Below are 72,089 nucleotides of genomic sequence, written 5' to 3'. Positions count from 1 at the left end.
GTTACACAACTGTTCCATCTGTGAAAAGCCATTAAACTGTGTACTTGTGAATTGTTATTTATATGAATGTATTTTGTGAATGTTTTATTTCAATTAAATATTTCCATAAAATTAAATTTTATAGATGGAATTAGATATAGCAGAATGTATTCCCGATGTTTTTCCCGATGGCAAAACATGAAATGATATTTGAAAGGACGTTGTTTATTTTTAGTAATACTGTCAACAGGAGATAGTCAATTATCTGTATCAGTTTTATGTGTGTGTATACACACACACACATGTACACACACACATTATATACATATATACATCTTTATATATATGAATCTTCAATTCTTTATTTATATGTTAGAATTTAAGAGTTCACATTTTAGCATTATGATTATGGGTTGGGAAAGAAAATGAACCTCATAACCAAGCATGGGCAGTGGTGCTAAAACTTTTTGAAAGCTGTGTACATATTTCTTAAATGTTTCATTACAAAAATTGTGTTCATCTAATTGATTGTGAGAGAACAAAACACATTTTTAGCCTTAAATGTTCAAAGCAAATAGCACATACTGCCTTCAAGTAGTAGTGCTGAAATTAAAAATAAATTTCCATCTCATCTTCAGGACAATCAGTCTCACAAAAAGGCCATTTTTCTCTAGTAATATTTACATATTTTATTTTCAGAATAAAAACTCAGAATAAAAATGCAATTTGATTCCTAATGTTTTAAATTGATCCTTAAGCACTAATAATGAGTATGAAAAAAAAAGTTACCTTTAGTATGTATTTATTTGCTACATAGGAATAAGTCTTTGTATGTAAAAAATAAAATGAATGAGTAATAAGGAAGCTTCCTGGAATTGGGCATAGTTTCTAAATTCTTTACCTGTATATAGCACACTTAAATGCAACACTATTTTGAGAATCAGCACGGTTTTAGTTTTCCAAGAATTTTTGCTGTCACCAGAAATTCTATGACAGTTCTCGGGAACTAAAGTGTATGAATTTGAAAAGCTCCATTCTGTTACCTGAGAATTAAAAGGTACAGATATTGGTTAAAGGAAGGAATTGTACCATAATTCTATAAGCTCTCCTCTCTGATTTTCCCTTCTTATGCTCCCTATGAACTATATTAACCAAAAGGAAACTGTGGACCATCTTTTTGTTAGTATTGCCAACTAGAAATATGAAATAAATGATATATAATTTTATTATCATATAATTATTTTGTAAAAAGTAAATAATTAGTGATTAAAATCATATATGAAGCAATTCTTCCAAGGATAGGGGAAACATATTGATAAACATGGCTAAGGTAGGCAGAATAATGGCCTTCCAAAGATGAACTTGTGAGTATGTTGCAGTACATGAAAAAGGAAGGTAATCTTCTGGATGGCATTAAGGTTGCTAAACTGCCAGACAGGGTAATTATCCTGGACTGTCTGGAGGGGCGGGGGTAGAATGTAATCACAAGAGTCCTTGAAACTGCCAAAGAGAGGGAGAAGAAGAGAATCAGAGAATAGGCCCTCCAGAAGGGAATACGGCCCTGCCAACACCTTGATTTTAGCTCAGTGAGAACTGTGCTGAACTTCCAACCTACAGAAATATAAGATAATACATTTGTGTTGTTTTAAGTTACTAAATTTGTGGTAATTTGTTATATCAGCAATAAAAAACTAATACAATTCTTATGAGCTGTATTTTCCAAGCAGCAAAACAGGGATGCTGTTACAATCAACTAAAACTGCATGGGCATGGACTAGGCACCAAAACAAGTGTTCAGCAGATTGTATAATTCTGGGTAAGGAGTCTCAAACTTATTCCAGTTTATAAAATATAAAACATGCTTCCACCATTACACTTCTGTTGGAAAGCAAAAGAATATGCTTCATTGTGCACTGTGGGGGAACTGGCAGAGCAAAGATTGGTTCCAACCAGAGCTCCTAATGCTGTCACTGAGGCCTGAAAAGCACCTGCTTACACATCATCTGCTTTAGTAGCTCTGTCTCTGGTTATTGGGCAATGTTTCAAATGTATATTTTGTGCCAATCCAAAGCAGTTCTATCCACATTCCCTGCAGATCAAGGTCTAGGAGCAGAAGGTCATTGTGAACTAGCAATAGCTTAGAGGTATTTTAATGAGAGATAGAAGGAAAAAGATTGAGCTACAAAATGTGGTTTGAGATGCAATTAGTCCCTGCTATTGCAAATGTAAATGAAGACTCAAGTAAAGGAAAAAGTTAAATTCCCCTTTTGTTGATGCCTATGGTTGTGTTCTCTCAGGATACAAATAAACAGAGAAAAAGAGTCTATCAGAGTCAAGTATGTCAGGAAACAGCTTAAGTTCACTCCTGCCAAAGTTGGCATCAGATTGAGCTGTCTCTGGTACTCAATTGCTAACAGCTGAAATGTAAACCACAGAGAGAGTAACTTCACACAGAGATACTAAATCTGTAAAAATTGTTCATTCATAAATTGGCAAGAAGTAGATGGAGGAGACAGAGTATATAGACTGAAATTCCAATGTGGGAGTAAATAATTACTGAAATATAATTTTAATGAAAAAATGTATAGATTTGTTCCCGAGTTCTACATTACAAAATATAAAAAAAGAAGAAAGAGATTAGGTTCATTCACATGGAGTGTATGGATCACTTTGAAACAAGGAGTATTAATTTTGCTACTAGAAACCAGAGTATGACGTGGTCACTGGATTAATTGGATCCTTACAAAATAGGTCAGGTTGTGTAGTCTTAGTGATTTTTTTCCTCCTCTTTTGCTGTCAAACTAGTGATGCAGAGGTTGACTGTTTTGGATAAAATATCAGAATGGATTCTCTGTATCTGAATTTTTCCAGGTTCAAAACACTAGGGAAGTGAAAGTGACATGTATGTATTTTATAACTTATTTTCACTGTCTCCGATTATTTCAGATTGAATGGAGTTATGGAAATATGGGACCTTCTGACATCTCATGACTGATGAACTATAGCTCTGATTTTTATGATGATTGATTTTATTTTTCAATTGTTTTGATTTCTGAAAATTTAAGCACCCACTTAGCATGAGATTGATAATGGTTATTTGTCATGTAGAAAATCTGACTTAGATTTATGGAACTGCTTGACATATTTCCGACCTGTTTGTACATGTGAATCCCTATTATTTTATTCCTATATGAATTTGAAATAAAACAAGAATATCTGCTATTAGATTAGCTTGAGAAGGGCAAGTTCTTATTGGCACCACCGATTTTGGTGACAGAAAAGTACTGTAGTTTATTACCTTATTCCCAGAAGAATGTGTGTGTGCGTGTGTGTGTGTGTGTGTGTGTGTGTGTATTTTTTTTTCTCCCCTTCAAAATAAGCCCTTCCAGCAATATCACATTAATTCAGGAATGACTGTTCTGTGGGTATGAACCACTATCAGTTGCTGAAATGTTTTCAAATAGTCATTGCATGTAATAAAAAGAAAGAAGAGTTTATTCTTGGACCCAGCTGGCCAGCAAGCATTTATCTGGGATACTTATACATGTTAGTGTGAGTTCATCAAATCTAAAAGATTTTTCCCTTTCACTTGAAATAATCATAGAAGTTTTGAGTTGGAGTTGACCTAAGACATAACCTTGCTTACCCACCTAAAGTAGAAATTATCAATGTCAGTATCTCTGGCAAGTGGTCATCCATTATATGTTTAAGATACTACAAGTGATAAGAAATTCAGTGCTTGAATCAGGTCATTTTATTGTTGAATAGACCAATTTTCTAAAAATATTCTCCTGTATGGTGAGGAATCTGCATCTTCTTAATACATATCCACTGATTCTTTATCTGGCCCCTATAGCTCTAAGAATATTGCAGCTGCTACCATCTTCCTCTCACCTTTGTCTCAGGTTCTATTACCCTTAATCCTAACATTGCTATTTAGAAATGTTCTCCAGGGCTGTTGTGTATGTTGTTCACCATGGTTTGGATACATGCTGATTTTTCAACAGAGTCTTAAAACTTTGGCTTGAGAAGATTATTGGGTTTCTCCGGTGTAGACTTCAGAGACAGATATTGGCTTTCTGTCTTTTGAATACTATTATTCTGCTGAAGACCATGTTTTTTTTTTTTTTTTCTTAACGTCTTTATTGCAGTATAATACCTTTACAATAGTGTGTTAGTTTCTGCTTTATAACAAAGTGAATCAGTTATACATAAACATATGTTCCCATATCTCTTCCCTCTTGCATCTCCCTCCCTCCCACCCTTCCTATCCCACCCCTTTAGGTAGTCACAAAGCACCGAGCTGATCTCCCTATGAAATGGGGCTGCTTCCCACTAGCTATCGATTTTACATTTGGTAGTGTATATATGTCCATGCCACTCTCTCACTTTGTCCCAGCTTACCCTTCCCCCTCCCAGTATCCTCAAGTCCATTCTCTAGTAGGTCTGTATCTTTATTCCCATCTTGCCCCTAGGTTCTTCATGACCATTTTTTTTTTCGATTCCCTATATATGCGTTAGCATATGGTATATGTTTTTCTCTTTCTGACTTACTTCACTCTGTATGACAAATTCTAGGTCCATCCACCTAGATGGCTGAGTAATATTCCATTGTATATAAGTGCCACATCTTCTTTGTCCATTCATTTGTCAGTGGACACTTAGGTTTCTTCTATGTCCTGGCTATTGTAAATAGAGCTGCAATGAATTTGAACTACATGACTCTTTTTGAATTATGGTTTTCTCAGGGTATAGTAGTGGGCACAGTAGTGGGATTGCTGGGTCGTATGGTAGTTCTGTTTTTAGTTTTTTAAGGAACCTCCATACTGTTCTTCATAGTGGCTGTATCGATTTACATTCCCACCAACAGTGCAAGAGGGTTCCCTTTTCTCCACACCCTCTCCAGCATTTATAGTTGGTAGATTTTTTGATGATGGCCATTCTGACTGGTGTGAGGTGATACCTCATTGTAGTTTTGATTTGCATTTCTCTAATAATTAGTGTTGTTGAGCATCCTTTCATGTCTTTGTTGGCAATCTGTATATCTTCTTTAGAGAAATGTCTATGTAGGTCTTTTTCCTATTTTTGCATTGGGTTCTTTTATTTATTTATTTTTTTGATATTGAGCTGCATTTAAATTTTGGAGATTAATCCTTTGTCAGTTGCTTCATTTGCAAATATTTTCTCCCATTCTGAGGGTTGTCTCTTCGTCTTGTTCATGGTTTCCTTTGCTGTGCAAAAGCTTTTGTGTTTCATTAGGTCCCACTTGTTTATTTTTGTTTTTATTTCCATTTCTCTAGGAGGTGGGTCGAAAAGGATCTTGCTGTGATTTAAGTCATAGAATGTTCTGCCTATGTTTTCCTCTAAGGGTTTTATAGTGTGTGGCCTTACATTTAGGTCTTTAATCCATTTTGAGTTTATTTTTGTGTATGGTGTTAGGGAGTATTCTAATTTCATACTTTTACAGGTAGCTCTCCAGTTTCCCCAGCAGCACTTATGGAAAAGGCTGTCTTTTCTCCATTGTATGTTCTTGCCTCCTTTATCAAAAATAAGGTGACCATATGTGTGTGGGTTTATCTCTGGGCTTTCTATCCTGTTCCATTGATCTATATGTCTGTTTTTGTGCCTGTACCATACTGTCTTGATGACTGTAGCTTTGTAGTATTGTCTGAAGTCAGGGAGCCTGATTCCTTCAGCTCCATTTTTCTTTCTCAAGATTGCTTTGGCTATTTGGGGTCTTTTGTGTTTCCATACAAATTGTGAAATTTTTTGTTCTAGTTCTGTGAAAAATTCCATTGGTAGTTTGATAGGGATTGCACTGAATCTGTGGATAGCTTTGAGTAGTATAGTCATTTTCACAATGTTGATTCTTCCAATCCAAGAACATGGTATATCTCTCCATCTGTTTGTATCATCTTTAATTTCTTTCATCAGTGTCTTGTAGTTTTCTGCATACAGGTCTTTTGTCTCCCTAGGTAGGTTTATTCGTAGGTTTTTTATTCTTTTTGTTGCAATGGTAAATGAGAGTGTTCCCTTAATTTCTCTTTCAGATTTTTCATCCTTAGTGTATAGGAATGCAAGAGATTTCTGTGCATTAATGTTGTATCCTGCTGTTTTGCCAAATTCATTGATTAGCTCTAGTAGTTTTCTGGTAGCATCTTTAGGATTCTCTCTGTACAGTATCATGTCATCTGCAAACAGTGACAGCTTACGTCTTCTTTTCAGGTTTGGATTCTCTTTATTTTTTTTTCCTGTCTGATTGCTGTGGCTAAAACTTCCAGAACAATGTTGAATAATAGTGGTGAGAGTGGGCAACCTTGTCCTGTTCCTGATCTTAGGTGAAATGGTTTCAGTTTTTTACCATTGAAGAGGATGTTGGCTGTGGGTTTGTCATATATGGCCTTTATTATGTTGAGGAAAGTTCCCTCAATGCCTACTTTCCGCAGGGTTTTTATCATAACTGGGTGTTGAATTTTGTGAAAAGCTTTTTCTGATTCTATTGAGATGATCATATAGTTTTTCTCCTTCAATTTGTTAATATGGTGTATCCCATTGATTGATTTGCATATATTGAAGAATCCTTGAATTCCTGGGATAAACCCCACTTGATCATGGTGTATGATCCTTTTAATGTGCTGTTAGATTCTGTTTGCTAGTATTTTATTGAGGATTTTTACATCTGTGTTCATCAGTGATATTGGCCTGTAGTTTTCCATCTTTGTCACATCTTTGTCTGGTTTTGGTATCAGGGTGATGATAGCCTCATAGAATGAGTTTGGGAGTGTTCCTCTCTCTGCTATATTCTGGAAGAGTTTGAGAAGGATAGGTGTTAGGTCTTATCTAAATGATAGAATTCACCTGTGAAGCCATCTGGTCCTTGGCTTTTGTTTGTTGGAAGATTTTAAATCACAGTCTCAATTTCAGTGCTTGTGATTGGTCTGTTTATATTTTCTGTTTCTTCCTGGTTCAGTCTCGGAAGGTTGTGCTTTTCTAAGGAATTGTCCACTTCTTCCAGGTTGTCCATTTTATTGGCATATAGTTACTTGTAGTAATCTCTCATGATCCTTGTATTTCTGCAGTGTCATTGTTAGCTCTCCTTTTTCATTTCTAATTGTATTGATTTGAGTCTTCTCCCTTTTATTCTTGATGAGTCTGGCTAATGGTTTATCAATTTTGTTTATCTTCTCAAAGACCCAGCTTTTAATTTTATTCATCTTTGCTATTGTTTCCTTCATTTCTTTTTCATTTATTTCTGATCTGATCTTTATGATTTCTTTCCTTCTGCTAACTTTGGGGTTTTTCGGTTCTTATTTTTCTAATTGCATTAGGTGTAAAGTTAGGTTGTTTATTTGAGATGTTTCTTGTTTCTTAAGGTAAGATTGTACTGCTATAAACTACCCTCTTAGAACTTCTGCTGCATCCCATAGGTTTTGGGTTGTCGTGTTTTCATTGTCATTTTCTTCTAGGTATTTTTTGATTTCCTCTTTGATTTCTTCAGTGATCTCTTGTTTATTAAGTAGTGTATTGTTTAGCCTCCAAGTGTTTGTAATTTTTACAGATTTTTTTCCTGTAATCGATATCTGGTCTTAGAGCATTCTGTTTGGAAAAGATACTTGATACGATTTCAATTTTCTTAAATTTCCCAAGGCTTGATATGTGACCCAAGATATGATCTATCCTGGAGAATATTCCATGAGCACTTGAGAAGAAAGTGTATTTTGTTGTTTTTGGATGGAATGTCCTATAAATATCAATGAAGTCCATCTTGTTTAATGTGTCATTTAAAGCTTGTGTTTCCTTATTTATTTTCATTTTGGATGATCTGTCCATTTGTGAAAGTGGGGTGTTAAAATCCCTACCATGATTGTGTTACTGTCGATTTCCCATTTTATGGCTGTTGGCATTTGCCTTATGTATTGAGGTGCTCCTATGTCAAGTGCATAAATAACTACAATTTTTATATCTCCTTGGATTGATCCCTTGATCATTATGTAGGGTCCTTCTTTGTCTTCTGTAATAGTCTTTATTTTAAATTTTATTTTGTTTGATATGAGAATTGCTACTCCAGCTTTCTTTTGATTTCCGTTTGCATGGAATATCTTTTTCCATCCCCTCACTTTCAGTCTGGATGTGTTCCTAGGTCTGAAGTGAGCCTCTTGTAGACAGCATATATACAGTCTTGTTTTTGTATCGATTCAGCCAGTCTATGCCTTTTGTTTGGAGCATTTAATCCATTTACCTTTTAGGTAATTATCGATATGTATGTTCCTATTACCATTTTCTTAATTGTTTTGGGTTTGTTATTTGTAGGTCTTTTCTTTCTCTTGTGTTTCCTGCCTAGAGTAGTTCCTTTAGCATTTGTTGTAAAGCTGGTTTGGTGGTGCTGAATTCTCTTAGGTTTTGCTTGTCTGTAAAAGTTTTAATTTCCCCATCAAATCTGAATGAGATCCTTGCTGGGTAGAGTAATTTTGGTTGTAGGTTTTTCTCCTTCATCACTTTAAATATGTCCTGCCAGTCCCTTCTGGCTTGCAGAGTTTCTGCTGAAAGATCAGCTGTTACCCTTATGGGGATTCCCTTGTATGTTATTTGCTATTTTTCCCTTGCTGCTTTTAATATTTTTTTTGTATTTAATTTTTGATAGTTTGATTAATATGTGTCTTGGCATGTTTCTCCTTGGAGTTACCTGTATGGGACTCTCTCTGCTTTCTGGACTTGATTAACTATTTCCTTTCCCATATTAGGGAAGTTTTCAATTATAATCTCTTCATATATTTTCTCAGTCCCTTTTTTTTTCTCTTCTTCTTCTGGGACCCCTATAATTCAAATGTTGGTGCATTTAACCTAGAGGTCTCTGAGAGTGTCCTCAATTCTTTTCATTCTTTTTTCTTTATTCTGCTCTGCAGTAGTTATTTCCACTATTTTATCTTCCAGGTCACTTATTTGTTCTTCTACCTCAGTTATTCTCCTGTTGATTCCTTCTAGAGAATTTTTAATTTCATTTATTGTGTTGTTCATCATTGTTTGTTTCCTCTTTAGTTGTTCTCTGTCCTTGTTAGACGTTTCTTGTATTTTCTCCGTTGTATTTCCAAGATTTTGGATCCTCTTTACTGTCATTACTCTGAATTCTTTTTCAGGTAGACTGCCTATTTCCTCTTCATTTGGACCAGTGGGTTTTTACCTTGGTCCTTCATCTGTTGTGTGTTTCTCTGTCTTCTTATTTTGCTTAACTTACTGTATTTGGTGTCTCCTTTTTGCAGGCTGCAGGTTCGTATTTCCCATTGTTTTTGTTGTCTGCCTCCAGTGGCTAAGGATCATTCAGTGGCTTGTGTAGGCTTCTTGGTGGAGGGGACTATTGCCTGTGTTCTAGTGGATGAGGTTGGATCTTGTCTTTCTGGTGGGCAGGCCCGTGTCTGGTGGTGTGTTTTGGGGTGTCTGTGACCTTATTATTGTTTTAGGCAGCCTTTCTGCTAATGGATGGTGTTGTGTGTCTGTTTTGCTAGTTGTTTGGCATAGGGTGTCCAGCACTGGAGCCTGCTGGTCATTGAGTGGAGCTGTGTCTTGGTGTTGAGATGGAGATCTCTGGGAGATTTTCACCATTTGATTTTTTGTGGAGCTGGGAGGTCTCTGGTGGACCAATGTCCTGAACCTGGCTCTCCCACCTAAGAGGCACAGGCCTGACATACTGCCAGAGCACCAAGACCCTGTCATCTACATGGAAAAAGAGAAAAAGGGAAAAAAATATATATATATATATAATTTCTCCCAAAGTCCACCACCTCAATTTGGGATGATTCGTTGTCTATTCAGGTATTCCACAAATGCAGGTACATCAAGTTGATTGTGGAGATTTAATCAGCTGCTCCTGAGGCTGCTGGGTGAGATTTCCCTTTCTCTTCTTTGTTTGCACAGCTCCTGGGGTTCAGCTTTGGATTTGGCCCCGCCTCTGCATGTAGGTCGCATAAGGGTGTCTGTTCTTCACTCACGCAGGACGGGGTTAAAGTAGCAGCTGATTAGGGGTCTCTGGCTCACTCAGGCCGGGGGGAGGGAGGGGTACGGATCTGGGGTGATCCTGCAGTGGTAGAGGCCGGCGTGATGTTGCAATAGCCTGAGGTGCGCCGTGTGTTCTCCCAGTGAAGTTGTCCCTGGATCACGGGACCCTGGCAGTGGCCAGCCGCCCAGGCTCCCGGGAGGGGAGTTATGGATAGTGACCTGTGCTTGCACACAGGCTTCTTGGTGGCGGCAGCAGCAACCTTAGCGTCTCATGCCTGTCTCTGGGTCCACGCTGATAGCCGCGGCTCGCGCCCATCTCAGGAGCTTGTTTAGGCGGTGCTCTGAGTCCCCTCTCCTCGCTGCGAAACAAAGAGGCAAGAAAAAGTCTCTTGCCTCTTCGGCAGTTCCAGACTTTTTACCGGACACACTCCTGGCTAGCTGTGGCGCACTACTCCCCTCCAGGCTGTGTTCACGCAGTCAACCCCAGTCCTGTCCCTGGGATCTGACCTCCGAAGCTGGAGCCTCAGCTCCCAGCCCCTGCCCGCCCCAGCGGGTGAGCAGACAAGCCTTTCGGGCCGGTGAGTGCTGGTTGGCACCGATCCTCTGTGTGGGAATCTCTCCATTTTGTCCTCTGCACCCCTGTTGTTGCCCTCTCCTCTGTGGCTTCAAAGCCTTCCCCCCTGCCACCCGCCGTCTTTGCCAGTGAAGGGGCTTCTAGTGTGTGGAAACCTTTCCTCCTTCACAGCTCCTTCCCACTGGTGCAGGTCCCGTCCCTATTCTTTTGTCTCTGTTTTTTCTTTTCTCTTTTGCTCTACCCAGGTACATGGGGAGTTTGTTGCGTTTTGGGAGGTCTGAGGTCTTCTGCCAGCATTCACTAGGTGTTCTCTAGGAGTTGTTCCACATGTAGATGTATTTTTCATGTATTTTGGGGGAGGAAGGTGATATCCACTCTTACTCTTCCGCCATCTTGAAGGTCTCCTGAAGACCATGTTTTGTATTATTATTTAAATAGTCTTGTTTTCTTGGGACTCAGAATAGACTTTGGGTTTATTTCATTTAATTTTGTCTGAATTATTATTCAGTCATGCTGCCCTCTGACTCCTGAATCCTCCCTCCCTCCACAAATACTACCCACCGTCTTATATAAACATAACAGGTATGGCCATAAAGTTGGTGCTGTGTCATTTAATTTGCAAACTCAACTATAGATTTATAATTTAAGTTTTCTGGATATTTATTCAGTTGTATATGTTTTTCTTGTCCAATTTTTCTATTAAATCTGCTTGTAATTAAAGGTGTATACATTTTATTAGAAATAATGCAATCAAGAGACCAATTTTAGTATGTGGGAGAACCAATAAAGTCAATTAAAAGTCTAAATGAATACACATGAGGACAAGGCACAATAGGCAAATCAATGGCTTCACAAAGATTTTTGTGTTTAACATTTTCAGGTAATGGAGTGTCTTCTGATTTTATAGGAATGTTTCCCTCAGCAACATTTCTGTTTCTTTATTAAAAGTACAAGTTCTTAAAGTAGAATTTTTTGGCAGGAAAGGACTGTAGATACTTAGTATTTGACTCTTGTTAAACTCTGGAGAATACAGAGATTCAAATATTGCTACTACTTTCTTCATGAGCCCTAAAATATACCTAGATATACATACAAAAAACAAAGCAAAGCAGTATAGCTACAGTTGAATTTATATGTAGTAAGAACAATGCTATAACAGTTCTGAAGAATATGATATTTGGATGTTACAAACAAGGAGTTATTTGTGTAACTGTTATGGACTAAATAGTGTTCTCTCAAAAATAGCACATTGAAGCCCTAACCCCCAATGTGACTGTGCTTGGAGATAGTGCCTCTAGGGAGGTAATTAAGGTTTAATAAGGTCATAAGACTGAGAACCTAATCCACTGAGGCTGGTGTCCTTATGAAAAAAAAAAAGAGGTTATCAAATTGTTCTCTCTGCACTCACTGAGAAAAGTACATATGAAGACACTATGAGAAGGCTCCCTTGCAAGAACAGGGGAGAGACTTCACCAGTAACCAGCCTTGCTGGCACCTTGATCGTGGACTTCTAAACTCCAGAATTGTGAGAAAATAAGTTTCTGTTGTTTGAGTAATACAGTATATGGTATTTTGTTACAGCAGCCTGAGCAGACTAATATAGTAGGTAAGTATTTTAGTACCAATTTATTGGAAGAAGGCGTTCAAATAATATGCATTTTCCTTTTTATTTATTATTAGCATATTTGCAATATAACAATCAAAATAACTTTTACTTAATTGATATTCAACAAGTAATCCATGTGCGTGTATCTTGATTTCTCTCTTCCCTTACAGAATGATTTAAATTGATGCGTGGACTTGCTTGTTCTCAGGTTCAGATAAAATTGAAAGTATTTTTGGACCCATAAAGACATGAATAAATTGAAGGTTGTCATAAATTGGTTAAAAAAAAAAAAAAAGCTTGGTGATGATCTGTAACTCCAAAACTCCTTCAAAGTGGCTGCAACTATTTTTTCTTTAATATTTTCTATTGCTATGAAGCTTGAGAAGTTAAGACTCTATCAGAGTTAACCAGAGAGGAAAATACTGAGAAGTCAGAAATATTAAAGAAAATTTTGAAAGTTAAAGAAAAAATATTCAACAAAAATCTATGAAATTTATCTTACTTTAAGATACAGAAGATTGCATAATTACAGTCTTCTCAATCTTGGGGTCAAATTGGGTTGCAAAATAAAATATATTAATATTAGGGAAGAAGATGGTAAAAAATAAGTGGCCTCCTTCTTAAACAATAGAGTTTTAAATAAAACATAGTGGGAGGAAATCTGTGCTTATAATATCATTAATGTGACAAAATTTTTCTTTCCCTTAATTATGTTGTATAGACAGTGATGAACAGAAAGGGGGACAGGCAAAATGGCAATATGTGTGGTAATAACCCAGTAACTCTTTGAGCCTGAAGAGATCTTCACCACCACATGTTATAGTAGATATAACTGATGAGCAGCACCATCCCCAACCCACTGCATCTCCTGCTTCTGCTGACTCAATGCACTGGGTTTGACTATGGCACACTCTGTGACAGCATACCTCTCTACCACACGAGTCAAGTGGAACTCCTAGTCTTCATTCAAATAAAGCTATTCGTGACTATTTCATTTGTAAATCACTTATGATTTTTGTACCTATGATATAACATGTATGTGAAGCTGATGAGTTCATTATAATATATACAAATGAGAATTGAACTGGTTAAAAATGGCATCTGAGAATTCAGAATGGCATACATATACCCAAAGACTTTGAAAAACATTTTACATGTATTTTTGCATGTAATCCTCAGGAACTAGGTTTTTCACCAGTTTACAAATAGAAACACTGAGGGAGAGAATGGGTTAGTTACTAGGCAAACCTCACATTTAGGTCAACCTTAAGTCCTAGAGCTTATCCATCACACTAGACTGATTTGGAGAGGGGGCAGATGTTAAATATGATGAATACATAAAACTTGTTTAATTAAAATTAGCCAGACCTTCTGCAGAAATTGTATGTTTCTGCTGTCTAACAAACCCCAGCTTCTAGTAGCTAGGGTTAATGAATAGGCTGTGTGTGGGTACTTCCACAGTTAGAATGTGATGTGAGAATAAATACTATAAGGAGTAATGATCATGATGAGACATATTGAGAACTTTGGGAATAAGTGACCTGAGTTTATGAATTCAACCAGTTAGATAAATATAAGGCATATACTGAGGTTTATAGTATGGCTTTGGCTTCTCTGTTATACTTAAAAATGTCCTCGTTCAAGTACACCCTTTGGAAATATATACCAAGAACCCAAATGCAAAGCACATACCAAAAACAAAACAAAATAAAACAAAATAGAACCTTGGGATACCAAAGGAAATTTACAGAGGACATTATTATTACTATTATTACTGTTATTTATGTCAGGTCTCTTTTTTGTGGCTGTTTGTTTGTTTTAAAGATAAAATATTGTCATCTGGGGAAAAAATGAGCATACGTTTAATTTAAACCCTATTCAAATCCATGCATATATAAAATAGTGAAAACAGGGTTTCATCTCTACTTATTTCCCGCTACAGAAAATAATTACAAAACTAATAAAACAAAAGTTTGTAAGGTAATTGGAAGGAAGTGAACAGTATAAATTCATTACACTCCAAACTAACATTATACAGCAGTGTTACATTAGGTAAGATATGTGTAAAAACATTGTTATAACAAAATAAAAGAATCTGAACATAAGTCTAGACAATAGATGGAGTAGAAAATACTTATATGGATTATATCTCAATTTTGGCTTCATGAGGTATAACATGTCTGGGTCAGAGGACAGAGACTTACCTCCCCAAACCTCAAATATCTGAGAAAACATGGTTTAAGAGCAGGAGTGAGAATCTGCTGCCACAGAGCTGAACAAAATGAGAGGATGCTTGTTGTCCTTCATGTCAATGACAACAGGTCTCTGGTAAGAGAGAAGAGTGGATTATGAAGTCTAGGAATCCTACTCTTCACATGAGATTGGGCTACTCTCGACCTTCCTACTCTGGTTCAAGCTGTAATTCTTTTTGTAGCCCTCTTTCTTCCTCCCTCAGTTAATCCTGTTCTCTTCTTTTCTCATCAATATTATCCTAAGTCCCTGCTAGGGACTTTTCCAAGTCTTGAAAATATGTTAATGAATTAGATTCCTAAAGAACTCTGATTCTAGTGGAAATGAAATAAAAGATAATAGGACGGGGAAATCACACATTTATGGAAAATTTATTTTACATGCCTCATTTTGTCTCATCATCACAACAATGAGATTGGTTCTGTCCAACATATGTGGAACCTGGGACTCATAGTTTTTAGAAAGTTGTCAAAGGATTGGAGATAAGTAAGAAAATTATCTTTGAAATCAGAAAATAAATGCATCAGCAACTTTAATAGTGTGCAGATGTTACTAATGAGGTGTAGAAGAAAGGCACTCAGTGAATTTAGGTATGTCTTTTGGGGATAGGGGAGAACTGAGTAGTCACAAAAGGCTTGGTGGAGAAGAAGATGGGGACTTATATTTAAAGAGTAGCAAATTTAAATTGATGGATAATATGGGGAATGGTTATCTGGGCACAGCAAGCTATATTTGCAAACATATGGTATTATGGGAAAGTATGGGATATTTGGTGAACCATAATTTGTGAAGTATAACTATCACAGGATACATGGTAGGAATGGTAGTCACAGAGTTTGAATAGAATGCAGGAACAAGATGAAGAAAAATCTAGTAACATATGGTACTAAATTTAAACTTTATACTTAAGGCAGTGGTAATCCACATAGAGATTTTTAGCAGAGTAGTTGCACAGATTGCACTTCTAAATTTACTGAGAGATAATGAGGAATGGAGAAAAATAGTGTAGGAGAGAAATGATGATACATACTCAAGCAGTGGTAGTGTGAATGGTGGCAGCACTTTGAGAGATAATCCGGAGTAACTAAATTTGTGCCCAGAACAGCCCCTTTTACAGTAATAGAAAAATGCCCCTTATAAAACCATGTTTGGTGATTGGTCTCTACATTTATATGTCCCATACATACATATGTGTATTTAATGAGTAAGAGGGAATTTGTCTATCATAGCAGCACATTGCTTTTAGAGTAACATACATTTTCAAAGATTCTGCTAGTAATGCAAAGCATATTAATGCATTACCTGAATGTATTGCTGATTGTATGTGCACCACACTTCCACTTATATTCTGCATACTTCCCACAGGAATCATGGGCTTCATACTGCACAGGCAAAAATGTTCTGTAAATAGACTTCAATGACATTAATTGTATTTTATTTGCATAGTAACTCTGTTACAAATCAGTTTTTAAAAGATTAATCTTATTTAATTAAAGCAAATCTAAAGTAAAAAATAGTTATAAATCATTTACTAGGATATGTTTTTGCCATCATTTAAGAGAAAATTAATTTAACATTCTTAAAATATAATACCACAACCAAACACCACTCCCTATTTCTATTTTGGTTGCATGGACGTCCTCAGTTATTAAAAGAAATTGCTATGTACATTAAATACAAATTTTATCATTAGTTGCATGAAGTTTTTCAGCCCCTGAAAGGGATCCTGGCTGAAATCTGATTATTATAACATTATATCAATATGCTTCTTCATATTGCAAAGTGAGGTAGAAACTTACAGGTGCTTTAGTTTAAGAATATATTTCATCCTACTCATTTATTTTCTCTTCTTGGTATTAGTTTGTTTTTTTAAAAAATAAATTTATTTATTTTTATTTTTGGCTGCGTTGGGTCCTCTATGCTGCGCGGCTTTCTCTAGTTGCAGCGAGTGGGGACTACTCTTTGTTGCGCTGCGTGGGCTTCTCATTGCGGTGGCTTCTCTTGTTTTGGAGCACAGGCTCTAGGCACGTGGGCTTCAGTAGTTGTGGCACACAGGCTTAGTTGCTCCATGGCGTGTGGGATCTTCCCGGACCAGGGCTCGGACCCGTGTCCCCTGCATTGGCAGGCGGATTCTTAACCACTGCACCACCAGGGAAATCCCAGTATTAGTTTCTTAAGTGCAAAATATCATTTCATTGCATCATTGTATTTTTGAATGTTATTTTCATCAATTTCCCTCATTATTTTCTTCAATATCCTTCAAATATGATTTTTAAAGCAAAAGTCTGTGCTCTTCTAAGCCTTTTATTGTTTGATCTGCCTTCTAAAATTTATTGTTTTGTTTCTCTATGCTATAAACATGCTCAAAACAATCTATCTGTTCTTCTAGTATTTGAATCACTGCCTATTCTTTTTTGACATGCACTTCTAATTTAAAGTCCTTGTATTTTCTTTCAATATCATTGCATCACTTGCCTTTTGCCATTTTGGAATTCAGTATACAAAAGGTCCTCTCTATTCCATTTTCATCTATACTTCAGGCCAAGTATGTTCATAATACAGTACATTTCTCTTCCTTTAAAACAAGTAGTCAAACCTATAAAATAGGCCTTATTCTTGTCTTTCCACACCAAAGTTATTGCAGTTTTCTCTTCTAAGTTTTTTTTTTTTTAAACCTAAGAAATACTGAGCCCAGATATAAAGGTCATGTAGCACAGTGTACACAGATACTCAATAACTGTGTTTCTTGAGTTACACAATATAGAAAGGTGGGGACTGTGAGAAATTTTGACTGAGATCTATAAAGCATGAGCATTATGGACAGGCAAAAGTACAGTTTTTCTCTTTCCTCTTCTGCCAGTGAATAAACTTAGCAATGTACTTTATCATGGTAATCAATACAAATTTTTGCTGAAGATCTTTGATGAGCAGAGTGCTGTTCCATATCCTTGTAGATGTAAAGAGTTATAAAACACAGGTCCTGCTTTTAAGTATCTTTAATTTAGATGAAGAGTTAATAATTATATGATGCATAAAACATACTTTTTGGATCCAAAAAAAAATGAAGGAATTTCACTTACCATAAAGAACAGATTGATTGGAAGTTAAAATTTCTGATGAGTTCATGCGATGCTTTCACTTGTTTTGTCCTGTTTCTTACTCCTTTTTAGGGAAAATCTTCAGGCTTAGCCATACCCAGACTGGGCAGTAATGTTGTAATGTAGAGAAAGGATATCTCCCTAAATACATGCATGCACACACGCACACACATTAAGTACAACTACAATGTCTTTAAATAAACTCACAGTAACATTTTCTCTGATCAGCAGGAGTAGTTCCATGCAGATAAATAAATTATAAACAATTCTATGAAAAAGAATAAATAGCATTAAAGCACTTCTGTTTATATGAGCATAAGTTGACATCATCTATCTTTACATAGAGTAAATGTGAAATGAATCATAAAATAAAATTAAAGTAACATCTTCATAATACAAAATACATTCATAAAATATTTTAAAGGGGTTTACTATAAAAATAAAACTATGAAATGGACTAAAATTGTTGGTAGTTATTTAGAGTATTGATAAATATTTAGAATAATTAACTTGAAAAATGTGTAGTAATTCACACTCTTCATATATAAAAGTTTTACAAATCATTAAAGAGAATGAACATGTTATAGCATTAAACGAAAGAATCAGGAACTCAGTTCTTTAGTAATATCAAATGTTTATATGCTTTTAATTCTCTCTAGCTATCTAAGTACATGTATCCATCATTTAGCTATATATTCATCCATATATATGCATCTGAATATACGGCTGTATAGTAATTTCTGAAGAAATGTATAGTTCATATTTTCTCTATTTTTTTCATGTGCTTTCTATACTCTACAAACACGACATTGGCATTATTATAACAATCAGAAAAAGAGAGTTTTGTGTATAAATTTCCATAGCCTTATAGAAAACTATTTGTGCCAAAATATTTCTAGAGATGTATTATGGAGTAATGCTCTGTGAGCCTTTTATTTCTGTAACCCCTTCCTAAGGAATCAGTGAGAGACATATCAAAAGTTATTCAGGTCATGGGCAGCCCCTCTGCACATGGTCCCCAGCTGCCATCTTGGATTGCAGTGTCTTTTGCCCCACTTCTGCACATGGCCCACCTGAGCTGAGGTGTTGGTGGCAGCCATTACACACTAGGAGCTCCATTGGAAGAGCTGGGTGCGAGACCTCAGCATGTGGCCCCCTGTGAGCAAGAGAAACATGACTAAAAACAAAGGAAAAAAAAAGCCATCTCAGAGCTGTGACTATTTTCAAGGCTGCTGTTTTTCTCTGTGGAACACTACCTTTGGGGCAAAACAAGGAGGAAGCAGGTGATTCTAATGGGCAGCACAGAAGGAGAGCCACTACAGGCCAGCTTCTACAACCCTGGAGGCACTTCAGCCGTGTGGCTGACGGGTCGTGGTGCTCTGGCCAGGTGTCAGGCCTGAGCCTCTGAGGTGGGAGAGCTGAGTGAAGGACATTGGACCACCAGAGACCTCCCAGCCCCACGTAATATCAATCAGCAAGAGCTCTCTCAGAGATCTCCGTGTCAACACTAGACCCAGCTCCACTCAACAACAAGCAGGCTCCAGTGCTGGACAACCTATGCCAAACAACTAGTAAGACAGGAACACAACCCCAACCATCATCAGAGAGGCTGCCTAAAATCATACTAAGTTCACAGACACCGCAAAACACACTACCAGATGCAGTCCTGCCCACCAGAGAGACAAGATCCATCCTCATCCACCAGAACACAGGCACCGGTCCCCTCATGAGGAAGGCTACACAACCCACTGAACCAACCTTACCCACTGGGGGCAGACACCAAAAACAATGGAAACTATGAACCTGTAGCCTGTGAATAGGAGATGCCAAGCGCAGTAAGTTAAGCAAAATGAGAAGACAGAGAAATACACAGCAGATGAAGGAGCACAGTAAAAACCCACCAGACCAAACAAATGAAGAGGAAATAGTCAGTCGACCTGAAAAAGAATTCAGAGTAATGAGAGTAAAGATTATCCAAAATCTTGAAAATAGAATGGAGAAAATACAAGAAATATTTCACAAGGAGCTAGAGCAACTAAAGAGGAAACAAACAATGATGAACAACACAACAAATGAAATGAAAAATACTCTAGATGGGATCAATAGCAGAATAACTGAGGCAGAAGAACGGACAAGTGACCTGGAAGATAAAATAGTGGAAATAACTACTGCAGAGCAGAATAAAGAAAAAAGAATGAAAAGAATTAAGGACATTCTCAGAGACCTCTAGGACAACATTAAACACACCAACATTCAATTGTAGATGTCCCAGAAGAAGAAGAGAAAAAGAAAGGGACTGAGAAAATATTTGAAGAGATTATAGTTGAAAACTTCCCTAATATGGGAAAGGAAATAGTCAATCAAGTCCAGGAAGTGCAGAGAGGCCCATACCGATAAATCCAAAGAGAAACATGCCAACACATATTAATCAAACTATCAAAAATTAAATACAAAAAAAGTATTAAAGCAGCAAGGGAAAAATAACAAATAACATACAAGGGAATTCCCGTAAGGGTAACAGCTGATCTTTCAGCAGAAACTCTGCAAGCCAGAAAGGAGTGGCAGGACATTTAAAGTGATGAAAGGGAAAAACCTACAACCAAGATTATTCTACCCAGCAAGGATCTCATTCAGATTTGACGGGGAAATTAAAACCATTACCAACAAGCAAAAGCTAAGAGAATTCAGCACCACTACACCAGCTTTACAACAAATGCTAAAGGACTACTCTAGACAGGAAAAACAAGAGCAGGAAAAGACCTACAATAACAAACCCAAAACAATTAAGAAAATGGTAATAGGAACATACATATTGATAATTACCTTAAATGTAAATGGATTAAATGCTCAAATCAAAATGCATAGACTGGCTGAATTGATACAAAAATAAAATCCGTATATATGCTGTCTACAAGAGACCCACTTCAAACCTAGGGACACATAGTGACTGAAAGTGAGGGGATTGAATAGATATTCCATGCAAATGGAAATCAAAAGAAAGCTGGAGTAGGAATTCTCATATCAGATAAATAGACTTTAAAATAAAAACTATTACAAGGGACAAAGAAGGACACTACATAATGATCAAGGATCAATCAAAGAAGAAGATATAACAATTGTAAGTATTTATGCATCCAACATAGGAGCACCTCAATACATAAGGCAAATGCTAACAGCTATAAAAAGGGAAATCACTTTCACCAATGGATATATCAACCAAAATGAAAAAAAAACTAAGGAAACATAAGTCTTAACTGATACATTAAACAAGATGGACTTAACTGATATTTATAGACATTCCAACCAAAAACAAGAATACAGTTTCTTCTCAAGTACACACAGAACATTCTCCAGGATAGATCACATCTTGGGTCACAAATCAAGCTTTGGTAAATTTAAGAAAATTGATATCATGTTAACTATCTTTTCCAACCACAATGCTAAGAGACTAGATATCAATTACAGGAAAAAATCTGTAAAAAATACAAACACATGGAAGCTAAACAATATACTACTAAAAAACCAAGCAATCAATGATGAAATCAAAGAGGAAATCAGAAAATACCTAGAAAAAATTACAATTACAATTACACCAGCCCAGAACCTATGGGATGCAGCAAAAGAAGTTCTAAGAGGGAAGTTTATAGCAATATAATCCTATCTCAAGAAATAAGAAAAATCTCAAATAAGCAACCTAACCTTACACCTAAAGCAATTAGAGAAAGAAAAACAAAAAATGCCCAAAGTTAGCAGAAGGAAAGAAAACATAAAGATCAGATCAGAAGTAAATGAAAATGATGTGAAGGAAATGATAGCAAAGATCAATAAAACTAAAAGCTGGTTCTTTGAGAAGACAAACAATATTGATAAACCATTAGCCAGACTCATCAAGAAAAAAAGAGAAAAGCCTCAGTCAATAGAATTAGAAATGAAAAAGGAGAAGTAATAACTGACACTGAAGAAATACAAAGGATCATGAGAGATTACTACAGGCAACTATATGCCAAAAAAATGGACAACCTGGAAGAAATGGACAATTTCTTAGAAAAGCACAACCTTCTGAAACGGAACCAGGAAGAAATAGAAATTATAAACAGACCAGTCACAAGCACTGAAATTGAAACTGTGATTAAAACTCTTCCAACAAACTAAAGCCCAGGCCCAGATGGCTTCACAGGCGAATTCTATCAAACATTTAGAGAAGAACTAACACCTATCCTTCTCAAACTCTTCCAAAATATAGCAGAGGGAGGAACACTCCCAAACTCATTCTACAAGGCCACCTTCACCCTGGTACCAAAACCAGACAAAGATATTCCGAAAAAAGAAAAGTAAAGACCAATATCACTGATGAACATAGATGCAACAATCCTTAACAAAATACTAGCAAACAGAATCTAACAGCACATTAAAAGGATCATACACCATGATCAAGTGGGGTTTATCTCAAGAATGCAAGGATTCTTCTATATTTGCAAATCAATCAGTGTGATACACCATATTAACTGACTGAAGGATAAAAACAATATGATCGTCTCAATAGATGCAGAAAAAGCTTTCAACAAAACTCAACACCCATTTATGATAAAAACCCTCCAGAAAGTAGGCTAGAGTGAACTTACCTGAATATAATTAAGGCCATATATGACAACCTACAGCCAACATTGTTCTGAATGGTGAAAAACTGAAACCGTTTCCACTAAGATCAGAAACAAGACAAGGTTGCCCACTCTCACTACTATTATTGAGCATAGTTTTGGAAGTTTTAGCTGCATCAATGAGGCAAGAAAAAGAAATAAAAGCAATCGAAATCAGAAAAGAAGCAAAATTGTCACTGTTTGTAGATGACATGCTACTATACATAGAGAATCCTAAAGATGCCACCAGAAAACTACTAGAGCTAATCAATGAATTTGGAGAAGTAGCAGGATGCAAAATTAATGCACAGAAATATCCTGAATTCCTATACACTAATGATGAAAAATCTGAAAGAGAAATTAAGGAAACACTCCCATTTACCATTGCAACAAAAAGAATAAAATACCTAGGAATAAACCTACCTAAGGAGACAAAAGACCTGTATGCAGAAAACTATAAGACAGTGATGGAAGAAATTAAAGATGATACAAACAGATGGAGAGGTATACCACGTCATGGATTGGTAGAATCAACATTGTGAAAATAAGTATACTACCCAGAGCAATCTACAGATTCAATGCAATCCCTATTAAGCTACCAATGGCCTTTTTCACAGAAGTCGAAGAAAAACTTTCACAATTTGTATGGAAACACAAAAGACCCTGAGTAGCCAAAGCAATTTTGAGAAAGAAGAATGGCGCTGGAGGAATCAGGCTCCCTGTCTTCAGACTATACTACAAAGCTACAGTCATCAAGACAGTATGGTACTGGACCAAAAACAGAAATATAGATCAATGGAATAGGATAGAAAGCCCAGAGATAAACCCATGCATACATGGTCACCTTATCTTCAATAAAGGAGGCAAGAATATACAATGGAGAAAAAACAGCCTGTTCAATAAGTGGTGGTGTGCAAACTGGCCAGCTACATGTAAAAGAATGAAATTAGAACACTCCCTAACACTATACACAAAAATAAACTCAAAATGGATTAAAGACCTAAATGTAAGGCCAGACATTATCAAACTCTTAGAGGAAAACATAGGCCAAACACTCTATATCATAAATCACAGCAAGATCCTTTTTGACCCACCTCGTAGAGAAATGGAAATAAAAACAAAAATAAAGAAATGTGACCTAAGGAAACTTAAAATCTTTTGCACAGCAAAGGAAAACATAAGATGAAAAGACAGCCCTCAGAATGGGAGAAAATATTTGCAAATGAAGCAACTGACAAAGGATAAATCTCCAAAATTTACAGGCAGCTCATGCAGCTCAGTATCAAAAAAACAAATAACCCAATCCAAAACTGGGCAGAAGACCTAAATAGACATTTCTCCAAAGAAGATATACAGACTGCCAACAAACACATGAAAGAATGCTCAACATCATTAATCATTAGAGAAATGCAAATCAAAACTACATTGAGGTATCACCTCATACCAGTCAGAATGGCCATCATCGAAAAATCTAGAAACAATAAATGCTGGAGAGGGTGTGGGGAAAAGGGAACCCTCTTGCACTGTTGGTGGGAATGTAAATTGATACAGCCACTATGGAGAACAGTATGGAGGTTCCTTAAAAACTAAAAATAGGGGGCTTCCCTGGTGGCACAGTGGTTGAGAGTCCACCTGCCAATGCAGGGGACACGGGTTCGTGCCCCAGTCCGGGAGGATCCCACATGCCGCGGAGCGGCTGGGCCCATGAGCCATGGCTGCTGGGCCTGCATGTCCGGAGCCTTTGCTCCGCAGCGGGAGAGGCCACAACAGTAAGCGGCTTACGTACCACAAAAAAAAGAAAAAAGAAACTTAAAAAAAAAAAAACTAAATATGGAACTACCATATGACCCAGCAATCCCACTACTGGGCATATAAACTGAGAAAACCATAATTCAAAAAGAGTCATGTACCACAATGTTCATTGCAGCTCTATTTACAATAGCCAGGACATGGAAGCAACCTAAGTGTCCATCAACAGATGAATGGATATAGAAGATGTGGCACATATATGCAATGGAATATTACTCAGCCATAAAAAGAAACGAAATTGAGTTTTTTGTAGTGAGGTGGATGGACCTAGAGTCTGTCATACAGAGTGAAGTAAATCAGAAAGAGAAAAACAAATACCGTATGCTAACAGATATATATCGAATCTAAAAAAAAAACAAAACTGGTTCTGAAGAACCTAGGGGCCAGACAGGAATAAAGACGTATACGTAGAGAATGGACTTGAGGACACGGGGAGTTGGCAGGGTAAGCTGGGACAAAGTGAGATAGTGGCATGGACATATATACACTACCAAATGTAAAACAGCTAGTTGGAAGCTGCTGCATAGCACAGGAAGATCAGCTCAGTGCTTTGTGACCACCTAGAGGTGCGGGATAGGGAGGCTGGGAGGGAGACGCAAGAGGGAGCGGATATGGGGATATATGTATACGTATAGCTGAATTACTTTGTTATACAGCAGCAAACTAACACAACAGTGTAAAGCAATTATACTCCAGTAAAGATGTTTAAAAAATTGTCCCTTAAAAAAACAGTTATTCATTCAAGTAAATTAATATCAGCATTACTTATAAACATTTGGAAAGAATCTAAATCCAAAGAATTGGAAAATACTTAAGTATTGTTTGAGATAATCATGAGGTAGAATATTATGCAACCAGTTACATCATATTGGGAATTAATATTTAATGACTTGGGAGCAAGTTTATAACATGAGTTAATAAATACAAACACTATATCCAATATAATATAGTGACTTATACAGACATACTTTTAGGTACACATGGGTTTTATATGTTCATAGAATAGTACTAAAATTAAGTACATTAATATAGGAATTCTTCCAGTAGGATTTTAATTTTCTTTATGATTTTTTATATGTTAAAATATACCACCATGAAATCATATTGCTACTCCAATCAGATAAAAAGATAAATGGTGCAAAAAGTGGGGCTAGGTGTCAATCTCTTTATTAGGTTTTATAGTAATGGATATAAAAAAGAGATAGGGTATTTTTCCCATTGGGCCTGACATATAATTATGGAAATAATACAGAAAAGAATAGAAAAATGGAAAATGTAGTTAGTCCTCTGTGGGTTTGTGAATTTCTTAACTACTAGAAAACACAGTAAGCAGGCTTCTGTGGTTAGAAGATAGATTCATAATTTAGGAATGAGGAGGTTGGAAACTACTCAGAACTCATCTGACTTCCAGCAGGAGTAGATGAGCACTGATACTGTATTGTTGTGTAGCTAAAAAGTAGCTTGGAGGAAGTTATCCTGAGTAATTTCCACAGGCTGTGTTTATGTTGTGGCCTGCCAGAGAGTTTTTCTGTTAGTACTGTCATGAGTCTTGAGTGCCAGCAGGTTCCCTGGCCTGATGCATGTTCCAAGATGCCATATTCACGGATTAGACACACAGGGTACATATCGAGTTTTGGTGAGCATCTCACTAACTCTGCATCTCAACCTTATATAACTACCAAGGGGTTCAGGAGGGAAAGAAAATAAGCCTTGTTTGTTTCCCTAAATACCCAAAAGAACTTATGCTGCCATATTCTTAAATAATTTCCTGGTTTTTATAGTACAGTTTTGAGATTTAACAAAAGTCAGTGGACAGGAAAAGACAGGAAGTTAAGGATCCGTATATTTTCCTCACTTGTCCCAAGTAACAACAGATTCAATCTGGCTCTAATATTATTGTATATTTGGGTGAGAAATCACTGTGTAATTCAAATAATCCTTGACTTAAAATTCTAAAAATCTGAGATGAAATCTAGTTTTCTGATTTCTAGCTACATGACATTATTTATCTTAACATGTCAAGTTATTTAACACTTCAACTTCAGTTTCCTTTTCTGTAAAACAAGAGTATAAAATCTACTTTATAGGTTTGATGTGGGCTTTGAATGAGATTATTATTTTGGAAATGCAATGCAAAACATAAACATAACATTACTAGTTCTCTATTGCCCTTTCTTTTTTAATAAGACCTGTGGTCAGTGTAATTAGGGAACTTTGTGTCAGATGTATCTGATCAGTTCCTAGATCAGCCACTTACTAACTGAGCTCTTCTAACCTGTTTCAATTTTTTTCATTTGTAGTATAGAATATTATAATATAAATCGTAGCAGGGTTGAAAATATTGAAGTGAGAATAGGGGACATTTTAGGCTCTGTCATTTATTTGCCCGTAATTATCACAACTGTCCCTAAAAAGTTTGTGTTATCAGAGACAGAAAACAAATTTCACACAGTCACACAAAGGTAAAAGGCAGTATTCAACAGCAAGTCTTTCTAGCATCAAAGTCCCTTTCTGTTTTTTCACACTGCCACCTATTGTTGAGGCACCTAGAAGCCACCCCAATTTGTGCCTCTCGGTAACTTCATTGCTATGGGTAAGTTTCTCTGGACTTCTCTGTCCTCATCTGTAAAATAAGAAGCTGTATTAAATCATTATTTGCAATCTGGATTCATTTGAGGTCATGGGTTTCTCCAACCTTCTCAGAAACAACTTTGTGGGAAACTGAGGCAAACTGGAAAGTTCTACCTCTTCAGCTACCTCAAAAAGACCAGCTTTTCTATTATATTTTTAAATTTTCTTGTCTACATATTTAAGATTTCATTTGGGCAAAATACTCCATTGTTAAAAACAAGCTTGAAAACCACAATATTAGATATTCTCTAAGGATCTATTCATTCTAAAGTATTTAATTCTAATTAAATATATTTAAGGGCCTGGATTAGTCATAAGGTCAGAATAAACAATGGATAAGTCAGCAAATGAATTTTTAGCCCTAGAAATATTTCCCTGGAATATGTGCTGAATATGAGTAGATGAATAAAGCAAATTTTGGGACAATTTCTTACATTGCTGTTTATGATAAAATTAAGTTCTTTGGTCAAAAAAGTAAAAATGAAGGTTAAACTATCTGAGTATGTCTATGAGAGTAACAGACAGCTTATTCAGTGACTATATTAATAAATATATTAGCCAGAAGAAGGGTCAGAATAAACAAGTACAAAACAGATGTTCCAGGAGTACATACAAACCAAGAGAAATGGGATAGAGCCTTAAGAAGCATAATCAAATGTTCACCAAAACCAGTCCTGATCACTCAAGGACAGATGTCTGATGTAGCCAGAAGGGCAGGAGTACATCTCTAGAGACCTTGAGAGTTAGAGCTAGAATTTGAAGGCTGTAAGCAAAGATATGGATATTTCATCACATCTTCTGGTTCATTCACTCATTCAGTGATTCACTCAACATACATTTATTAAGGATGATATAGAAAATGAGTAACTGGTGGAAAAGTTTTTGAATAGTCAAATTGACTTTCTGAGACTATAATTTACAATATGAAAGTAATGGTTCTCAGGAAAGGACAGAATTCACCTAAAATAGATTAAAGATAATGTTTGGAGAAAGATTCAATAACGTAATGAGAGAAATTTAAAACAACACTGGTGTGTATGAAGCAGGGAGAGGAAGGCATGTCTAGTAAATCAATAAAACCAGATGCCATGGGGAAGAAGCTATGTTATTCTTTTATTCTGTCCATCTCCACTACTAATACCATAGGCATATTCTCTACCCTGGAGTTTTAAAATTGCCCTTTTAACTGGCCTCTATGCTTCTATTCAATCCATGACTGTTCCTTGCCCACAAAGCAACCATAATACTCTTTTTAAAACCAAACAGATTATATCTTGCCCCTGCTGTAAATCTCCAATGACATATTTTACTACATAGTACATACTATACTACAAAGATCCTCTACAAATAGGCCCTGCTGTCTCCATCCTCACCTTGTGCCATTGTCCCCTGTCCATCAGTACTGACCCAAGGGCTTTTGTTGATTTCTCAAAACACCTCAGATCAATCCAACCTTAAGATTTTTGTACCAGCTATTCCAACTGAGTTGAATTCTATTTCCTGTGATCCTTCTATGGAAAGTTCATTCTATGGAGAATTTATTCTAACCTAAGCTTACTTATAATTCTCTCAGAATATATTGCTGACCATCAAATCTTAAGTAATCCCTCAGACACTTAGTGTTTAATCACTCTAGCTTTATGCTGGATCTGTGAAATTATAGTTTGTATCTCTCATTCAATCACTATATTCACTATGTCTAGTTGTTACCTGGTACATATTAGGTTCCCTCACTCTCTCTCTCTCTCTCTCTCTCTCTCTCTCTCTCTCTCTCTCTCTCTCTCTCTATATATATATATATATATATATATAAAGCATAAAAGTCAATTGTGAAGGTTATTCCCAGTCCAGAATAACAGAGTGTCAGAAACAATACCTGTGGTTTAAGATTGCTATTACAGGTTCATAGAATATGCGAAATAAGCAATGCTTATCTAAAATTTTCATGTAAATTATGTTACCTTACAGTTGTTACCGAGACTGGGTGAGAGAGTGCTTTATCTGAGAAACATCAATGAAAGGACATTTCACATTAGTTAGAGATCTAATACAGAATTAAGGAAAGGGGAAAAAATGTAATGCATTTACATTACATTGATTACATTGTAATCATATTAGATACATTTTCATTTAGTCATCAAAACAACCCTGGAATATTTTCAAATATTTGTATCCCTGTTTATCAAATACTGGAACTGAGACTCAAAGAAAACAAGGGACAAAACTAATGACATATAGTTAATGATAGAGGTATTATATAATTCATGTTCATCTAATTCAAAATGAATTTCCATCAAACCAGATTAGAAATATCTTTGTAAATGTATTTAAAAAAAAAAAACAAACCTCTTCCTTAAAATCAAGATCTTAATTAGAAGCCCAATATGTAAAGGGGCTTTTCCTATGGCTTCCATGGAGAGCTGAATTTCCCCTTCTGAGCTGCTCACATGTTTCCTTTGTATATTTTCATATGTTCATGCAGCTTTAATCAAATCTTAAAGGCTTAGATGTCAGTCTGTCTTCTAAAAGTCATTCTGCCTCTATGGTCTCTGTAGGTTCTATATTGATTAATTGGCTTCTCCCAAATTTACTTAGAGGAAGAGCATAGGGACAAGGATATTGTTGAGAAGAAGAGATTTGTTTCGTAGCTGTATTTGCTCATGCTCAGTTGGAATACTTTTAGGTGATCTGATGGAAGTGGTGCTACATGCCTACTGATTAATTTTGTAGTTAACTTCCAGTTAACATTATAAATGTAAAGTAATTACAACCTCCACATGTGGATCAAATAGTCACATACATACATACATATATGAATACATACATGCATGCATGCACCAATAGTCCATTCTCCTTTCCCCAATTTATGTTCCCCAATTATTACCATAATTTATTTTTTTTGAAATTGCCACTTACTGAATCAAATAGAAAATTGGAGAGTAAGGAATATTTCCCTCCTGTAACAATCAAGAGGAATGCAGGCTGCAGAGAAGCACATGACATGGGCAGGCTGTAGAGAAGCACCTGTCATGCACAAAGTTAGGGTGTAGTTGCCCCTTTATTCCCTGACTAGGGAAATTAAGACATTGGAACCTAGCAGTAACCTGAAAGGTTGTACTGGTAAGAGAATGACAGCTCATGTAGAGGGTCATGTGCCAGGCTGAGTTGAATGTCCCTGCTATCATGGTGCAAAGTTTTGCCTCTTCACAGCTATTCTCCTTCTTGTTCACAGACCTTCCAGGCCTCATAATTTTCTGGCCATTTGCTAGCCATGGAGCACCATTTATGTCACAGGCATAAATCTCAAGGATATACCTTTTCCTTGCCTCTACCTAGGGTTTATATTTTTCCCAATTAAACCCTCCAAATCCCCCCCAAATTATCTGATTATAACACTTTTCCCAAAAAGCAGCTACTTGCATAACTTTCTAACAGCACAAGCATCTAGAAAATGTAGAGCTGTCTCTTACATCTTAATGATAACTTATCTCTCAACTGTGACCAATGGGAATTTCTGGTTCTTCTCTCATTTAAGTGTTGGGAAAAACATACTTTCTGGAGAGATACCACAGGGCCCTTTTCCTTTAATAAATTTTTTGTAGTCTTATATAGTTAATTCTAATGCTAAATCCTACCCCATCCCTAAATTCCTTCCTCAGGAGCTGGACAGGGATGCCATCTTTCATCTGGAGCTTCATGATTCTGCTTCAAGGATAGGTCACCAAAGTGCTCACCCTACACACAGAGCAGCATTTCATTATTTCAGTGCTGTTTCTCCCAGGCACTCCAGAATATCTGGAAGTGAGATTCATACCTAGCAATTTTGCCTTCCCTACTGTTGATAAGACTATAAATTGGTGCCATTAATTCTTACACATGGACATTTTTTTTCATGGTCCTTCCAGTTATAAATGGCAAAAGCAGTGATCATCCTTGTACCATAGTCATTTTTAAATACCATTATACTATACTATTTTACTTTTAAAAATATTTTTAATATTTTATTATACTCTTAACATATTTTATTACACCATACCATTTTGCCTGTACTTTTTCATCTATTTTCTATCTCATGCATTGTACTGGAAAGTCATTCAGAGAAAGAACAGTTTTTACATTGAACATTGTATATTGATATATCCTAAACACCTTGAATATTTCTGAGCCTCTAGTTTTTCCTCAGAGATTAAAAAAATAATGATTTTTTAAATGAATGGAAGGAGCATATATTGATGTTTAGACAACAGTGAATAATAACAATGGCTGACTAGATAGAAACTTATCCTTAAGTTCTACTGCACACTGAGAGAAGATCCTGAGCATGTTGCTTTCCTCACTCAGCACAGAGCAGTGATTGCTTTGCCATTGTGATTCCAAACAAATTTCAAGAATTCAAGACTGTGTTGTAATAGCGGGTATTGATATAGGCATGTAGCAAAAATTGTTTCTGTTGGTAGCACTGACCCTCCTTTCTACGAAATAGGGTATAGTTTTCATTGTTTACCAGTTGTTCTATTTAGTAGGTTCTTCCTTTTGTGTTCCTTAGATTTGGCTAATGCACCATTATCCAGAAGTTAGAGGAAAACCACACCTGGCTATAGCTTGGGAAGTCATGCCTGGATATTTCATATAGATAGGAGATAATAGCTGTTATTTATAAAATGCTTCCTCTGCCCAGAACTAGGAGATTTTGTTTATATAATAAAACACTTCTACTGGTACAGAGACTGAGGGCGAGGGAAGTTAAATAGTATCCAAAGTAGGAAGTTAAATTGTATACAAAGTAGCACAACTGAGACCACGTGAGCTCTCATAGACAGAATAATTAAAAGCTGCAGTTCAAATTCATGTCATTTTCATTTTTTCATAAATTTATCTTTATTAATTTTAGACACTTTAGTTAACCATAAATGTGTAAATAAATTCTGTGAATTCTATAATACTCAAAGCTCAATACTATGCATTTCCCACATTTGTTTTCCATCCAAAGAAGATTTCCTCGACTGATTCTTTGCTACTTTAGTGTTTAAATATTCTTTTTTTACTTGGCTTCCAGTCTGCCCATATACTTTTTTTGTTGAAATATAGTTGATTTACAATATTATATTTATTTTAGGGGTACAGCATAGTGATTCAGTATTTTTACGTATTATACTCCATTAAATGTTATTACAAGATAATGGCTATAATTCCCTATGCTATGCAATATATCTTTATTGCTTATCTATTTTATACATAGTAGTTTGTATCTCTTAATCTCATACCCATAACTTGCCCCTTCACCCTTCCGTCTCCCCTCTGGTAACCACTAGTTTGTTTTCTATATCTGTGAGTCTGTTTCTGTTTTGCTATATACATTTGTTTGTATTTTTTTTGGATTTCACACATAAGTGATATCATACAGTGGTTTTCTTACTCTGTCTGACTTATTTCACTAGGCATAATATTGTCTAGGTCCATCCATGTTGCTGCAAAGGCAGAATTTCATTCTTTTTTATGGCTAAGTAATATTCCATTGTATGTATATACCACATCTTCTTTATCCATTCCTCTGTTGATGGACATTTGGATTACTTCTATATCTTGGCTATTGTAAATAGTGTTGCTATGAACATTGGAATGCATGTCTTTTCAAATTAGTGTTTTCATTTTTTTCTGGATATATACCCAGGAGTAGAATGCTGGATCATATGGTAGTTCTATTTTTAATTTTTTTAGGAACCTCCATACTGTTGTCCATAGTGCTGCACCAGTTTAGTTTCCTACCAACAGTGTACAAGGGTTCTCTTTTCTCCACATCCTCTCCAATGTTTGTTATTTGTAGACTTTTTAATGATAGCCATTCTGTCAGGTGTGAGCTGATATCTCACCATTGCTTTGATAAATATTCCTCATTAAGATGGAGGAAATTGTTGTCATCTTAATCATATTGCCTCAAGACTTCAAAAAGCATCTAGAAAGGTATCAGATTGCATGTGTAGAGAGTGATAGTGGATACACCACACAGATCACTCAGACTTTTACCTAAAGAAGTAACCACCAATTTGGAGAGTACCATGCTGTTACTAATAATGAATAACAATTATTAAATCATAGGGCATGCAAAGATTATAATCAACATTATAAAAAACATTCAAAAATCAACTGGATAGAAAGATTTCATTTTAGTATTGAGTTTTGCTTCTCTGTTTTTCAGTAGAGTCCTCTTTCTAAACCATTGCAGGATGCAAAACAAGATGTCTATTTAAAAACTCATATGCTGTGTTTTGCATGTTCAAATATAAGTTTTCTGGATATTGTATAGTTGCTATGCCACAGGCTTAACAATAAAAATTTAGTACTGGAAAAAAGTACAAATAGAAAGAGTAAAATTGTCTGTCTTTTCAGAGTATACTAAATTGTTCTTAAGGTAGCTTTCAGACTCTGATGCACTATTTATTTTTAGTCAAGATTATTGAACCATTTAGTAATGAATCCAGTATGTAAGCATACAGATATAGATCAGTATTTCCCAAAGTTCTTTGACCATGAATCAGCTTTATGGTCTAGTAGTTTGAGAAAATACCAGAAGTCCATGAGATGTAACATATACTAGGATTAAAAAGGTGACAAAATATAGCTCTGTAAATAAATTAACTGGACAAATTATAAAAATATGGTCATATGCTTTTTATTATATAAGAAAAAGATAAATAAGAATAATATCGACTTTGTATTAAATATTATATATTATCCCTTTGTACAATTTAACAAATTTATACTGAAATTGCGTGAGATAAATGATATCATCAGATAGATCAGAGGTCAGCAAATGTTTTCTGAAATGGGCCAGATAGTAAATATAATAAACTCTGGGAGCTATGCAAGTCGCTATCATAACTACTCAACTCTGCCATGTAGGGCAAAAGTAGCCACACACAATATGGAAGCAAATGGGTGTAGCTGGATTCTGATAAAATTGCATTTTCAAAAGCAGAAAACAGGCCTTATTTGGCCCAAGGACCATAGCTGGCCAATTCATGGACCTAGATTATTAACTAGGTTGTAGATGATGCAATGGTTAAATACTATATGGTGTCCATACATCAGTGCAAGGAAACAACAAGCAGAGCATTTGTTCAACAAGGAACTAATGGTGCATTCTTTGATACGGTGTATATTTTCTTAAAGGCAGATTAAATACGTAAAAGTTAGAATAATTTTATAGGTATATATGATATTTTACCTGTGACTTAAAATATATTTTAGCTAAAAATAATTATATAGCAATTTACTTCTTTTTTTCTTTCTCCCTCCTTCCCTCCCCCTCCCTCCCCCTCCCTCCCATCCTTCTTTCCTCCTTTCTTTTTCCTTTATTTGCATTTATTTTCTTTACTTTCAGTTATTTTTCTTTTTAAAACCTTTTATTAGCATCTTGCAGAATGAAATTATTTTCCAAATACAGTTTAGGAAATTCTTCTGGAGATGAATCAGGACAATAGTGCATCTTGTTTTATATAATCATAGATGCGTCTTTTTCTTTGCAGTGGCTGTATTCTACAGATAAATATCTGAATTCCCCATTTGCCATTGCTGACATAAATTATTTCTTAATATATTGGTCAATGTAGCATACTAGTAGAAATAACTCAGTCCTGATATAGAAAACTAAAGTTCTTCAAAAATGTGATATTAAAAAAATTAAAAGATTCAGTTAGTAAAAACAGCAGTTTCTTACAACCACTAAATAACTACTATCCTTGATCATTTTCTATGTTCTATATGTTCAAAGAAGTTTGGAAAATTTGCCTCTACCGTGTTCTGACACAATACTGGAGTGTAGTCTTGAGCAATCCCAAACTGATTCAACATGTTTGTGATTTGGTGTTATTTGAAGTCCTTTCCTCACCTAGGATTTATCAGTAACAGAACAGCAGCAAGGCAAAAACCCCTTTAGGTGAATCTCCTGTATTTTTACCATTCGGTAAATGAAGCTATTTAGGTTAAGATGTTGGGAAATGGAATACAGGAAACCTCCAGAAACTGGACAGAAAGAAAGAAAACAAAGCAAACAAAACAACTCCATAATAGTCCTTTCATCACCCAGGAAACCAATCTTTCTTCATGACAAAATACCATAGCATCAAATTAGACTTCTTTTTTATTTGGTTTATAAAGGAATTGATCAAAGAATTATGAGTCATCTACTCAGTTGTGATGTTTTAACAAAGCAGGGAGACAAATAGAGAACATGTAGTACGGTTATAGCAAACCTAGAAATGCAATCTTTTCCAATGCTTTGTTACTCAAAAAAAGCTCGAAACCATCTAGAGCCGAATTATTTCTTCATTAGACAGAAAATAAAACACTACGAACTTCTGAAGCAAGGAGGTTCATAAAATTAGTTAGTAAACAAGTGAGTAAAATAAGTGATTGACCTAAGTGCCAATTTGGGCCTATATTTTGCTTTAATTTAGCACCTTTTCTTTTTCTTTTATATTTACTGGATTATTACTATATTGTATATCTATCTATCTCTCTATCTATCTTAGATACACACATATATATATACATATGCATCTATATATGTGTATGTGTGTGTATATATATATATATATATATTCTTTAAAAAATAAAAATAATGTGTTTCTTGAATCACTTCTGGAAAGTGATTTTCCCCAGAGTTCTTTCTTCTCCTTCTGAATTATGGATATTTTTAATTCCAATAATCATTCAAGCTGGAAAACTTTAAATCTACTCTTCTTCAAATTCTGTCCTATCCCAACCAATGATACATGGAGCTCTTTCAATGATAGCTCTTATTTTTATTGATCAAAACTTTTTTCTTTCATCCTAACTCTATCTGACTCATTCAGGCTCTCATTATTCCTGTTCTGAACCACTGCAGCAGCCTCTCAATTCTGTCTTCTAACTCTGGTTTACCCTCATTTCACTGCAAACAAACATACACAGCTCCAAAGTCATGTTACAATACAGATCTCAACAGGTTAAACCTTTACTTTAATCTTTAATGTATCTTCAACTCCTTTAGGCAGAAGTCCAAACTGTAGTCACTGTTATACACACAGTGTGTTATTTTATGTTGCTAAGGCTTTTGCAGGCTCTCTGCTGGGTCTACCAGGTTCCAAAATCTCTCCTTTCTTCAAACTCTCGACATCTTTTCCAGGGAAGTACCTACTCATCATAAGGCAAGCAGCCAGAAAGTTACCTTTTGGATGTAATTGTACAAGACATGCATTAAGCAATTCCCACTTCTATACGTATACAAATAAAACAATACAATATAGTGTTGTCCCAAGAAGGTTATTATATTAGCTCATCAAGGAAAAGACTAATACTTTATTCATGCCTCAATGCCCAAGACAGTTCACTGTCTGCATTAAGGGATCTTGACTGTAGGTATGTATGTAAAAATGAACCATCCACTGGAGACAGCTGCAAATTTATTCTTTTATCCCAATTTCAGGAGCTGAAGATTAACAAAGTAGACACTAACTTTGGTGTCAGACAGCTGTAGGTTTTATACCTGGATCTATCTCTAATTTTGTGATCTTGGTCAAACTACTTAGACTAGGTTTCATTTCCTAATCCATGTACAGGGGATAATAGTACTTACAGATTTGGGTTTCAGACTTATTTGTTACTGCCTAATGAGTAATAGCAGTTGTTGCTATTATTACTGTTATTAACTGGATTTCAAAAATTTCTTATGTATAAACATTTGACTACCTTGATATAATTCCCTTCCCCCAAATCTCTATTCAATATCACCCTAAGAGAAGTTCATCAATAACTTAAAGATAATTTTTGTGCATTTATTGTGTTAAGACCTTCATTTTATATTAGAAGTTCATAAATGACAACTAGATTTAGAACTTAGATCTAAATTTCTTTACTCTTTCAACTGCTTGGGTCTGAAGATATATATTTCTTATAGAGAGTTTAAACTTTTGAAATTCTCTCATATATAGAGAATCATTTTAAAAACTCTCCAACTTTGTATTAGATCATACAGATGCTTTTTAACATTAATTTGAATAGTTCTTTATGTGTTAATTATTTGTGTGTCCAATGACATAGAAAACCTAAAAGAAGAATTATACCTTATATACATTAAAACAATCTCCTAATTAATAGGTAGAAAAAGGAATGACAAATGAAGTTCTAACAAGAATTTTCTGGTATACATGTAACATTTTCTTGTATACCTAAAAGAATTTGAATCTATTGTTGGCTACCAATATTTTTCTATTATTCCCTAATTATTTATGTTTAAAGCTTCTGCTTGATGGTATTTCCCTTTAAGTATAGTCTCATGATTGTTCTTATTTCTTTTTTTTATTTTAACATCTTCATTGGAGTATAATTGCTTTACAATGGTATGTTAGTTTCAGCTTCACAACAAAATGAATCAGTTATATATATACATATGTTCCCATATCTCTTCCCGCTTGTGTCTCCCTCCCTCCCACCCTCCCTATCCCACCATTTACATTCCCACCAACAGTGTAAGAGGGTTCCCTTTTCTCCACACCCTCTCCAGCATTTACTGTTTCTAGATTTTTTGATGATGGCCATTCTGACTGGTGTGAGATGATATCTCATTGTAGTTTTGATTTGCATTTCTCTAATGATTAGTGATGTTGAGCATTCTTTCATGTGTTTGTTGGCACTCTGTATATCTTCTTTGGAGAAATGTCTATTTAGGTCTTCTGCCCATTTTTGGATTGGGTTGTTTGTTTTTTTGTTATTAAGCTGCATGAGCTGCTTATAAATTTTGGAGATTAATCCTTTGTCAGTTGCTTCATTTGCAAATATTTTCTCCCATTCTGAGGGTTGTCTTTTGGTCTTCTTTATGGTTTCCTTTGCTGCGCAAAAGCTTTTGAGTTTCATTAGGTCCCATTTGTTTACTTTTGTTTTTATTTCCATTTCTCTAGGAGGTGGGTCAAAAAGGACCTTGCTGTGATTTATGTCATAGAGTGTCCTGCCTATGTTTTCCTCTAAGAGTTTGACAGTTTCTGGCCTTACATTTAGGTCTTTAATCCATTTTGAGTTTATTTTTGTGTATGGTGTTAGGGAGTGATCTAATCTCATACTTTTACATGTACCTGTCCAGTTTGCCCAGCACCACTTATTGAAGAGGCTGTCCTTTCTCTACTGTACATTCCTGCCTCCTTTGTCAAAGATAAGGTGACCATATGTGCGTGGGTTTATCTCTGGGCTTTCTATCTGGCATTCCTATACACTAAGGATATACTCTGGCATTCCTATACACTAAGGATGAAAAATCTGAAAGTGAAATCAAGAAAACACTCCCATTTACCATTGCAACAAAAAGAATAAAATATCTAGGAATAAACCTACCTAAGGAGACAAAAGACCTGTATGCAGAAAATTATAAGACACTGATGAAAGAAATTAAAGATGATACAAATAGATGGAGAGATATACCATGTTCTTGGATTGGAAGAATCAACATTGTGTAAATGACTGTACTACCCAAAGCAATCTACAGATTCAATGCAATTCCTATCAAACTACCACTGGCATTTTTCACAGAACTAGAACAAAAAATTTCACAATTTGTATGGAAACACAAAAGACCCCGAATAGCCAAAGCAATCTTGAGAACGAAAAACGGAGCTGGAGGAATCAGGCTTCCTGACTTCAGACTATACTACAAAGCTACTGTAATCAAGACAGAATGGTACTGGCACAAAAACAGAAATATTGATCAATGGAACAGGATAGAAAGCCCAGAGATAAACCCACGCACAGATTGTTCTTATTTATAATTGTGATTATGAATAATTATTTTTCAGAGCTACAAGCTGCAATTTTACTACTACATAGAATATTTAGCATAAGAGCTATTAAGATAGTGTATAGTGTGTCTCAACTGAATTGCTTAAGAAAAGTCACAGAATTTTGTACACAAAAGCAAACAATTAATAAAAGAATATTTCACAAGAAATAGAAATTTTATTAGTGCTTTATCTATTTACTTCCTTAGTATTTTAAATATAAATTGAAAAAAACTCTAAAAAATGAATCTGAATATAATAAATATAATTCATAATTAAAACTGATGTTTGTAGTCGATGTGTGCCAAAGGGTAACCAAAAACATTTGTTGATTCCATACAATTAAAGTCATTCATGATCTTCAAAAAAATCCCAATTAATTACTAAGTATCCCTTTCACAATATAAAAAACTTGATAGGGCTTTTCTGTATTTGTCTTTTATTTCTTTCCTAAAATATTTATTGTGACTTCGTATAGAAATATCCTATGACCAGGAAAAGCATAACGTTTTTATATGAATAAAATTAATCTTTGGTCTACAAGTAAAAAGTACGTGAAATGGAGAAAGGACAATATTTCTAAATAATTGGAAAAATCATCTTAATAAGCAGTTTAAATCATTTTTATACTTATTGTCCAGCTAAAGCCTCTTCTTTCCTTAAGAGTAACATAAATACTTGTTTGATAAAAAGTATGCATTTAGTGACCATTATATTTAAATTTATATAATTTGAAAACCCCACATGGTTTTCAAGGTTGAATAATCATAAAATAGATCTAAATTCTTACTTAAAAATAATATGAAGTGTGATTCAGTTATTGTACTGTTTCATTTTTCAACATTTTCTTCTCTAGTAGGCTACCATAGCATCTAGGTTTTCATCATTAATAATATGCGTTTTTTCTACTACACTGTTTTATTGGAGACATTACATATGACATTAATGAGTAGAAAGGGTACTGAAAAGAATGTTGATAGCTTTAAACTCTAACAGAAGTTAAATTTATTTGCTCCTTGCTTCAGTTTTTTGCAGTATAACTGTCTAATAACATTATATAATTCACTTGTCAATCAAAGTTTACCTTTGTATTAGCAATATGAAATTCACTTTGAATTGCATCCTTATATATTAATGTTAATGTACTATCAGTAAAATTCTTACTAAATTTTAAAAAGATTATAATAGTAGTTCAATAAAGTGAGAAATTATTCCATAGCATTCCAGTAGGCAATATCATTGACATATTTAAAGTGGTGATACCTTTAGCATTGCGTTCATTTTTAAGAAATTATATTTTCCAACCATTGTTTAAGGTAAACAGTTGAACAAGCTACAAACATAAAAGATGTCTTCTAAAAAGTGGTTTTATATATGCAGTTTATTAAAAAAATAAAATGATCTTTAATATAGATTAATTGCATTACCCAGGCCAAATGATATTTTCTCTCAAGGACAAGAGCTTAGTTATGGAGTCCAAGGTTCATTTTGTTAGCTAAATGAAAATAAATTGGTGACAACTTAGAGTTAGCATCTAAGAACTCATAGAGGATTACTCTAACTTGAGAAGATTAAAAGTTCTTTAAAGAAAGAGACCTCTCTCAAAAATTCAATCCTGGCACCATTTCTGCCAATCATACCTGTAAATCATTAGACACACAGACACATACATATTTGGTGTTCAGCCAGCATGCTCCCTTATTACTTCTGATCTGTCTTGTATTCATTCTGTTTGCTTTGTGCTTATAGCTTTCTAATCATTAAATGATTTTGCCTAGTATTTGTGTTTATACATACACATATATATGTGTGTCTGAAATAAAGATCACATATTGTGAAAATCTTTCTGAGAATATGGTTAATAATAAATGAGTATTGAAACTCAAATTCTTTCTAAAGTGATATCTATTAGAATGCAATTCTATATAAAAGGAAGTAATATAAATGTAATAAAAATTACCCTTAAACAGGCTGAAAGAACATCTTGAGTAAAGACAGAATCTATGTGGGCTGGGGAGAAGAGTCTGGAGAATATGGTATATACAGAAAACTTACTGAGTCATTGGCATATGGTGAATGTAAAGAGAAATATTTGGAGGTAACACTAGAGATCTCTAAATGTCAACTAAAGAGAAAAGTCTGTCTCTGAGAGGCAATGAGAATCATTGAAGATGACTGAGCAGAGGATAGGTATGATCAGATTTATGATTTAGGAAGATTTACATCATCCACACCCATAAAGGGTTTAAGTAGAACTTAGAGGTAGGAGACCACATTGTTCTCATTTGGCCTCAGTGGTCGTGAAGAAAAAATACGAATAAATTGAGCTCATTTACTCTAACTCCACAGATATGAGTTAGAAAAGTATTTTTCATTCTTGAACACAAATATTCTTTTCTCTGACAGCATGAATTTACATTTTCTTTGATATATATATGTGAAGAAGGTTGGAATAGTATATTCTAAAAATATGCTTAATTAATAGAATTTAACTTACTCATCTATGAATCTTTTTACCTTACTCTCCATTAGATGAGTTGGATAGATATAAACAGGAAAGAAAGCAAAATTAGTCATTCTTTTCAAATCTAGGATATTGGAATCAGGGTATAGTTGAGTATAAAGGTACATTTTGCTGCTGAAACCAAATAGTTGTTGGTGCCTGGAGATTTCACATTGTGGAAAATGCTATAATTTTTGAATTCAGTAATAAAATATATCAAGAGAAAAATTAGTATCTCAAAATATGCTAAGGAATTGCAGACTGTTCTCCCCAAAGAAAGCAAGTGATGTGACAATAAGTTCTTTCTGATGCAAGAGAAAACTTAAAGGAAAATGTGCTAATTATCTTTATCTGGGAATTTCATCAAAGAATTGGCATGTGGGGGTTTGTTGTTAACATAATTCATTGCTCGTGTCCATGCTGTGCTTGAATTTTCTTCAGTTTCACTCTAATTATTGCTTAAGTAATTATGGTCAGCTATTTTAATCGCTTTGAACCCAAGGAAGAAAAAAATGTAATAGTAGTTGTTTAATAATATCTTCTGGTAATATAAGAAACAACATAGCAATAAAAGTTTTAATCATAAAGTGCAATCACAGCCCCACTGTCTTCCACTGTGTGTGCTCTCTTGTACCTAACTGGTATTGATGTAATCTATAATAGAAGAGCCAACTCCTCCTGGCACACTATTCTTTAACTATGTACTTCCATCCCATAAATCTAAAAGCTTTTGAAAAATTTTTTTTAATTTATTTTTTGGCTGCCTTGGGTCTGTTGCTGCCTGCAGGCTTTCACTAGTTGTGGTGAGCGGGGGCTGTTCTTCGTTGCAGTGCTTGGGCTTCTCGTGGCGGTGGCTTCTCTTGTTGCAGAGCACGGGCCATAGGTGCGGGCTTCAGCAGTTGTGGCACGTGGGCTCAGTAGTTGTGGCTTGTGGGCTCTAGAGTGCAGGCTCAGTAATTGTGGCACACAGGCTCAGCTGCTCTGCCGCATGTGGGATCTTCCCGGACCTGGGCTTGAACCCATGTCCCCTGCACGGGTAGGCAGATTCTTAACCACTGCGTCACCAGGGAGAGCCCAAGCTTTTGAAATTTGATTTTCAATCTTTCTTAGCTTCTTTAAATCTCTCAAATAAAATTTATTATTTCATAGACCTCTGATTAATATTGAGTCATTATAAAGCATTATAGGAGTAATGCTCTTCTGAATTGTGATTCAGATCTTATACAAAGAAAACACCTTCATTGCATTTTTAAAAATTAGAATATCTCACAATTTTTTAATTTATTATTTTTAAGGGAATTTATAGATTTTTAGAAAGTCGCCTCTAAGTTGTTTGAAAGAATAACTATAGAAGGTTTGCAATGAACTATGCAAATATGAAGAGCCACTTTTAAAACTGACTTATAAGAAGGATCAAAACAAGCTCGACTTGAGAAAAACAAGCAAAATCTACTTATTGTGTGATCAGAAACAGTCAGTGCCCAAGTATCAAAGAGAAAGTTTGTTAGTCCTGCACATCATCTTCCATAAAGACTAAGAAATATAAGTAGTAATTCCACGATCCTGTGATTACTTAAGAACAAATGGAAGGTCCTATGTATGAACTGGGAAAATATCTGAGTCATGGGGAGAAATAAATTAAAAAGGTTTTCATTTAAAGGAACCTCAATAAAAATGCAAAAATAAAAGATAATATGCCTCTTTTTACATGGAATTTTAAAAGATTAATGTAGAAACAACCACAGCAGCCATAGTCTCAGAGAAGTCACCTTGTTTTCTAGTCATAAGACAACTATATAGCCGTATGTTCTATTCCATTATAAAAGTAGTAGTTAAATCTGGCCACACATTAGACATGCCTAGATTTTTAAATATCCAAGTCTGTGCCTCACCTATGGAGATTCTGATGTAATTGTTTTGGAATGGGGCTCAGAGACTGGCAAGGTTTCAGTGGCAACCCGCATGATTCTAATTTGCAGAAAGGGTTGGGAATCACTGCATTAAGTGGAGGGAATGGTGATCCTGTTAGTTTATTCCATGCTGGGCATTGTGTAAACTCTTTACTTACATAAACTTATTTAATCCTTCCAGCAATCCTACATTGCAGAAATCACTCCCCTCATTTTGCTGATGGAACAAGTAGAAAAATTAAATAAATTGCCAAAAACAATACAGTTTATAAATGTTGAAACAAAGACTCAAACTAAGGCTATATGAATTCAAATCCCACACTCATAGCACCTTTACTATCTAGTTTCTGCATCTAGGTTGTAATGATAGAGCAGTCCTGGTTTATTTCCTCTGCCCCTTCTGGACCAAAGGTGTCACATGTCATGACTTAAGGGGATTGTCTCCACTTCAGAAATAGGTAAAATGTGAAAAACCTAGAGAAGAATGTAGAAACCTTTTGCCTCCAACAGTGTCTGATACATAGACATGTTTTGTGAATTGCAGAATGTATTTAATATTTTTCTTTAAATTATTAAAAGTATAAATATTGGAAATTTTCCTTTAAAAATGAGAGTACAGATTCCACTTTAAAAGTTGTAAAATCTGTACAATTCTGGACCTAAACAGATGAAGGTCTTTAGCTATAAATAGGTTGTGCTTTCTCCTACTCACCATAGTTCCTGCAGATGCCTGTTGTCTCATATGCCAGTGTTTCTCATAGATTAATAATGTTCATGCAGTTAACCTGGGGGTCTCATCAAAATGCAGATTTTGACTTAGCATTACTGGAATGAGGGCAGAGATTCAGCATTTCCAGCAAGTTTTTAGGTTATGCTGATGTTCCTGGTATTCTGACGACAACTTAAGTATCAAGGTTGTATACCACCTGTCATATTTACTTATATTACTTGACTTTAATCAATCAATTAATTTTGTGTCTCCCACTATGGCTATCTTTATGTAGTCTCACATTAACTAATTCACTCATGCTTTATTGGATAAAAATAAAAGCATGCGTTTCTAATTTTTTTTCCTTCTTTTCCTAGAAAAGTTGTTTTCTTTCTAAACTTGTCACATGGCACATAAGAAAGAACAAAAGTCCATTATGGATTTAGATTTTTACATTCCCCAGCCCAAATTCCCACGGGTGACATTAAGTGAACCATTTGATGCACACACACACAGTGTATTGCACTGCAAAAGAGAAACTCAAAATACAGAGAATTCTTTCTAGCAGAGTCTAAATTGACCTACCCCAGAATAGAGATATCAGGCTGGAGTTTCACAAGGCCTCCAGGGGTTATGCATTCAATTTCAACAAGAGGCCAGTGGCAAGATAATAGCTGCTTTCCAAGTGGTGTACTTGGTAGTCATGCCTGGGAGGCAACAAGTCCTAAACCTCAAGGGTCACCTCCAGGCAGGGGCTGCCTTCTTTTGCCAGAGACCCCAATCATTAAAATTCTCAGGCATGAAGACTTCTAGTTCAAAGGAGTCATTAGGGTTGTGTGGTCCCCCCAATAAAAGCACTTTCTATATCATTCTTCCTGATCAAGAGAATCCCCTCCGCACTTATGGGATAGGGAAGTAAAAGTATATAAAACATCAACAAACTGAAAATTCAGTAGTAGAAGCCACAAAAAAACAGTACACTGAACTGGCCCAAAGGGCCACATCCACTGGTAATATTAGTTTTTCTTTCTTAATATAAACATTTTTCAAATGCTATCAGTTGAATTTGGGTGCCCCCTTTGCCCATGAACCTAAATAGGATGGTGACGTGGATGCATATATACAACAGTGCCATAAAAGTTTGAGTCCCTTCCTTCTTCAAGTTTACCTAGACTAATCGGATGAGTGAATATGCCCTTTAGGATTTACAGGAGACAGGAGGACATCAGTCCCATTTTACACCTTTATAGCTCCTGAGTTTGAGGCAAAGAGACTGGAAATGGTCAGGGTGAAATTTGAAAACAGTTCTATTCCAATAAGCAATACACATTTGCCTTTGGTTTTCAGGCAGCAAATAGCTCAATCAAATGAAACTTCAGTATTTTCTGTTCACCCCAAATCCCATTCTGGGCAACAACATCTTCATTAATGACAACATCTATTTCAGCTTCGGATACATCTGGATTCGATAGCCACAGCCACATTGCTTTCCATCTATGTCCACAATGGTTTATACTCCTTGGCTGATTTGGGTTTGACTAACAGAGAAATGCTTCTTTTTTATGAAGTTCACATGAATCTGGTGAATCATCTGCTCCCTTACTAAAATAAGATATAAGTTTTCAACCAGTTTCAATATAAGGGCTAAGAGAGTTTCCAAGGTAGGAGGGATGACCACAAGAATTATCTAGATTTCTTTGGGCCACTTTTCCATTCTCCCTTGGATAGACTTTATGGGCATGGTAAATCCAATCTCGAGCAGTAGTATCCCAAATAATAGTTAGTACTTCATGTATTTTTTCCCATGGAAAATGGTGTGTCACAGGGATGTTTCCCTAAGAGAGTCAAAACTCTCATAGCAGGCAGGACACACTTCAAAAAACTCTGAGTCCTTTTAACATTCTCTCTAAATGGAGATAAGTTTGGCATAATAGACTGTAGGGAATCTGGGGTGGGAGTGTGGGGCTCAGGCTTAAGACAACACAAACTTTGCCATTCTTCATTAATAAACAATAAATGCTCTGCCCCCCTTACCCCCCAAGTGAACAAGCCATTGTTCTAAACATTCACCTTCTTTACCCTTAGCAGTCGTAAATTTTTCTCTTTTCATACTCAGTGTAGAAAAGCATTTCTGTAACTTTTATCTGAAAGGAGACAGAACCTGGGAATTTCCTGGTGGTCCAGTGGTTAGGACTCCATGCTTTCACTGGTGAGGACCCGGATTCGATCTCTGTTCGGGGAACTAAAAATCCCACAAGCCGCACAGCCAAAAAAAAAAAAAAAATAAGGCTGACAGGAGGCAGAACTTCCCACTGCTAATGAAATTTTTGGTTCTAGTAGTTACAGTTGGGTGGGCCTGCAGCTGACCACCAGATAACTTACTGGGCGGTGAGTTAGCTTCAAACTAGGGCATTGTCCGTGAAGCTATCTTTGAACCTACTTCTGGCTAGTTCGCCTACAACTACCTTCTCAATTCTGGCCCATGAATAGGCAATAAAATGGAAAACCATTTATTTCCTGGTGGCCCATACAAATGGGTCAACATGTTTGCTACCAATCCTATGGACTTTCCTCAAATCCCATTAACTGGCCCATGAGATCTTCATCCTTCCTCTTCCAGAAAGTCTTGTCACTGCACCATCCAATCCTTATCAACAGTCAAGAAGTGTGAATTGTCTGAGATTTTGTACTGCCTGTAAGCTAACATTATTCTCTGTTACAGTCATGGATGCTATCAGAAACAAAACAAAACACGCCTGGGTCAAAAAGTGAAAGAACATTATTCACAACAGTAGCAATAACCAGAGTAGCAGCACTTTTACTAAAACCCTGAATCCCTATCCCCACAGGGCAATGTGAAGAGAGTCAAGTGACACCTGACATACAGTGGGTTGTTTCTGGAGAGTCTCCCTCAGCTGAGGAAATGGGAAATTGTTATAATGGACTATAAACATTCCTGCCCTTTGCTCTAGAGCATAATACTATCTCTATCTTCCAAAGTTGTTTACTGTATATTCTTGAAAGATAATATAGAGCAAAAGCAGTCAGTGCCTTTTGTGTCAGGACATGCAAATATGGGAGAGGCCCATGAAGAAGTATCTCCCTACAGAGGCAAGTCAGCTATATCAGTAAACAGTACATAAGAGAGAACCAAAGGCAAGTGTAAAAATAAATGTCAGGTGGGATAACACAATATCTCAGGCAAATTTTATTTATAAGCCACATGCCTAAAAGCAAAATATGGAGAGATTGAAAATAACCCTCATCTGTGAGATTTTCTCTTTTCTCAGTTGCCCACTGCTTTTAATGAAGGCCTTGGGAGAGGGAGAGGAAGTCAGGATGCTTGTGGGCAGTCCCAAGTCATGCTTCTGTTGGGTCTACTTCTTTCCCCTGAAGAGCTCTGGGGCAGACCTCATGTTATCATTCCACTCACCCCCATAGTACTGGGCTCAGTCTGCTGTGTTACTGTATCCTGCAATATATTAACAGCAGGAAGGCAAAGAGCAAGGCCTCAACTCAAAAATCTGTTGTAAGACAATTCTCTGGGAATGGTGTCTTACCCTCCTACACCCCGCCTGTCCTCTCCGTCCCCATGGAGTTCTCGTAGTGGAGTTCTTGTAGTCTTTATTTTGATTATTCCTATAAGTCTGTGCACCACAGCTACTGAGCCTGCACACTATAGCCTGCGAGCCACAACTACTGAGCCCACATGTCACAACTACCAAAGCCCACACGCCTAGAGCCCATGCTCTGCAACGAGAAGCCACCTCAATGAGCAGCCCACGCACTACAATGAAGAGTAGACCCTGCTCGCTGCAACTAGTGAAAGCCTGCGCAGCAACGAAGACCCAATGCAGCCAAAAATAAATAAATAAATTTATTTATTTAAAAAAATCATTTTCCTTCTGTGGCATCTCTAAGGTTGGACTAAGGCAAGGAATCAGCCTGACCTTGTGTAGCATCTTGACAGCTAGGGCATCTGTTTTGCTTTTATCTTTTTAGAGTTGTTCGTTTTCTTGTCCATTTTGGCTCAGAACTGATAAACTCATCTTCACTGAGTGATATTGAATGTCTCTCTTTTTACTTACTATGTAATTGGATTTAAAGCTGATCGTGTTAGGCATTAAACAATAAATACATTACTTTTTCTTCTTGCTTTCGTTATTGTTGCATGTTTGTCTCCCCACCCCAAATCTAGTTAATATCTTTTATTCTGTGCCATTTTACTGTGATATAGATATATGCCCCAAAACAAGAAAAACAGTAAAATACAATCTGGATTGAATTTCATGATAAATCTTTTTTTTTTTTTTTTTCCCGATACGCGGGCCTCTCACTGCTGTGGCCTCTCCCGCTGCGGAGCACAGGCTCCGGACACGCAGGCCCAGCGGCCATGGCTCACGGGCCCAGCCGCTCCGCGGCATGTGGGATCCTCCCGGACCGGGGCACGAACCCGCGTCCCCTGCATCGGCAGGCGGGCTCTCAACCACTGCGCCACCAGGGAAGCCCGAATTTCATGATAAAAGGTATTTTTAAAGCAAAGATTATAATTTTTTGACTTTCTGTTTGAATAATAAAAAAAAAAAAATCCCACCAGGACTCAGAGGCAAAAAATATACAAATCAATTTTCACTGCAAAGTAAAGGTGCTGTTACAGTGGAGGATTACTGGACCGAATGTCAGTATTATGACATAGTATAAGTGTGTTTCGTGTTTGGTAATTGCAATCATTGTTGCTTTTGTTGTGGTCATCTATTTACAATGCTTGGTGTCAGTTTATTTATCTTTTGTAAAAATAAAATGCAGTGTGTGTGTATGTGTGTGTGTGTGTGTGTGTGTGTGTGTGTGTGTGAAAAAAAAAAATAAATAACCGTATGGTGTAACCCCTCATTTTGAGGCTAGTAAGAAAATGGATAAACCTGAAAATGCCCATTGTCTAAGACTGTCTCAATAATGACATTTCATCCAATAAATCCCATACATTCTCACACATGTACTACCCTAAAAAAAAAAAAAAGCAAAGAGATTTTTTAACAGTCAAGAATTTTTTCATCAATAATGTAAGCTGCTTGTTTTAAATTGTAGCACTATTACAGATGTGCGTGATAAATTTCTCCTGAATGCATGCTATCCCACAGATTTGAAACATATGAGTACTATGAATATCATATTGGCTCTGAAGTAGCACAGTCCTTATAAAAAAGCTTGGCAAAATATAGACTGTGTTTTATCTACTAGCACGTACTATCTCACCATTTAACAAGAAGATTATTATAGAAATAGAAGGAAAGACAACTCCTGACTTGGCTAAATTGTGAATTCACCATCCTCCTTGACTTGCTCTGCTAGGGTCTAAGTTGGACATCCAAGGCTACTCCTTTGCAACTCTGAACCACTCCATCTGGACTTTGCCTGGCAGTTTTACATGCTTGAATCATTCCTGATTTTATGCTTTTCAATAAAAATCCATTCATTCTTGAATGATCTTATCAGCTATTGTCTCAACCATTCTTTTGATCAAAGGTAGTTCTTAAGAAAGTAATTGTTTAAATCAGTGTTTCTTAAAGTGTGGCCCCACTGAAATAAAATTGTCAGGTAAGGTCCAGGAATTTTTTTTTTTTAACTAAACTTCCTACGTGACTCTAAAGTCCTCAAAGGTTTGGAAAGCACTGCCCTAAACTAGTTTTTCCTAAACTAGAGGAAAAAATAACACGAAAATTATAGGCATCCATTGAAAGGTATAAAGGAAAAACATTTTAGGCAAGCAGGAGGAGGGTGATTTCCTTCCAAACATGCCAATATGTTTATCAACTATGACATCTGGGTATAATGTTTACCAGGAATCAGTTTAAAGTATTTAAATCTTCATTATAGATACTGTGAACTTATATAATTATTGTATAATTTCTATCTCTTGAATTCATAGGCCACATCACACTTGTTTTGGTATAAAACCACAAATGTATTAGCCCAACTACCCTATACAGTGTAATAGTGAGGGCCATAGGTTTTGGGCCACACTGGGGAATAAGTTTCAACATATGAATTTGGGGGACATAAACATTCAACCTATATCATAACCCCTGCTTTAAGTGAAATTCAGGCCCTTCTCAGAGGAAAATATTTCCCCTCTAGCCTCTGAAACCAATCCTCATTCTGATGCCCTCATAATCCATACTCAAGAGATTGACCCTCTCCACTATTCTATTTTAGCCACTCTTTATTTTGGCCATTTGGGGGATTTTATGACCATACTGCACTTTCTCTGAAGCTATGGTATACAGTCTTTAGAACTGTCCAAATAGTTTAGAGCCCTGTCTGCCAACTCACTACCATGCTATAGAGTACATTTATTTTTTACTGAAAATTTTAGAAAGGGAGATCTTGCTCTGTGTGAAATTCTTTCAGTCAAAGAAGGGTATTCAAGCAGTGTGTACGAGTCTCTTGTCCCTCACACCTCCCCATCCTTTTGTTTTAGACCTGGAAAACAGGTCCCTGTCGTGGGCTCCATGATTCAAACGGCACCGCATATTACAAGTGTAACAATAGTATTTAGTATATTATAAAAATTTAAGAATACATGAGTGACTTTTCACTCAATTCCAGGGCTAAAAGGTAGCATAGTTCAATTCAATTGCTTTAGTGACTACTACAACCTTTAATATCCCAGAGAAACATGACTCCACATCTCTTGCCTAATGTCTTTATTTATTTATTTTTAACATCTTTATTGGAGTATAATTGCTTTACAATGGTGTGTTAGTTTCTGCTTTATAACAAAGTGAATCAGCTATACATATATATATATATACCCATATCCCCTCCCTCTTGAGCCTCCCTCCCGTCCTCCCTATCCCACCCCTGTAGGTCATTGTAAAGCGCTGAACTGATCTTCCTGTGCTATGCAGCTACTTCCCACTATCTATTTTACATTTGATAGTATATATAAGTCCATGCCACTCTCTCACTTTGTCCCAGCTTACCCTTCTCCCTCCCCATGTCAAGTCCATTCTCTACCTCTGTGTATTTCTTCAGTCCTGTCCTGCCCCTAGGTTCTTCTTTTTTTTTTTTTTTTTAGATTCCATACATATGTGTTAGCAAATGGTATTTATTTTTCTCTTTCTGACTTACTTCACTCTGCATGACAGTCTCTAGGCCCATCCATCTCACTACAAATAACTCAATTTTGTTTCTTTTTATGGCTAATATTCCATTGTATATATGTGCCATATCTTCTTTATCCATTCATCCGTTGATGGGCACTTAGGTTGCTTCCATGTCCTGGCTATTGTAAATAGTGCTGCAGTGAACATTGTGGTACATGACTCTTTTTGAATTATGGTTTTCTCAGGGTATATGCCCAGTAGTGAGATTGCTGGGTCATTTTTAGTTTTTTAAGGAACCACCATACTGTTCTCCATAGTGGCTGTATCAATTTACATTCCCACCACAGTGCAAGAGGGTTCCCTTTTCTCCACACCCTCTCCAGCATTTATTGGTTCTAGATTTTTTGATGATGGCCATTCCGACTGGTGTGAGGTGATACCTCATTGTAGTTTTGATTTGCATTTCTCTAATGATTAGTGATGTTGAGCATTCTTTCATGTGTTTGTTGGCTATCTGTATATCTTCTCTGGAGAAATGTCTATTTAGGTCTTCTACCAATTTTTGTATTGGGTTGTTTATTTTTTTGATATTGAGCTGCATGAGCTGCTTGTAAATTTTGGAGATTAATCCTTTGTCCAGTATTCATTTGCAAATATTTTCGCCCATTCTGAGGGTTGTCTTTTCATCTTGTTTATGGTTTCCTTTGCTGTGCAAAAGCTTTTAAGTTTCATTAGGTCCCATTTGTTTATTTTTGTTTTAATTTCCATTACTTTAGGAGGTGGATCAAAAAATGTCTTGCTGTGATTTATGTCAAAGAATGTTCTTCCTATGTTTTCCTCTAAGAGTTTTACAGTGCCCAGTCTTACATTTAGGTCTCTAATCCATTTTGAGTTTATTTTTGTGTATGGTGTTAGGGAGTGTTCTAATTTCATTCTTTTACATGTAGCTGTCCATTTTTCCCAGTACCACTTATTGAAGAGGCTGTCTTTTCTCTATTGCATATTCTTGCCTCCTTTATCAAAAATAAGGTGACCATATGTGCATGGGTCTATCCCTGGGCTTTCTATCCTGTTCCATTGATTTGTATTTCTGTTTTTGTGCCAGTACTATACTGTCTTGATTACTGTAGCTTTGTAGTATAGTCTGAAGTCTAGGAGCCTGATTCCTCCAGCCTCATTTTTCTTTCCCAAGATTGCTTTGGCTATTCAGGGTCTTTTGTGTTTCCATACAAACTGTGAAATATTTTGTTCTAGTTCTGTGAAAAATGCCATTGGTAGTTTGATAGGGATTGCATTAATTCTGTAGATTACTTTTGGTAGTACAGTCATTTTCACAATGTTGATTCTTCTAGTCCAAGAACATGGTATATCCTCTCTTGCCTTATGTCTTTAAAACACCAGGTAAATGAAGTATGCCACTATAATGTTTTTGGTAATTGGCCCTGCTTTGGAGTGAGGGAAGATTTCGAGTAACACAGTGCTTATGGAACAAAAAAGACATTGATAAACTTGTTAATTCTTTTATCTTATACAGCATAAACGTCAATTATTATTATATAGAAAACTATTATTTCCAATTTTCTCAGTAATGTCAGGGTATTCATTTTCTTGTTTATGGTTTTGATTTCCATGTACTAATTTGTGCTCGGGAATTAGCCATTAGTTAGCACAATTTTTATAACATTTACACTAGTTGGCTGAGGATATTAAATAATTCGTATTAAATAATTCATATTGAGCTGTATTTGTACGTGTGTACGTCCAATTGTCAATGGATGAAATATGACAGCAATTTTTTTTTTTTTTTTTTTTTTTTGCGGTACACGGGCCTCTCACTGTTGTGGCCTCTCCCGTTGTGGAGCACAGGCTCCGGATGCGCAGGCTCAGCGGCCATGGCTCACGGGCCCAGCCGCTCCACGGCATGTGGGATCTTCCCGGACCAGGGCACGAACCCGTGTCCCCTGCATTGGCAGGCGGACTCTCAACCACTGCGCCACCAGGGAAGCCTGATAGCAATTATTTACATTAGCAACTTCATAGGCATTGAATGTTGAGATTAAAATATTAAACAAAAATAAAATTAAATAAAATATTAAAACAAGGAAAAGTGAGTTAAAGAATTTTTATTTAAAATTTCAATATGCATTCAGTATAATTAGTATTTGCCCTTAAATTTTAATAGATACATTTAAATTTTGAGAATATACCTGTTTTTTTTTTTTTGAGAATATACCTGTTTTGAAAACATGAAGATATTATTTTGACATTAACATGAGCATTAATTTACATTATGTAAAATCTCCAAATTTTGAGTGGTTTGAATACAAATACAGTTGTTAAATCCTTTAAGTTATCACTACTGATCAAATGCTGTTACATGAAAATCCTGGTCATAACATATTTTTCAAATTTTTATGGATAACTATTTACTAATTTATAGATTATATATACTTTTTTATTTCCCCTCCAAACATCACTAGCCTATAAGCTCAATACTTAATAATGTGTTATTATTAATTTTCTTTGATATTTTGCTTACTTTTATGTATAAAAACATAACTTTACACATATTTTTCTATGTTGTAATAAATTATATTTGTCAGGGTTATATTTTATTTAGCAGTTAGCATGATTCATTACTTTTAAATACATGGATTCACAGTACCTAATGTCTCATTTATATTTTTGCCATGTCTACTACGTATGTTAGGGACCTACTCTTCCCCCAGAGCATGTCAAATGGAGACTCAGAAGTGAGAGTGGAGTGTTTATTGATCTAAATTGTACTGTAGTATGTGTATGTGTGTGTGTCAGTGTGTGTGTATGTGTGCTTATCAGGTGTGAGAAGATTTGCCAGGGATGACAGATGATGGTAATGAGGAGAAAAGAGAGATTGTAAAATAACTTGATTAAGTAGCCTAGTTATAAAATCAAAACAAACACCATAACAAACACATTTTTTGAACTCACATTGGCAATGTCAGACTGTTTAATAAATTGGGTATATTATCTGGGAATTAATATTGACTTTTCCCCTATATTTAGGATAGTGTTTTAGATATAACTTTTTGTGGTCTTTCAAAATTGTCAAGAAAATATAGTTATAATAGCAAAGCAATCTGATATTGATGGGAAAGAGACTATTTTGCAAATAAAATTTTAGTGTTTTGTGAAGATAGGTTTCCTTTCTTCTCTCGAAGAGTCAACGTTTTTTATCAAATGAAATAGAATGCACTTACATTTCATCTCAGCAAGTTGTGTGCATTGGAACATTTAGGGGAAAAAATGAGGGAACGGTTGAATATAACTTATTTATTAGGATAGAACAATTATTTACAAGGAAATATTTACGAGAAAAAAAGGATAATTACTTATCATTCACTACCAATGGAGTTGCCTCTGCTTCCACTGATGGGGAAATGTTATAACTTATGTTTCCTGACATTCACTTCTAACTCTGCCAATCTCTCCCAGACTTCTAAATCTATCTCTAATTTCTCTATTGATTCCTGGGAAATTTCTGATGTGTATGAGGCACATCACGCTAATGTTTGTTAAAGAATAACTCAGGATCTCACCCAAATGCAAATGTGAGGGTTGATAGTCAGTGGGAGTTTAAATCACTTCAGAACTCCTGAATCAGCCCTATGCTGTGTGCTGTTTCTGACAATGCCAGTCTTGGCTTCTCATATTCCATCCAGCCCCAAAATAATACTTTGAGGTTTTCACCAAATAAACAGTAAGCAAATGATCCTCCATAAAATAATTCTTACTTTAATGTGTAACAAGATTTTGATTTTAATCTTACATATATTAAGGAAAAAATATGGCCAATGGATAGAGTATTTAATACCACTTCGTACTTATTAAAGAATCAGTGACTAAATGGTAAAATCAAGAACGTTCAAGTGCATTGTTTGATATTTTTCTCATGTTAAATACATCACAGGAAAAGATTTACTTTCATGGTAACTTAGGTTGTATGTTCTTGTAATTAACCACCTTTTGGGAAGTCTCCCACAAATAGAGGAAGTTAGAAGGTACTCGTATAGGATTTCCAGAAGCAGAAGAAATGCTTCAATTTAATCAGAAATAGTTTGTCCCCAGTTGCCTGAAAATATGTTACTAGCAAAACTAACTCCAATAATTGTAAATTTTAATATCTTTGGGGATCTGTTTAATAATGAATAAAAACTCATTCTAGGACCATCTCAACTTTCTGGTTTCTCTGAGACCAGCATTGTCATTAAATCTTAGTAAGAGAAATGTGAAAAATGGCTGTGTATATTCATTTAATTTATTTACATTGTGGCATCATCACTTTTAACTAATGTTATCAAATAGAAACTTACTTTGCTGAGAATTTGGGGGAAAAAATATTTATTCTCAAAAAAACTCCAGGTTGAAAATTTAAATATTAGTGTGGAAATGGACATGGGGAAGGGTTGACTGCATTTTGTGAGCACTAAACTTTATCTGCCATCACTGACAAGGTCAAATAACTCTCTTAATCAAAAATAGCAAGAAGATAATATTTTGAAAGCTATTCTAACCTGCATTCTTTTACAAGTAGTACACTTTGTTTTATTTTTTAAGCCACATATCTCACCTAGGAGGAATTTTCTTTTCTGAATCTAATTCATTGTTGGATGTTACATTGCTACCTTAAGTTCTATCATCATGCACAAATAATTTAACTAATCAAAAGGAAACATTATGGAATGAAGAACTTAATAGTTAGTTGTATCACAAAAGTTTAAATAATTAAACTTTTGTTCCTTATAAGACCAAATATGAGAGAAGAGAATAAAGAGTCAAAAATTTTGAGGGACTCAACACAGGCATCTGTTAGAAAATTGTGTGTCAAATTGGTACAATTATTATTGTCTTCTTAATATAACCAGAGTGTTATAGCCAATCTTTTATCAATTTGTTTAATAAGCATTTGTGGAACACCAAGCATTTCCTTGGCACTCTGCTGAGGATACTAGGATTAGACAAAACTCCTGTTTTTATGGAATTTTGAGCCTTCTGAGAAAAAAAAACGTATAAATCATCTTAGTTCATATTTGGGACAAGAGCAGCAATGGGAAAAATACAGTGTAAAGTGAACATACTTCACATTGTACCTTACCTAGCTGAGGTGATTAGGAAAGATGTTCCTGAAGCAGAGACCTGAAACTCAGATTTGAAGATGAATTAGTAATTAGGAGAGGACTGCTACAGTAAGGGAGAGAAGAATATTTTAAAGCCCTGAGATTCATACACAGCCAAGAAGACCATAGTAAATGGTTTTGACCTAAGAGTTTTAGGAAGCTATTGAAGAGGATAGACAAGGTTGTTATAGGGTCAGATTTATTTGATTAAAAACTATATACTTTGGATATCTGCATTCAAGAAAAATGAATCTGGATGCAGACCTTACACTCTTCACAGAAATTCCTCAAAATGGATCAAAGATCTAAAAGTAAAACACAAAACTATACAGCTCTAAAGAATAACATAGGAGAAAACCTAGATGACCTTGTGTTTGGTGATGACTTTTTAGATAAAACACCAAAGGCATGATCATAATCATAAAGCAAAGAATTGATAAGCTGAACTTTATTGAAAATAAATTTTTCTGCTCTGTGAAGACACTGTAAGAGAATGAAATGAAAAGCCACAGATGGGGAGAAAATATTTACAAAAAATATATCTGATAAAGGAATTGTTATAAAAATATACAAAGAACTCTTGAAATTCAACAATAAGAAAACAAATAAGCTGACTGAAGAGTGGGCTGAACACTTTACCAGGTCAGCAAAGAAGAGTACACATGTTAAATAAGTACACAAAAAGATGATTCATATGATATACCAACTGAGAGATGCAAATTAAAACAACAATAGAATACCGCTGCACACCCATTAGAATGCCTAAAGTCTAGACCATCAACAACACTGAAGAGTGTGGAGCAACAGGAACTCCTTCATTGCTATTGGGAATGCAAAATGACACAGCCATTTCTTTAGAGGGCAGTTTGACTCTTCTTATATGATCCAGCAGTTGTGCTCCTTGGCATTTATCCAAAGGAAATGAAAATTTATGTTCACAAAAAACCTACATCCTAATGTTTAGAGCAGCTTTACTCATAATTGCCAAAACTTGGAAACAAAAAATGTCTCTTAGTAGGTTAACAGGTAAACTCTGGTATATCCAGAAAATGAAATATTATTCAGCACTCAAAAGGAATGAGTTATCAGGCTATGAAAAGACATGGGCGAAACTTAAATGCATATAATGAAATGAAAGGAGGCAACCTGAAAAGTCTACATACTACATGATTCAAACTATATGACATGATTTAAAAGGCAAAACTATGGAGACAATAAAAGGATCAGTTGTTGCCAGGGGTTGTAGATCTGTGGGTGGGAAAGATGAATAGGCAGAACGTAGAGGATTTTTAGGATAGTGAAAATACTCTGTTTGATACTGTTATGTTAGATACATGCCCTTATACATTTCCCCAAACCCATAGAATGTACAACACATGAAGTGAAATTTAAGGTAAACTACGGACTTTGGGTAATAATGATGTCAATGTAGGTTTGTCAGTTGTAACAAATGTATTATCACTCTGGTGAGGAACATTGGCAATGGTGGGGTGGGGGGCCATTGAATGTGTACTCCAGGGAGTATATGGAAAATCTCTATACCTTCCCTTCAGTTTTGCTCTGAACATAAAATTTCTCTAAAAAATAAAGTCTATTAAAAAAAAAAAAAACCTATATGCTTCTGGGTTGTAGAGACTAGACTGCAGAACAAATGTGGGTGTATGGAGACCAGTTACAAACCTACTGCATAGTTCCAACAGGAGGGGACACTATAAAGAGATAGAATTGGTGAGATTAACGTACCTTAGAAAATACAAATTGAAAAGACTTAGTGACTGAGTAGTGAGATTGACACAAGTAAAAGTGTCAAGAATATCTTTCAAGTTATTGTCATGAGCAATTGCTTCACTGATAGGAATGTCGATTGCTTCTACTCTTTTTTGTAGATTGCCCCATTTTCATCATTAATTATCTTCCTTTTTCTAAAGTTTAATGTTTTTTTTTAATTTTTGGACCAGGGCTTGATTCTCAGCTCCCATTTTAACCCTCCCTTCCTTCCCCCACCATTTATTTCTCCCCCACCATTCTCTCTTCTTTTCTCCTCTTCTTTTCTCTTCATTTTTTTCTCTTCTCTGTCTTATCTTCTCTTTTCCTCTCCCCTCTTACCCTCTCCCTCCTTTTACTCATTATTAATCATCTTTTCTCTTTCCTTGTTTTCTCTATATCACTCTATAAAAGTCCTCATCAAGTGTTATGTTGTCACAGGTTTGTCTTTCTGGAAATAGATGCAGAAATGGAACATGTCGGATATTTATTAGAGACTGGCACTTGTGGATCAGAGGGGAAGAGAGCAGGATTGGGCAGAGTAAGAAGTCAAACTACAGTGTGGGCCAATGAGACCCCTAGGAAACACCTGTGTGTAGAGGACCAGGGTTGTCCCATGGAGGTCAAACTTTCATATCTTCACTGTGGTCAGTTATTGGATGTCTGCTGCTCTGGGGATGTGTGATTTGGGAGAAGGGACTTTCTGTACCTGGCGCAGACCCTGAAGGAGCTGACAACTGGAGTCTCTCTGTTGAGAGCACTCCCAGCTGCTGGGTCAACAAGTCCTTCTATGAAGGAGCATCTCAAAGTAAATGTCTGTCTGCTATACATGGCTTTCTGATAATGACACAAATATATCTCTACCATGGCTGTTCTCCTAAGCTTCCATACAAACTATTTAATATTTCTATGTTCATGTTTTATGCATTTCAACCGTACCATGTAATTCTTCCTCCAGTTTGCTCCTAATGACTTATCCAGCTTCATAAATAGCACCATTATCAGTTGTTCAAGCCAACGTCTTGGGCTATTTCATGATTTCTCCCATTCTTTGACTAGACTAAGTCAAATCATAATCAATTTATTTCATTTTTACCTCCAAAATATGCATCAGTCTCCATGTCCACAATGACCATTGTTTCAATTCACCATCATTGTCTCTCCCTTAGTCTTTTACAATGGCCTACTAATTTGTCCTCTAGGGTCCATAATTACACACCTCTGACATAAACTCCACACTATGGAGAGAATCATATTTTAATAAAATGAGTTGGATCTTTACATACTGCTTAGTAAACATTCATGTGGTTTCTCACTATTCTTAAAATAGTATTCTAACTCCTTATTATAACTTCTGTGCCCAACTTGACACCTGGTCCCTTCTTATCTCTAAGACACCATCCCTAACCACATTTTTCTTCTATTATTTTCTTCTAGTCACATCGCCTACTTTTCTCCAATCAAAATTTGAATCTCATATCTACCCCTGTATATTTGCTTTTAAAGGTTCTTTTGCATGGAATTATCTTTCCTTGGCTCCCTGCATGTATCATTCACATTTCAGTTCAAATACAAACTCTTTAAATGTGACTTAACTGTACCACATAAACCACATCACCATGTTTATTCACTTCATTGCATATATCATGATCTATATGATCTATATTTATGGTTTTTACTTGTTTATTTACTCGATTCTCCCTTCCTACTCCCAGTACGAAGATTTTAAAGGCAGAAGATCGTGTGCCTTGTTAATTGTTGTATCACTAATACTTACAAAAAAGATTGCCTATCATATACTAAACATTCAAAATGTATTTTTGCCTCCATTAATGAATTGGCTGTGATCACGTTTGCTGAGATAGAAAAGGTTGAGAAGGAGCAGGTTTATGCCTGAAGATGTTGGATTAAGGTCTAGATATTGGGCATCACAAGTAGATATGTCCGATAGATAACTGAACACACGAGAATGTAACTTAAAAGGAAGATGTGAGCTGAAAATATAAACTAATCATCAGAGAAATGCAACTCAAAACCACAATGAAATGTTACCTCACACTTGTTAGGATGGCTATTATCAAAACAAACAAACAACAAAAGACAGCAAATGTTGGTGAGAATATGGAGAAATTAGAACCCTTTGCACAGTGTTGGTGGGAATGTAAAATAGTGCAGCCTCTATGTAAAACAGGATGGAGTTTCCTAAAAAAATTAAAAATAGAACTGCCACATGGTCCAGCAATCCCACTTTTGAGTCTTTATTTAAAAGAACTGAAATCAGGTTCTTGAAGAATATTAGCACTTTCGTGTGCCTTACAGCACTTTTCACACAAGCCAACATGTGAAAACAAAGTAAATGTTTATCAAAAGATGAATAGATTAAAAAAAAGTGTAGTATACATATGTACAATAATACTATTAGGCCTTAAAAACATAGGAAATTCTATAATATTGGACAACATGGATGAACCTTGAGGGAATTAAGCTAAATTAAATAATCCAGTTACAAAAAGACAAATACTGCATGATTCCACTTATATGAGGTATCTAAAATAGTCAAATTCATAGACTCAAACTTTGGAATGATGGTTTTCAGGTGCTGGGGGAGAGGAAAATTAATGGGCGTAAAATTTCATTCAGCATGATAAATAAGCTGTAGAGATCTGCTGTTCAACAATATAAACAAAGTCAACTATAAAGTATTGTACAAGTACAAATTTGTTAAGTGGGTAGACCTCATGTTAAGTGTTCTCACCAAGGAAAACCCTGGGGTGCCTTGTATAGATAAAGCTTATGGGTGTCCTGGAAAGATTTTCCTGAAATCTGAAGAATGAGTAAGAATAAATTAGGCAATTGGTGGGGATGAGGTTTTTGGAATACCAGGAACGGCACATGCAAATTCACTGAGATAAACAGAATTTTGACATAGGGCAGAGATGGTACAAAGGCCAGTGTGATTCTATAACAGGTATTGATGAGAATAATGGCAAAAGAATAGACTGTAAATAAAAGCACAGGCTTGATATAAATGCCCTTATGGGTCTGAAGGATTTTATATTTTATCCAAACGACAATGAGAAACTATTAAACTGTTTTATATAAGTCAGCAATGTGTGTCTCTTTCTTTCTAAAAGATCCTTATGGCTTTATTATAGAAAGGAAATTACAAAGATTAAATATGGGATGACCTGGTAGATAGTCACCAAAGACCATGCACATGACAGAGTAACTCAGAATAAGGAAGATATATAGAAATGGAAAAGAGAGGTCACATTTGAAAGTATTTGAGGAGATAATTTTTTTTTTTTTTTTTTTTTGCGGTACGCGGGCCTCTCACTGTTGTGGCCTCTCCTGTTGCAGAGCACAGGCTCAGGACGCGCAGGCTCAGCAGCCATGGCTCACGGGCCTAGCCACTCCGCAGCATGTGGCATCTTCCCGGACCGGGATACGAGCCCGTGTCCCCTGCATCGGCAGGCAGACTCTCAACCACTGCGCCACCAGGGGAGCCCCAAGGAGATAATTTTGAAGAAATTAGTGATCAACTGTGTAGTGGGTGGGTGTGGAAGTGTCAAGAAATACTCCGATTTTCCATCTCGTTCAGCTGAGATTCCATTTTGTTTTCTGCTTATAATTATACAAGAGTGTAGAGCTGGAAGACATGCCTAAATTAAAAAAAATAGCATCTAGAGGATATAGACATTAATTGAATATGGGCATGAATAAATATTATGGACTAGAGTAAAGAGCAGGAAGAAGAAAAATTGCTTTGAGTTGTAATAGTTAAAGGTCAGGTAACCAGAGGAGTATCAAAACAAGACTGAAAAGTAGCCAGTACATAAATAGATCAGTGCAACACCATAAAGAGAAATCAAGTTTTCAGAAAGAAGAGATGGTAAGCAGTGTTACCTACAGCTGAGGGTCAAGTAAAATGGTGCATTTGAAAATGTCCATTGGAGTTAGAGACCCTAGGGAAAGTCATTACTATAGAGTGATGAAGGTGAAAGCCATTTTCCTGCAGATTGAATGGAATTGTAGCCCTCTGATTCCTTCAAAACAGAAAACAAAATTATGAATCTATCAAAAAATCAGGCTAACATTTTACTTTGTGTGGGTCAGTATCAGTGATGAAATTAGCAACATTAATATGCTAGAGATTTCTAGGCAGATAAAACTGAATCCAAAGAGGAAATGCAGCATCTTACCAAATAATTCAGATATTTTTGGTTCTAGAGATTTCACTGGCCCAAAAAAAGTGCTGACATTGAAGAATTGAAGGCAGGAGTAAAAGAAGTGAGACAAATGGGGATTCTCTCTCAAGTCTTCTCTTTGAGCTCATTATATCATATGGACATTCTTTTATTTAATTGTATTTTCAACACTTTTTCTCCTTTCATGATTTTTTAGGGGAAGCTATCCACAGATTTTAAATTAATGGATTTGTACAATAAATCACTTCTGTGTGGGAGAGGAAAAAAGTATAAGTTTCTGGCTTTGTTATCAAGGGGCTTACATTCGTAGACATGCATACGTGGAGCTTTCAAAAATCCTAGGCAAAACAAGAAAGAATGTAAACAAATCAATGCTTATGTTAATATTCAATACATTCCTTAAGCCACAGGTCAATGCGTGCCATAGGAGTTAAAAAAATGATAGATTTCTTCTAGACCTGGCTCTGAGCTTTCTCTGTCATTCCAAGCAGTGTACTATTTCTTGGAAATCATCCAGATAAATTGCCATTGATCAGAACATGCACAGAAATGGGCAACATTACCATGTAACATTAAATCAACTTTTGATTAATGTATTCATTTAGTCCAAGGCGTTTCATAAGAGCCGAATTTCTTATGACAAAAAAGTTTTCTCTACTCCACTAACTTAAGACATCTCTTAAAATCTCATTCACAACTTCCAATGTATATTTTCTCCATTCAAATTTTTTCTTCCACTTTGATAAACATTTCTATTTTCTGACAGAGCTTTTTTATTTTCTTACCTCTTGTTCTTTTCCTAGTTTGTATGTGCATGTGTGTGTGTATGCTTGACTACATATCAGTTACATTAGGAGTAAAGGTCGTACTTTAGTGATAAGTAAATAGAAGAGCCATACATTTGCTAGTGTTTACTGATCAAAACCAAAAAGAAACAAAGAAGATAAAAAGTATATTATGTGTTCTTTTATGTTAAAGCTAGTAAAATGATTATCTGATTAAAGCATACATGATAAAACCTTAAATAGGTCCAGAATCCTATGTCTGAAAATCCTGAGGTTACACATATTTTCAAATTCAGAATTATTCAAATTCTAGAAAGATAATACATGCATGGACTATATTATATAATATTCCCAGCAAGTTCTAAAGCAACACCCTATATTTACATAAATCAATATTACTGAAGTTAAAGAGTCACCCTACTTAGGACAAAATAATTATTTATTTGTGTTTAGCTAGAGTCAAATCATATAGTAATATGTTGATAAGTGATGTGGGTAAATATATACTGCAAATATCCTAATACTTCTCAATTCAAAGAAAATATTCATATTTCTATCTATTCTCCCTCTCTCCCTTTCTCTCTGTCTCTGTCTCTCTCTCTCTTTCCCCATGTAATTAATATTCATTCTGTCAGGTTGTTTGGAAATCTTAGTGAATGGGTCACTTCAATGTTAACACGTTCATTGTCATCAGGTTGGAGCTAGATATGTGATGATGGGACAGAAACAGGATTCTCGAGTAATGAGACAGAACTTCGATAGGCTGCTTTTAAAGAGAGGTTTCAGTTTCCCTTCCCTTCCTCATTAAATAGCCTTCTGTCTAAGCAGTCTATAATCGAGTAAAACTGCCATAATCTTCTGCTGATTGATAAATGGATCATGATCAAAGAAGGAAGTTAGTTGGTCACAATTTTTTACCATATCTTAGGGATTTTTCCACCTGTGTTCATAAACACTACTCTCCTCATGCTCATCATTCAAGCAATTTCTTCATCATCCATGGGATTGCACAATAGGAATATTGCTATAACTGTTCACCATTCTTTCAGTTTTCTCCAAGGATTATGATTTTTGTCCATTATTATCAAATTTGTCAACATATTGATAATTTTCAGCTGCTTCACAATTTGCAGGAAATTTTGCTATAGGTTTGCAGATACTTTGCACAATGATGCTTCTTGAATTCCTGAATATTCATACTTGTCTTTAATGTTTAATTCTTTGTGATATATTCTAGCTTAATAAACAAATCAGCCATATGAGTTTCCTTCTTCACTGTCAAATCTATTTAATCAGTACCAGTCATTATCTTTTTTTGTTTTTATGTTGTTTGTTTCGTTATAGTGTTTGCCTATTTTTCATTAGTTCTTGTAACCACTCTCAGGCTCCAGTGTAAAAACTTCAACAATTTATGTTTCTGTTTCTTTAAATCATATTCTAAAGAAAAAGTAATAATGGATTTTCTATATCACATTCCTTATTAAGATACCTCACAAACACACCTTGATGAAGCTTATACAATAACAACATTTGCTGAGATATTGATAGTAAAATTTGTTGTAATTTTCATCTCTTGATATTACTCATGGAGTTGTATTTAACATTTTTTGGCAACTTCACTATTTAATTTAACACAATGTCACAAAACACAAAACACAAAATATTGATGAACACAAGTGTGTGACTACTAGAGATACCAAATCTCAACAAGTGCCTCCTATCAGTTCAAATAAGATTTTTGCACAAAATATATTTTGTTTCCAAATTTACAGAAAAAAGAAAAGAAAAAGGAAATTTAGATTTTTGAGCTTTTCAGGTTTTGAAATTGCCCTGAAAGATTGTAGATCTATATTGATTTAAGATAGACATTTTAAATATCAGTTACAGGGGAATACCTTTTGATAAATGAATACTCATGATTAATCTAAAAATAGATACTAATAAAAGATACATATATTAGTTAACTCACTCCATTATGAAAACTAAAACATTACACATTTACATTCTTTTAGTCCTAAGATTTTCATTGATGATGAATACCTCCCTGTGTACTAGAAATGCTAAGAAATTTATATTTTATGTGCTAAAAAATTCATCAGTTTACCTGTATTAAATAATGCATTTAGACTTATAGCTAGCAAGACTTCCAGAAACTCTTCAGAAAATGGTTCATCTCATAGTCACTGACTTTTTTCAACAAGGAAACATTCATTTTTACATGCAAAGTATAACAAAGAATAAATGGTAGCTAGAGCTACATTACTTTGAATTTTTTTGATTTTTTTCTGTTTTGAGTACTTTACATGCAATTTTATCACTTTTAACACTTTTTAACTTTATTTTTATTTTATATTATTATGGTTGAAATGGTTTCCATTCACATTCCTAGGAAAACAGTAATTTAGGGTATTATGCATCATACTTATTTGTTTACTAAACAAATTTTATTTATTCTATTCCCACCTTGTGGCAGTCACTGTTCTAGGCATTCTGGACCTAGCAGTGAAGGAACCAAACCTCCTGAGTTATGAAGAATTAAATGTGTTAATACAATATGATTCTTAGAAGAGTACCTGGCATATAGTAAGCACTTAATAAATTATAGCCAGTAATAATATTAGAGGTGACTATATTTTATTATTAAGCAACTCTTCTACTGGCAAATACATGCTATAGATATATACAACAAGTATAATATCGCTTTATATGGAGATTGATGCTTTGAAGTAAACACAGTAGGTGAAAGGAGTGGGGTGCTCTTTAGTTAGGATAGTGAGAAAAAAATTCCTGTGAGGAGCTGAAATTTGAACTTAAACCTAATTGAAGGGAAATAACTGCAGAAACTCCTGCAGAGTTCTGGGGAAAGAGTATTTCAGGTAGAGTGATATTTAGTGCAATGCCCACAAGGAAGGAAAGAGATTGGTATGTTCAGAGGCTTGGAAAAATGTAGCCGGAACATACTACACTAGGAAGAAATAGGTAGGATATGAGGTCAGAGATTTGTAGGTCATTACATGCCATAGAAGGAGACTGAGTTTTATGCTAGTTGCTATGGGAAGCAAGCGGAGGGTCTTAAGAGGAATGTTGTTACCTGATTTGAAGTTAAAACATGATTCTTACTGCCCTTTGCTCATGTGTGCGGGGAAGAAGACCAGTTAGGAATCTAAAACATCAGTCCTAGTTAGACATAACGTTGGTTTGGGCTTGTTAGCAGTGGAGATGATGGAATCAGGCTAGATTATAGATGTAGCACTAATGGGATATGTTCATGAATTAATATAAAAGATGGCAGAAGAAGAGGAATCAAGAATGGGTTTTTTAATTGAACATTTGAATAGATAGGGGTAACTTTATTCTAGAGAATACTGGAGAAGAAACAGATTTGATGTGAATGAGCTTGTGTGTTGGAGTGGTGATGGTGGTGTGTGAGTGCAAACATGACTCCAATTTTGCTAACTATTCAAATGACAGAATGTTCTTTAAGTATAAATCTATGTGATAAATTCCCTAGATTATATTGCCAGAGGGGGAAAAAATACAACAGCCTGTTTGCTTTCTTTAATCAGTCACTGATTTATTAGTGTAGAAAATATTTCCTCTTTTAAGTTGGCTATCTGGAAATGAAGAGATAAATTTAATGCTCCATTACAATAAATAATTCCTTCCAGTTATATAGTACATTACTACCATTCTACCTTATAAATGGATTTTGAACAAACTTTATATTTTAATTCGCTTGCTTCATATGTGTTTTAAGAATACATGTTACTTCAAACTAGTTTGGGGACTCTGTAAATCATAGATGAATAAATAAGTAAATGAGTGAATTAATTAACAAATATCCGTTGCTTCAAATTCAGTCCATCAACAAATTTGGATAAATAGCAACACCACATACAAAATTCACTAATTAAAAATGTTAATTGTATCTAGCACTTGATGAAATTAAGCAATGAGTAAAATCTGACCTGTGAATCATAAATTCCTTACCTTCTCTTTCCTGAAGAATTAGCATTTGAGTAATTGAGCATATTTTTCTTACTAAATTGAGAAAAATAGTTGGTAAAATGTAGAAACAGCCACAGTTTGCCTCAGAGCTTGCTCACATTTAATATAAGCAAAGTGGCCAAAAAATTATTTTAATTCATATACAGACCAAAAAAAGCCTTATACACATGGTTTAAGAAGTACTCCTTGAGAATGTTAATTTATATATTCCTTTTCAGTTGTTGAGTAAGTGGAGAAACAATGCATGCATTTAGTTTTAGCCTTAAGAGAGATACATAAAACTTACTTTACTCTGTTATGCTTTCAGAGCAGCTTATAATTCTGGCCCTTAAGAGTATTACAACCACTGAACTCACTTGTTCTCTGTCACCTCCTGAATAATACCACAGCCCCACATTTCAAGGAAAACATCTATTGCTTCTGGCAAATCTCCTCTTCTTTGCAACATGAGAGGACTCTGAAGCCAGGCTGCCTAGCCCAAGGTTCTGTCGTCTGCACACTGGCTGTGTGCTCTTGGACAAGTTGCTTGCCTTCTGAAGCTTTATGTCTTGTTTGCAATCTAGACATGACGTAGTACTTTTTTCATACAATCATTGATAATAAATAAGCCACTTAATATAATTCTTCAAAAAGAATCAATGCTAAATTAAAATTAGCACTATCACAGTACCATTTTTTTCTCCTTCTGGACCCAATAGCAGGAATGCTCACAGGAAAAGCAAATGATGGGAATTAATTTAAAGTGATTTTAGTAATTTCTTTTGGAGACTCTGCCTCCAGCAGAGCAGCAGCAAAAAACTCTTGATTTGCACAATCAAGTCAGAAAGTCAAGAGTATTTGGAGGCCTTCTAGAATGTGTCAGGCCCAGGAGTGAGTAAGTGTTAGTTGTGTCTTCTTCATTTAGTTTTACATGAGAGGATATAAAGCAGATGTAAAATATTCTCATTAGCACTGAGAATAAGGTGGAGAATGTTGAGGGATGTGCAACAATTACCAATGGCTTGAATAAATACATTAGCTGTGGTTCCAGAAGGATAAATATACATAAACTAAAGAGAGAGGGAAAAGAGTTCAGAATAGAAAGAAGACCAGAGATGATATATAAATAGCCAACAGCATATGAAAAGATGTTCAACATCACTAATCACTAGGAAAGTGCAAATCAAAACCACAGTGGGATATCATTTCACACCCCTGAGGATGGCTACTATAAAACACACACACATATATACACACACCATCTGAAAATAACAAGTGTTTTTGAGGGTGTGGAGAAATTGGAACCTCTGTGCACTGTTGGTCATATTGTAAAATGATGCAACCACTATGGAAAACAGTATGGAAGTTTTTCAGAGAGTGAAAGTAAAACTACCATATGATCCAGCAATCCCATTTCTGGGTATATATCCAAAAGAAGTTAAAGCAGGGAAGAGATATTTACACACTCATGTTCATAGCAACGCTTTTCACAATAGCCAAGAGATGGAAGCAACTGAACTGTCCATCCATGGGTGAATGGATAAAGAAAATGTGGCAAACACATATAAGTATGAATAAGCATATTATTCATCCTTATAAAAGAAGAAAATTCTGTCACATGCTACAACATGGATGAACCTTGAGGATATTATGCTAAGTGAAATAAGCCAGTCACAAAAGTACAAATGCTTTTTGATTCCACTTACATAAGGTATATCTAAAGTAGTTAAATTTATAGAAACAGATACTAAAATGCTGTTTATCAGGGGTTCAGAAAAGGGGGTTGCTGTTTATTGTGTATAGAGTTACAGATTTGAAGGTGAGAAAGTTCTGGAAATATTTTACAACAATGTAAACATACTTAACACTACCGAACTGTACATTTACAAATAGTTAAGATGGTAAATTTTATATATGTTCTTACCACAATTAAAAAAATATATACAAAAGGAAGAGTGTTGCTATCAGCCCATAGAGGAGTGATGAACTACCTCACCCAATATTTCTTCAGATGTTGAGATTGATGACACCACACATATATTAGGAGGGTATGAAAAGGTTTATTACTCATATAACAATGAAGCTTTCTGAGGTCAAATAATGGTATGAAAGAACAAGAAGACTGGCTTGGGGTTTCATGGTGTCTAGGGAGTGGGGCAGAGTTAGGGTTTCTGCATGTGAGTTGGGGCTTATGTGGTTTGTATTTTCGTGCAGTACTAAAGGAGGGAATATCTAAACTTTCTTAACTCATCCAGATGTGGGGCAGAATGGGAAGAGGAAATAGTGGGACTTGAAAGCCATAAGTGGTCAAAAAAATGAAGTCAGACTGTTAAAATTCATGATTGTTACAGACTATTACAATTATGATATTTGGCTGGTGACTGAAATGTGCCATGCTTCATTTAATTATATTTGGGCTTAAGTAAGCTACTGGGGTCCTCTATGATGCTTATAGCCTTGAGGCCATAAGTGAGGTGAAATTTTCATTGAATGCTTTGTTCATAAGCTCCTCATTGTCAGTTTTGTATAGTGCCTTGTACTGTGACTTTTATGTAAAGAAAAATGTGAGACCTTCATTTATAGTGAGGATATATATGAAGTGAGAGATTCCTAGAGTTCCTTACCCCCAAAGAGGAAAAGCTTGGATAAGGAATTTTTGTTGCTGCTATTGGCCACACAAGACAAGCTGAATCATTGGCAATAGTTTAAGAGTTTGGAAAAGTGTGCAGATGGGGCCAATTGTTGGCCAGGGAATCCAGTGCTAAAATGAGTACCTGAAGTTTAGCCAATTATGCTGACCCTTCAGTCTCATCATGATGAGGCATAGCCTGATTAATGGATGAAAAGCAGCAGATCTCCGAGGAGCTCTATCATGTGTATAGTGGCAACACATCTTAAGTGTAGGAATTCTCTTTGCTGTTCACTGAAGCCAAGATGGCCAGGGCAGGGCTGACCTCATTAGAGAGCATCATGGCATCTGGCAAGGGACTGAAGACAGGAGAAGAGGCCACCCCTTCCTGCAGTCAGGATATGCAAGAAGGCCCAGTCTTGTCTCTATCTTATAGCAAGGAGATCTTGGGGACCATGCCAAGCTTTCAGGTGCTGCAAGGCATAACGGGCAGTTGGGTACCAAGGGTCATAGACTTAGGGCCCATGAGAGCCTCTGTTTCCAGCAGAGTGTAGTAACAGCATGCACTTACACTAGAGTGTAAATTTACACTCTAGTGATATACAGAATAGGACTGAGGAGAGTTTCTTGTACCAGAGTTTCATGGGCAATTTATGGCTATCATGAGTGGCCCAGAGATTCCAAGATACATAAAATGAAGTTGCTAAAGGCTCAATAGGAAAGGAGTCTCTGGGGGCACTAATGGGAATGCTGTTGTATTGCAGTTTGGACAAATTCTAGAGACTTTGTTGTAGGAGGCTCATTCCAACTGGGCCAGTTTTCAAGTAACAGCCTGGATAGCGTTAAGTAAAATTTAAGTAAAAAAAATAAGTAAAATTGAGAAATATATTGCCTCCAGAATCCAAAAAGGCCTAAAAGACATTGGACTTGTTTCAGCTTTATGGGTGCTGAGAGGGTCAATAACTGTTTCTTGGCAGTGTCAGGGATGGAACAGACTTTAATTATCAAATAATTTTCAAGAATTTAACGAAGGTGACAGGTGCCTAGTACTATGTGTGGGGCAAAGACCCATCCCGTTTTTGTGAGCTCCTTTGTGCGTATTGGTATGTCCTGAAACGGTGTCAAATGAATCTCCTTGGTAGATGATGTCTTCAGTGTGATATCATACCTGTGTTTTTAGAGAATGTCAGTTGCAGTTAAGATCTTTCCTGCAAATGCTGTATGTGATGCCAGGGTTGTTGAGTTACTGCAAGAATAGCTGAGTAAAAGCATATTGGTGTTCCTTCAAAGAGGAAGGCAAACGGCAACTAAAAGCCTGTTGAAATAGGAACCAAATAGAACATATTAGTCAAATATACATCTGCAATGAATTTAACTGCTGCTAATGGGATGGTGTCAGTAATTTCAGTAACACTGCTATAGAGACACGAATAAAATCACATGAGCTTAGGGCACTTTGAAGAGGGCCTCATTCCCATCTTCTTGTCCCTATACACCCATTATAACTTCTAATTTAGGTTGGGATAAATCTATAACACAGGCAAGGTAGAACCCATTAAATGTAGCACAGATCAAAGTACAAGCTTGCCAGTGGGCAGCAACACAACTCAAAAGCATGCTAACCTGCAAGCATAAGAGTTAGTTGTTAACAAGTCCCAGCAAGAGAAGAAAGATCCCCAGTGAGGGTGATCATTGTCTAGACTCCCTGTTCCCAGTGCCAGTAGTTGTGTCACCTTGCAGAGGCAGAAGGACTCTCACACTCAAAATCTGGTTCAGATGTTGAGATTAATAATGCAACACAAGTACTAAGAGGGCATGAAAAGTTTTACTATTCACAGAACCAGGCTTTCTGAAGAGAGCTGGGTAGGCTCATGTGCAGATCCAAGAATGGCATGAGAGAGCAGGGAAAAAAGCCTAGCTCGGGATCTTATGGTGGTAATCACGTGGACTGGAGTTAAGATTCCCACACACAGGCCAATGTTTGTGTAGTTTGAAGTTCCCACAGGTGCCAAAGTAGAAAGCAACTGGGTTTTTTTCTTATCAGCTTACCCAGATGTGAGGCAGAAGAGGAAGGGAAAATTGGTGAGGTTTGAAATCTATTAGCAGTGAAACATCAAAAATGGAGTCAGACTTACAAAGTGCATGAGCAAAGGCACTGAGGTCAGTGAGAACATAAAATTTTGAAGGAACTAAGAGTGTGGCTAAGGGGTAAGAGCAAAATTGTAAATAAAAAGAGAAGACTATATTCCACTGTGTGTGTGTGTGTGTGTGTGTGTGTGTGTGTGTGTTTGTGTGTGTGTGTGTATATATATATATATATATATACACACACATCTTTATCCATTCATCTATAAATGGACACAGACTACTGTAAATAATGTTGCTATAAACATTGGGCTACCTGTATCTTTTTGAACTAGTGTTTCAGTTTTCTTCAGTTATATACCCAGGAGTGAAATTGTTGGATGATATGGTAGTTCTATTTTTAATTTTTTGGGGAAACTCCATACTGTTTTCCATAGTGACTGTACCAATTTACAATCCCACCAACAGCCTACTAGTGTTCCCTTTTCTCCACATCCTCATAAACACTTATTATTTCTTGTCTTTTTTAAAAATTTTATTTTTGTATTGAAATATAGTTGATTTACAATGTTGTGTTAGTTTCAGGTGTACAGCATAGTGATTCAGTTATACATATACATATATTCATTCTTTTCAGATTCTTTTTCCCATATAGGTTATTACAGAATATTGAGTAGCATTCCCTGTGCTATACAGTAGGTCCTTGTTAGTTATCTATTATGTATATATATAGTACTGTGTGTAAGTTAATCCCAAGGTTCTAATTTATCCCTCCCCTGCAACATTTCCCTTTCAGTCACCATATATATATTCTTTTTCAGATTCTTTTCCCTTATAGGTTATAACAAAATATTGAGTATAGTCCCCTG

The sequence above is a fragment of the Grampus griseus genome, assembly GCF_964374135.1.
Source record: "Grampus griseus genome assembly, chromosome: 3".
Taxonomy (NCBI): Eukaryota; Metazoa; Chordata; class Mammalia; order Artiodactyla; family Delphinidae; genus Grampus; species Grampus griseus.
Note: the sequence above shows the minus strand (reverse complement) of the source record.